The sequence below is a fragment of the Schistocerca gregaria genome, chromosome 1 (assembly GCF_023897955.1).
Source record: "Schistocerca gregaria isolate iqSchGreg1 chromosome 1, iqSchGreg1.2, whole genome shotgun sequence".
Lineage (NCBI taxonomy): Eukaryota > Metazoa > Arthropoda > Insecta > Orthoptera > Acrididae > Schistocerca > Schistocerca gregaria.
Window position 1 is genome coordinate 1,087,064,056 of NC_064920.1, and position 72,089 is coordinate 1,087,136,144.

The 72,089-nt window shown below is 40.2% G+C and overlaps 1 protein-coding gene across 1 annotated transcript; it reads left to right on the forward strand.

The window, feature by feature from the left end:
• The first annotated feature begins 27,276 nt into the window (after positions 1 to 27,276).
• Positions 27,277 to 55,289, forward strand: LOC126281954 (alcohol dehydrogenase class-3). Its single transcript, XM_049981323.1, has 8 exons — positions 27,277 to 27,489; positions 29,257 to 29,500; positions 38,899 to 38,996; positions 44,525 to 44,647; positions 45,647 to 45,863; positions 47,494 to 47,760; positions 54,516 to 54,654; positions 55,084 to 55,289. The coding sequence occupies exons 1-8, from the start codon at positions 27,469 to 27,471 to the stop codon at positions 55,106 to 55,108; spliced, it is 1,134 nt and encodes a 377-aa protein (XP_049837280.1). The 5' UTR covers positions 27,277 to 27,468; the 3' UTR covers positions 55,109 to 55,289.
• Positions 55,290 to 72,089: the final 16,800 nt, after the last annotated feature.

Below are 72,089 nucleotides of genomic sequence, written 5' to 3' on the forward strand. Positions count from 1 at the left end.
GCTGACAGCAATCCACGTCGCTTTGATTTCATTGCAGGGCGCAGATGATTTTTTAGGAGATCTGTGTACGATGCACTGGTGACAATGGTCCCTCTAGGCATGTAATGCTCCAAAATGACACCTTTTTCGTCCAAAAGGATAGTCAGCATAACCTTCCCTGCTGATGATTCTGTTCAAAACTTCTTTGGTTTTGGTGATGAGAAATGGCGCCATTCCTTGCTCGCTCTCTTCGTTTCCGGTTGGTGGAAGTGAACCCAGGTTTCGTCCCCAGTAACGATTCTTGCAAGGAAGCCATCGCCTTCTCGTTCAGCGAGCCGAAGAAGTTCTTCACAAGCATCAACATGTCGTTCTCTCATTTCAGGAGTCAGCTGCCGTGGCAACCATCTTGCAGACACTTTGTGAAACTGGAGCACATCATGCACAATGTGGTGTGCTGACCCATGGCTAATCTGTAAACATGCTACAATGTCGTTCAGTGTCACTCGGCAGTTTTCCTTTACTATGGCTTCAACTGCTGCAATGGTCTGCAGAGTCACAACTCATTGTGCCTGACCTGGACGATGAGCATCTTCCACTGAAGCCACACCATTTGCGAACTTCCTACTCCATTCGTAGACTTACTGCTGTGACAAACATGCATCTCATTACTGAACCTTCATTCGTCGATAAATTGCGATAGGTTTCACACATTCACTACGCAAAAACCGAATAACAGAACGCTGTTCTTCCCTGGTGCAAGTCGCAAGTGGGGCGGCCATCTTTATACTGATACTGCGACGGTACATTTGCATCTGCACTATGCTGCCACCTACAGGCTATTCTGCACGCTCTTTGTAGCACGCTTACCAACTTACAGGATAACAGCGCGAAATTTCGATTTGTCATCACAAATTTAAAGTTTTCATTTGACTCACCCTCGTAATTCTTATATTTTCAAAATGGGTCAAATGGCCCTGAGCACTATGGGACTTAACATCTGAAGTCGTCAGTCCCCTAGAACTTAGAACTGCTTAAACGTAATGAACCTAAGGACATCACACATATCCATGCCCGAGGCAGGATTCGAACGTGCGACCATAGCGGTCGCCAGACTGAAGCACCTAGAACCGCTCCGCCACACCGGCCGGCTCTTGTATTTTCTTCATGTATTTACTCTCCAGGAGGATATGGTTCGAAGGAAAGAAAACTTAAAAAGATGATAAACGAAAATTGTAACATGTACGACCTGTTTTAAACAAGAGGTAACAGGTCTATAAATTGGCAATAAATAAATAAAATAAATTTGGTACGTTCGCTTGAATGATACCAATCGTAGATATATTCGAAACACAGATATTACGAACACCACTAGCATCGCACAAAGGCGGGTTTGCCACAGTGACATTTCTTCGAACGAACCTCACTCGGAAAGGATACGCCGTTAACATTGGCGAAGATTTTGCGCGTTCGCAATCATTTCGCGGTAAACCGTGCATAACGGACCACTTTTCCGAAAACTGGCGCTTGCCATTGATTATGAGTCGAGTCACACTACAAGAATTTCACCGAAAACAGTTTCAAATAATTTACTAATTTTTTAAAAAATTCTTTCACCTGACACACAGTTAGTAGAAGAATAAGGACAACGTCATAAAAGTATACACTGGAAAACATTCGTATAGTAATCTACAGACGGGGGTGTATAAATGAAAAACAGAAATAACAGTAAAAATAGTTTCTGAAAGCGGATGGCAAAATTAAAGAGCCGCGACGCTTTGCACTGTGTTATCGCACATCGCGGTACCCGAAAACGACTCGAAAACTTTGACCGTCGTTTTTTCAGATACGATCGGTTGCAGACAGGTAAGCCGAGTTAAGTGTTCGCTTTTTTTTATCCCTCTTCCTCCGGGCGAAGTTTATGGGAAATTGGGTGCTCGCAATTGGCAAGGTCTTCTCGTTACAGAAGGATAGAAACGCCCGAGGGTGTCACAGTGTCAAAGGTTGTGAAGAATGTCTTCCAGTTGCTCATTTCACACTGCGAACAGTCGTTTTCGACCGCGAAATGTGTGGGAAAAGGAGTGGTTTCATTGACGTCTTTATACGACCCCCTGCGGCCTTTCTTGCCGATTCTGAGCAGCGGTGTTTCTGGCATATTTTCCTCGGTCAGTCTTCAGAAAACGAAGTAATTTCAACGCTCGGCGTCGCGGTTGTAACCTTCATCGCAGAGGCGTCAGAAGAAGGGGTGAAATGTGGGTAAGAGGGCCTCTGACGACCTTCCATCGTGTGACATGTCCAGCGTGGCTTTGGGCAGAATTGTGGTCAACTTGTGTGCAAATGTGATACCATTACGCTCACACAAACTGCTGAGCCATAGCCCTTTTTTCCCGCATGTGTCGACACCTCGCTGTTTGAACAGTCGCCGAGCCAGACGTTGACGTCACAGGGCTCCATACTTTTGCACCATTGCATAGGGCGGCCGTACGCACCTTTGAGCCAAATTTCACACACTTAGCGACGCAATCGGTGGGAATTACAAAGTTTCAAAAAAGTAATCCTGTCATTCGGCCGTAGTAAATAAAAACCGCCTTTTCTTGCTGCAACGCATTTACTTCTCCCAGACGCGTTACGCCACTTACTTTGAGACATCTTCAGTTGGATCTAGAATTATACAGTTTTGTTTTGATACGGGATATTTGGAGATTATAAAACAGTTCACCTGTCATTTTTTTTTACGTAAATAAGTGATTACTGCCAGTTCTTCGCGTTTTTTGGTTGGCATCTTCGTTTCCACTCAACTGGTTTGCACTCAATCTACCCTCGAGATGCTTTCTCAGAAAATAATTTTGAACAATTAGTTCATGAGCCCACTCGAAGCGTAAATGGTTGCGAAAGCATACTTGACCTCTTAGCAAAAATGGTTCAAATGGCTCTGAGCACTATGGGACTTAACTTCTGAGGTCATCAGTCCCCTAGAACCTAGAACTACTTAAACCTAACTAACCTAAGGACATCACACACATCCATGCCCGAGGCACGATTCGCACCTGCGTGCGTAGCGGTAGCTCGGTTCCAGAATGTAGCGCCTAGAACCGCTCGGCCTCTCCGGCCGGCACCTCTTAGCAACAAATAATCCTATACAAATAGGGAGTATCGTGACGGATACAGGTATTAACGACAACAAGGCAGTTGCTGCTAGGTTGAACACCGTAACACCCACAACCATAAAAAAGAAACGCAATGTACATCTATTCAAAAAAGCTGATAAAAATACTCTTAATGCCTCTTTCAAGAGACGGTCTCCACTCCTATCCCTCTGATTATGTACGCGTATAAAAGATGTGGAATGATTTCAAAGAAATAGTATCGGTGGCAGTTGAGAGATATGTTGTTGTTGTTGTCTTCAGTCCTGAGACTGGTTTGATGCAGTTCTCCATGCTACTCTATCCTGTGCAAGCTGCTTCATCTCCCAGTACCTACTGCAACCTACATCCTTCTGAATCTGCTTAGGGTATTCATCTCTCGGTCTTCCTCTACGATTTTAACCCTCCACGCTGCCCTCCAAGGCTAAATTTGTGATCCCTTGATGCCTCAAAACATGTCCTACCAACCGATCCCTTCTTCTAGTCAAGTTGTGCCACAAACTCCTCTTCTCCCCAATCCTATTCCATACCTTCTCATTAGTTACGTGATCTATCCACTTTATCTTCAGTATTCTTCTGTAGCACCACATTTCGAAAGCTCCTATTCTCTTCTTGTCCAAACTAGTTATCGTCCATGTTTCACTTCCATACATGGCTACACTCCAAACATATACTTTCAGAAACGACTTCCTGATACATAAATCTATATTCGATGTTAACAAATTTCTCTTCTTCAGAAACGCTTTCCTTGCCATTGCCAGTCTACATTTTATATCCTCTCTACTTCGACCATCATCAGTTAGTTTACTTCCTAAATAGCAAAACTCCTTTACTACTATAAGTGTCTCATTTCCTAATCTAATTCCCTCAGCATCACCCCATTTAATTTGACTACATTCCATTATCCTCGTTTTGCTTTTGTTAATGTTCATCTTATATCCTCCTTTCAAGACACTGTCCATTCCGTTCAACTGCTCTTCCAAGTCCTTTGCCATCTCTGACAGAATTACAATGTCATCGGCGAACCTCAAAGTTTTCACTTCGTCTCCATGAATTTTAATACCTACTCCAAATTTTTCTTTTGTTTCCTTTACTGCTTGCTCAATATACAGATTGAATAACATCGGGGAGAGGCTACAACCCTGTCTCACTCCTTTCCCAACCACTGCTTCCCTTTCATGCCCCTCGACTCTTATGACTGCCATCTGGTTTCTGTACAAATTATAAATAGCCTTTCGCACCCTGTATTTTACCCCTGCCACCTTTAGAATTTGAAAAAGAGTATTCCAGTCAACATTGTCAAAAGCTTTCTCTAAGTCTACAAATGCTAGAAACGTAGGTTTGCCTTTTCTTAATCTTTCTTCTAAGATAAGTCGTAAGGTCAGTATTGCCTCACGTGTTCCAACATTTCTACGGAATCCAAACTGATCCTCCCCGAGGTCCGCATCTACCAGTTTTCCCATTCGTCTGTAAAGAATTCGCGTTAGTATTTTGCAGCTGTGACTTATTAAACTGATAGTTCGGTAATTTTCACATCTGTCATCGCCTGCTTTCTTTGGGATTGGAATTATTATATTCTTCTTGAAGTCGGAGGGTATTTCGCCTGTCTCATACATCTTGCTCACCAGCTGGTAGAGTTTTGTCATGACTGGCTCTCCCAAGGCCGTCAGTAGTTCTAATGGAATGTTGTTTACTCCGGGGGCCTTGTTTCGACTCAGGTCTTTCAGTGCTCTGTCAAACTCTTCACGCAGTATCATATCTCCCATTTCGTCTTCATCTACATCCTCTTCCATTTCCATAATATTGTCCTCAAGTACATCGCCCTTGTATAAACCTTCTATATACTCCTTCCACCTTTCTGCCTTCCCTTCTTTGCTTAGAACTGGGCTGCCATCTGAGCTCTTGATATTCATACACGTGGTTCTCTACTCTCCAAAGGTCTCTTTAATTTTCCTGTAGGCAGTATCTATCTTACCCCTAGTGAGATAAGCTTCTACATCCTTACATTTGTCCTCTAGCCATCCTTGTTTAGCCATTTTGCACTTCCTGTCGATCTCATTTTTGAGACGTTTGTATTCCTTTTTGCCTGCTTCATTTACTGCATTTTTATATTTTCTCCTTTCATCAATTAAATTCAACATTTCTTCTGTTACCCAAGGATTTCTAGCAGCCCTCGTCTTTTTACCTACTTTATCCTCTGCTGCCTTCACTACTTCATCCCTCACAGCTACCCATTCTTCTTCTACTGTATTTCTTTCCCCTATTCCTGTCAATTGTCCCCTTATGCTCTCCCTGAAACTCTGTACAACCTCTGGTTCTTTCAGTTTATCCAGATCCCGTCTCCTTAAATTTCCACCTCTTTGCAGTTTCTTCAGTTTTAATCTAGAGGTCATAACCAATAGATTGTGGTCCGAGTCCACATCTGCACCCGGAAATGTCTTACAACTTAAAACCTGGTTCCTAAATCTCTATCTTACCATTATATAATCCATTTGATACCTTTTAGTATCTCCAGGGTTCTTCCACGTATACAACCTTCTTTCATGATTCTTAAACCAAGTGTTAGCTATGATTAAGTTGTGCTCTGTGCAAAATTCTACTAGGCGGCTTCCTCTTTCATTTCTTAGCCCCAATCCATATTCACCTACTATGTTTCCTTCTCTCCCTTTTCCTACACTCGAATTCCAATCACCCATTACTATTAAATTTTCATCTCCCTTCACTATCTGAACAATTTCTTTTATTTCATCGTACATTTCTTCAATTTCTTCATCATCTGCAGAGCTAGTTGGCATATAAACTTGTACTACTGTAGTAGGTGTGGGCTTCGTATCTATCTTGGCCACAATAATGCGTTCACTATGCTGTTTGTAGTAGCTTACCCGCATTCCTATTTTCCTATTCATTATTAAACCTACTCCTGCATTACCCCTATTTGATTTTGTGTTTATAACCCTGTAGTCACCTGACCAGAAGTCTTGTTCCTCCTGCCACCGAACTTCACTAATTCCCACTATATCTAACTTTAACCTATCCATTTTCCTTTTTAAATTTTCTAACCTACCTGCCCCATTAAGGGATCTGACATTCCACGCTCCGATCCGTAGAACGCCAGTTTTCTTTCTCCTGATAACGACATCCTCCTGAGTAGTCCCCGCCCGGATATCCGAATGGGGGACTATTTTACCTCCGGAATATTTTACCCAAGAGGACGCCATCATCATTTAATCATACAGTAAAGCTGCATGTCCTCGGGAAAAATTACGGCTGTAGTTTCCCCTTGCTTTCAGCCGTTCGCAGTACCAGCACAGCAAGGCCGTTTTGGTTAATGTTGCAAGGCCAGATCAGTCAATCATCCAGACTATTGCCCCTGCAACTACTGAAAAGGCTGCTGCCCCTCTTCAGGAACCACACGTTTGTCTGGCCTCTCAACAGATACCCCTCCGTTGTGGTTGCAGCTACGGTACGGCCATCTGTATCGCTGAGGCACGCAAGCCTCCCCACCAACGGCAAGGTCCATGGTTCACGGTTGAGAGATATATACCACATAAATTAGTAAGTGATGGTACTGATGCCCCATGGTACACAAAACGGGTCAGATCGCTGTTGCAGAAGCAACGTAAAAAGCATGTTGTTGTTGCTATTGTGGTCTTCAGTCCTGAGACTGGTTTGATGCAGCTCTCCATGCTACTCTATCCTGTGCAAGCTTCATCATCTCCCAGTACTTACTGCAACATACATCCTTATGGATCTGCTTAGTGTATTCATCTCTTGCTCTCCCTCTGCGATTTCTACCCTCCATGCTGCCCTCCAATGCTAAATTTGTGATCCCTTGATGGCTCAGACCACGTCCTACCAACCGGTCCCTTCTTCTTGTCAAGTTGTGCCACAAACTCCTCTTCTCCCCAATTCTATTCAATACCTCCTCATTCGTTATGTGATCTAGCCATCTAACCTTCAGCATTCTTCTGTAGCACCACATTTCGAAAGCTTCTATTCTCTTCTTGTCTAAACTATTTATCGTCCACGTTTCACTTCCATACATGGCTACACTCCATACAGATTCTTTCAGAAACGACTTTCTGACACTTAAATTTATGTTCGATGTTAACAAATTTCGCTTCTTCAGAAACGCTTTCCTTGCCATTGCCAGTCTTCATTTTATATCTTCTCTACATCGACCATCATCAGTTATTTTGCTCCTCAAATACACTCCTGGTAATGGAAAAAAGAACACATTGACACCGGTGTGTCAGACCCACCATACTTGCTCCGGACACTACGAGAGGGCTGTACAAGCAATGATCACACGCACGGCACAGCGGACACACCAGGAGCCGCGGTGTTGGCCGTCGAATGGCGCTAGCTGCGCAGCATTAGTGCACCGCCGCCGTCAGTGTCAGCCAGTTTGCCGTGGCATACGGAGCTCCATCGCAGTCTTTAACACTGGTAGCATGCCGCGACAGCGTGGACGTGAACCGTATGTGCAGTTGACGGACTTTGAGCGAGGGCGTATAGTGGGCATGCGGGAGGCCGGCTGGACGTACCGCCGAATTGCTCAACACGTGGGGCGTGAGGTCTCCACAGTACATCGATGTTGTCGCCAGTGGTCGGCGGAAGGTGCACGTGCCCCTCGACCTGGGACCGGACCGCAGCGACGCACGGATGCACGCCAAGACCGTAGGATCCTACGCAGTGCCGTAGGGGACCGCACCGCCACTTCCCAGCAAATTAGGGACACTGTTGCTCCTGGGGTATCGGCGAGGACCATTCGCAACCGTCTCCATGAAGCTGGACTACGGTCCCGCACACCGTTAGGCCGTCTTCCGCTCACGCCCCAACATCGTACAGCCCGCCTCCAGTGGCGTCGCGACAGGCGTGAATGGAAGGACGAATGGAGACGTGTCGTCTTCAGCGATGAGAGTCGCTTCTGCCTTGGTGCCAATGATGGTCGTATGCGTGTTTGGCGCAGTGCAGGTGAGCGCCACAATCAGGACTGCATACGACCGAGGCACACAGGGCCAACACCCGGCATCATGGTGTGGGGAGCGATCTCCTACACTGGCCGTACACCTCTGGTGATCGTCGAGGGGACACTGAATAGTGCACGGTACATCCAAACCGTCATCGAACCCATCGTTCTACCATTCCTAGACCGGCAAGGGAACTTGCTGTTCCAACAGGACAATGCACGTCCGCATGTATCCCGTGCCACCCAACGTGCTCTAGAAGGTGTAAGTCAACTACCCTGGCCAGCAAGATGTCCGGATCTGTCCCGTACTGAGCATGTTTGGGACTAGATGATGCGTCGTCTCACGCGGTCTGCACGTCCAGCACGAACGCTGGTCCAACTGAGGCGCCAGGTGGAAATGGCATGGCAAGCCGTTCCACAGGACTACATCCAGCATCTCTACAATCGTCTCCATGGGAGAACAGCAGCCTGCATTGCTGCGAAAGGTGGATATACACTGTACTAGTGCCGACATTGTGCATGCTCTGTTGCCTGTGTCTATGTGCCTGTGGTTCTGTCAGTGTGATCATGTGATGTATCTGACCCCAGGAATGTGTCAATAAAGTTTCTCCTTCCTGGGACAATGAATTCACGGTGTTCTTATTTCATTTTCCAGGAGTGTAGCAATTACTACTGTGTCTCATTTCATGCCAATTTAAAAGAACGTAAAATCCCCAAGATTGGCAAAGTTTTTCGAAATATAGCGCGTACTTACTTCAATGCGAGATACTTTTAACAATTTCCACAACGGAACTCTGTCTCGGAATAAAGCGCACCAGTGACAAGACGCAATCAATACCTTCACTGCGCAATAGCAACAGTGAAGACACTGTTGACAGTGTAAAACAGAGTTATTAATCACTGTTTTCCGAAACTCCTTCACCAAAGAAGATGAAGTAAATATTCCTGTATTCCAGTCAAGAACAACTGCCCAGTTGAGAAACATAGAAGCAGATATCCTAGGCGTAGCAAAGCGGCTTAAATCACTTAATAACGGCAAGACCTCCGGTCCAGAACGTATACCAGTCAGGTTCCTTTCCGAGTATGCTGATACAATAGCTCCATATTTAGCAATTATATACAATCCTCGCTCATAGAAACATTCGTACCTAAAGACTGGATTCAAATGTTTCAAATGGCTCTGAGCACTATGGGACTTAACAACTGTGGTCATCAGTCCCCTAGAACTTAGAACTACTTAAACCTAACTAACCTAAGGACATCACACACATCCATGCCCGAGGCAGGATTCGAACCTGCGACCGTAGCAGTCGCGTGGTTCCGGACTGAGCGCCTAGAACCGCGAGACCACCGCAGCCGGCTAAAGACACATCAATACCCAATAGGGGTAATCCGCTGAATTTCAGGCCGGTATCACTAACGTCAATTTGCAGTAGGGTTTTGGAACATATAGTGTGTTCGAACATTATGAATGACCTCGAAGAAAACTATTTGTTAACACATAGGCAGCATGGATTGAGAAAATATCGTTTTTGTGGAACACTACTAGCTCTTGATACTCACGAACTAATGAGTGCTATCGACAGGGGATGTCAAATTGATTCCAGAAGATTTCCGGAAAGCTTTCGACACGTTCCTCACAAGCGTCTTCTAACCAAACTGCGTGCCTATCGAATATCGCCTCAGTTGTGCTACTGGATTCGTGATTTCCTGTCAGAAAGGTCACAGTTCGTAGTAATAGACGGAAAGTCACCGAGTAAAGCACAAGTAATATCCGGCGTTCCACAAGGAAGTGTTAAAGGCCTTCTATTATTTCTGATCTATATTAACGACATAGAAGACAATCTGAGTAGCCCTCTTAGACTGCCGGCCGCGGTGGTCTCGCGGTTCTAGGCGCGCAGTCCGGAACCGTGCGACTTCTACGGTCGCAGGTTCGAATCCTGCCTCGGGCATGGATGTGTGTGATGTCCTTAGGTTAGTTAGGTTTAAGTAGTTCTAAGTTCTAGGTGACTAATGACCACAGCAGTTGAGTCCCATAGTGCTCAGAGCCATTTTTTCACCTCTTAGACTGTTTGCAGATGATGCTGTCATTTGCCGTCTTGTAAAGTCATCAGATGACCAAAACGAATTGCAAAATGATTTAGATAAGGTATCTGTATAATGCGAAAAGTGGCAATTGACCCTGAATAAAGAAAACTGTGAAGTTATTCACATGAGTACTAAAAGAAATCCGCTAAATTTCGATTACACGATAAGTCACACAAAAATGTGAAGACTGTAAATTTAACTAAACACTTAGGGGTTACAATTACAAATAACCTAAATCGGAACGAAAACATAGATAATGTTGTGAGTAGGGCAAAACAGAGACTGCAGTTCATTGGCAGAACACTTAGAAGATGCAACAGGTTTACTAAAGAGACTGCTTACACCACGCTTGTTGCCCTATTCTGAAGCATTGGTGTGCGGTGTGGTATTCGCATCAGGTGGGTCTGACGGATGACATCGAAAAATTTCAAAGAGAAGCGGCTGGTTTTGTATTGTCGCGAAATAGGGGAGATAGTACCACAGAAACGAGAGGCAATCATTAAATCAAAGGCATTTTTCGCTGCGACCGGAACTTCTCATGAAATTTCAATCATCAGTTTTCTCGCCGATTGCGAAAATATTCTGTTGGCACCGACCTACGATCCTCACGATAAAATAAGAGAAATCGGGGCTCGCACAGAAAAATTAACTGCTCGTTTTTTCCGCGCACTGTTCGAGATTGAAACGGTAGAGAGACTGCTTGAAGGTGGTCCATTGAACCCTCTGCCAGGCAATTTATTGTGAATAGCAGAGTAAAAATTGGATATGGGCACTATGGGACTTAACAGCGGAGGTCATCAGTCCCCTAGAACTTAGAACTACTTAAACCTAACTAACCTAAGGACATCACACACATCCATGCCCGAGGCAGGATTCGAACCTGCGAACGTAGCGGTCGCGCGGTTACAGACTGAAGCGTCTAGAACCGCTCGGCCACTTCGGCAGGCCAATAGCAGAGTAATCATGTAGATGTCGATGTATATGTGGTCACATGCTGGAGGTCGGACTATAACGTCAGGACGTAATCGTAGCTTAACATGATTAAAAATCCATAAAAAGAAGAGGTGGTACTGGGTGCATCCCTACAGCAAGAAAAGGCGGTTTTTATTTATTCGACAAATATTTCTGTGATTGCTGTGGATGATGGCCACGCACACAAACTCGATAAAATTTTGACTACCCGTAGCGCTACACCACTGTGCGTTCGTTTACACAAACCCCACGACTTCTGCTAAGAGAGTCCGGACAGTTTCCATACTTTGGAGAAAAGAAGGGCACAAGTTTTCGACTCTATACTTCTTCTGCTCAGAAGCTACTCATAACTAAATGGTAATTAGGCGTAATAGTTTGAGTGGCGTTGAAAACGCATCTATGAAATGCTTATTTTTAGTAAGATAAAGTAGTATGTACTTCATTCAATGTGGTGCATATATAAGTTCGGTTACAAATTAATAAAATTTGGATAGTATTTCTACAACTGTTCATTTTCGCGAAGTAGCATATGATTCAGCGTGAGGAGTACTGACACCCAAATCTCCAGAGGTCAGACGCTCAAATCGGTACAAAACATTGTATATTGATAGAATGTCAACCAAAATTCCGATTTAGTTCGTAATATGTGCTTTCGTCCAGCAGAACGAGCGTAAACGTTAATTAAACGCACATGTGCGGCAGAACATCTCATCTATCTGTACAAATGTGCTCTATAGGTCTGCTACTTTCAACTGACGCAAAAGCAGACTGCCAAAAAGAACATTGCTACAAACTCTGAAAAGTCGTTTTACTTATCAGGAAAATGTTCTCCCACATGATAGTTTCACGCGTGAAAAATATAAAAAAAATTGACATCAGTGGGATTTGTACTCAAGACCAATGGTACGACAACCTCACGTTCTACCTACTCACCCACGTGAAACCAACCATTCACAGATACGCTTTTCCTTTGCTCCGTAGCTTTGGTGTTACATTTAATTCCTGCTTACATATGGTTTACTGGACGGCAGCACATAGCACGAACTAAATCGGAGTCTTGGTTGATACTCCATGCACACACAACGTTTGGCACCGATCTGAGTGCCTGGTTTATGTGTGAGAAGAAAAATAGAAGGATTTATGGAGATTAGTCGCAATCGATCGTGTAGCAATGAGTGGTGAACTCTGCATACTGGAAGACAATGAGTTTGAAGAAACGGAAGAAGCCCATGCTGATAAGGAAGATCTCGACGTGCCCTTCTCAGCTTCGTTCAAGAGCTCATTCAGAAGTAAACAGGGATGTAACTGTCAGTTCTCTTTTATGCCCGTCACAAAGCTTCCTAGAATCAGGAAGCATAGGCTGAAAAAATATCAATTCATCATCAGCTGGTGAATCCCGGCGCCTTTTCACTTCAGTACGTTTTCCCATTTACAGCTTCGACTTTCGCCGGCAGTTTACGAGAAAGAAACACGGAACAGCCCCGCACTCCATGTAGCAGTCCTTAGCAGGGGGTAATAAATAGCCTTGTGTGTGGTGCCTAGTTGCCAGTGCAGTCGCAAACGTCCAATGTTTCTCACGTATTTTCTCAAGAAGGGAAAGAGGTATAACTCTCCTTCCATAATTAACAACAATTTTCGTATGTAACTACATTTCGTGTACCATAAAATGCACCAAACGTAAACTAGCTAGCGACTACATTTTTCACTGCAAACTTTATCGTCCCAGTGTGAACCAGTTCAGTCGCTTCCACTATATTTCTATGCACTCCGCTGATACAGGTTGTATCTGCATTGTATCGCGGGTTGCCTCATGTATCATATCCCGTATTTTATGGCATCAGTGAGAACCGCGTGTTACAGTCTGTTCAACAGATTTTTTAACAAGAAGAAGTGAAATTGAGTTGCATAAGAAAATCAGCAAATGATCCTGTGTACATCGCAGAGTTGCATTACTATACAAACTTGTGATAGTAATTAATGTCCATGTTACAAAACCGAAACTGTACTCACCTGGTTTCCTCAAAATACATATGGGAAACACATTTTATGTACACAAAGTACAGGCAGAATGTAAAATCTCGTCGATTATGAAAATTTATCAACAATACACTAAACATAAGCATCATCATACCATCAATTCAAAATAAATAAATAAATAAATAAAAACACTGAAATGGTCAGTCAAAATTTAATACATTCTTATGCACTATGTAGAAATTACCAGTGCACAAAAGACTTCGTAACCACCTAGTAATTTATACTACAGATTTGTACTACAATACATAGTGGCTGTAGTGCCTGAGCATTGCAGTCACTATGCCTTTTCACAATGACGGAGCTAGATGTTCTTCATAAGGAGTTTGTTCTAATTTACCAGATTTTGCGGCTTCTTCATCTACATCTACGTCTTTTTTTTATACTCTGCAGACTACTGATAAATGCATGGCAGAGGGTACATCCAACTGTATTGGTTATCAGGGCTTTTCCCCATTCCATTCACATATGGAGTGTGAGAAAAATGAGTAAGTACTTCTGTGCGTGTTGGAATTAATATAATGTTAACCTCAGGGAACGATATGGTGGGTTCAGTATATTCCGATAGTCACCATTTAAAGCCGGTTCTTGAAACTTTATTAATAAACTTTTTACGGATAATTTTCATCTACCTTCAAGAATCTGCCAGCTCAGTTCTTCAACATCTCAATGAAACTCTGCTGTGACTCACACAAACCTGTGACCACTTATGCTGCCCTTCTCTGTATATGTTCATTATCCCATGCCAGTCCCATTTGGTATGGGTCCCACACACTTCAGCAGTATCCTAAAATGTGTTACACAAGCGATTTGTAAGGAGTCTTCTTTGTAGACTGATTGTGTTTCTCTAGTATTCTAACAGTAAACCAAAGTCCGCTACCTAGTTTACCCATGGCTGAGCTTATGTGATAGTTACATTTCATGTCCCTTCTGAATGGTACACCCAAGTATGAGTTAGCAGATTTCAACGGTGATTCACTAATATTATATTCATAGGGTTTTATTTTTGTGAAGAGCACAATTTTACAGTTTTGAACATTTAAAGCAAGCTGTTAATCAATCAATCACTTTGAAATCTTATCAAGGTCTGACTCAATGTTTGCACAGCTTCATTTACACTGTATTTTGTTGTAGATAACTGCATCATCTGTGAAAATTTTCCAGCTCTGCAGTGTTCAGACATTCAATGTCCATGGTACAATATTAACCCTTCTGCTCATGATGAAAGTTCTCATATCTTTGTTCACCTTGCTTGAATGCATGTGAGTTTTGCAGTGAACACACAGTGCATTGTGGGGCAGTCACTCTGTTGTAGAAATAATTCAAAAGCCAAGATTGCTTAAATAGTGTTTACTGGATAACCGTTTTCAACACACTAAAGGTGCCATCATCGGATCTGTGAAGATATAACATGACAGGTTGGAGAGAGGGCTTACATGAGTTACACTATATACATTGTTATTAGTAATGTACCACATACCTGAATATAGATTAACATTTATAATCCATCTATATTCTACAGATATATTTGTGTATGACCGGCCAGAAAAGGTGTTTTCTTGGTATCGTAGTAATATGGTTTTCCATCGCTCTCCATTCGGTGAGTTGAATGGAGAGAATGAGTGCCATCCCAATGGGAGCGCACGTGGAGTGGCTGTCCATCTTGGTGCGCGTGTCTGTTTTTTCCCCTCTTCCCGTGCCCCCTCATTTTGTTTATGACCTGGCATTCCTTACTTTCATGTGCCTATGCAGGTTTTCACACTCAGTCTGTTCTACGTTCATAGTGAGTGTATAGATGGTGAGAGCCTTTCATAGCAAGTTAGTACTTTTTTAGCACTTACAGTACCTAAGACCATAGTGCCTAGACAGGTAAAGCCCAGAACACAGGTTTTAATCACTTGTAACATAGTATCTAAGTTGTGTTATGAACAGCTTACAATGTGTATGTTCCTGACTTCCATATATGAATAAAAGTCCATTATAATATATAGTTTTGTATGGCACTAATATGGATAATGCCTTTGCTCCAGATGTTTTTACTCTGTAACTGACGTACTGTATATTAAGTATATTAAGTATAGTAAGTATAGTATGTATAGTATGCATAGTATGTACAGTAATTGAATGCAAAAGTGTTCTTTTCTTGGGTATTTGATTAGCAATAAAAGTAAAGCTGTATTGTAGTAGTAGTAATGAGTGGTTATACCGTGGGGCTATGTGTACTGCTTAGACAGCACTATCTAGTGGCCGGTTGTGAACCACTAGAATCACAGCAGGGATACCTGCGCGGAATAGGGCAGTGTGTTGCCGACTGTTGTCAGTTAAGCAGCGGTCATGCACCAAACAGTTTTATCTTGTGACTTCGGTTTTACATATCTTATGGGAAAGAATCACCACGAGAGCAGTTGTTTTTCATTTTTTGTGACAATGATTTCATTTCAGCTGGTCTGCCTCATGTATTGTTATATTCAAATGGTTTATAAATATTAATCTAAATTCAGGTATGTGGTACTTAACTAATAGTAATGTATATAGTGTAACTCATGTAAGCCCTCCCTCAAACCTGTTGTGTTATAACTTCACAGATCCGATGATGGCACCTTTAGTATGCTGAAACCAGTTATGCAGTAAACAGCATGCGAGTTTAACTAACACAAGGTCCCCTCCTACATATTTAATGAATCACACTGAACTATCATGATTTTCCTTTGTACTGTTAGATTTTTTCACTTAATTGTTTGATGGCTAGTAGTATCTTTTGTTCCCACATTCAATCTGTGACTGAAAGATAATTTAAAATCTTCGAAAATATCCTTTAAGGTAGCTGACAGTGCAAATGCCACTGCATTGTGTGGAATGCTGCTTATCACACCTTCACATTTCTCTATACACTCCTTCCTTCACAGTTCTCTCTGTTGGATTAGACACAAGTCTATGTTTAAGTAGTAAGACTTGTCCTATGTCGTTCTTCAGTAGCATCTTTTTCCATACCCTTGAAATAAACTGTGCAGTGTTGTCATTCAAACCTTCCATGCACTCACATACATATGTGCAGTAATAGTTTTCCAATTTTTCTGACACCAGCTTGCTATTTGCTCTTCTCAGTGGGTGAAAGTTCACAGAAACTACACTTCTACTGCCACCTTGAGCTGTGGGAAATTTTCACAGGATTCGGTAAAGGACTGAGATAATTTGTGGCAATAATATCCTTGATGCCTTTTGGTATTATTGGTTGCATAGGCCCTTGGTGTTAAACAGTTGCAGTCTTTGCCTTCTAGCACCACACTCAATTTGTCTATTGTGTATTCTGGAATACAGCTTCCAATCCTGTGTTGATCATTTCACATCAATAAAGAACGTTTTGATGAATCAAATAGTACTTTTTGAAATTCTCTTCCACAACATGTACTGAAGAGACAATAGACTGGCTTTAACAACTGACTGACAAGTTGACATTTTTAATTCAATCAGTTTTGTCAGTCTAATGAAACAACCTAATGAAACTACTCTTTGTCAGTATGTAACCATAAGAATGTTTCATTTTCACTCTCTGGCTTTGAGTGATTTCTGTTAGTGTGAGACAGCTGACTGACACCTGCTATGTCAGCTACATGAATGTTTTCTCCATCTTTGGGTAGGAGTATTTTCGCACTCACACTTGTTCAGTCATTTTCATTATGCAAATTCTATGAATAGAGTTTCTAGTACAAATGAAAAGGCATCAAACAGAGCATGCCATGGATAGTTTTGGCTACTTTTCAGTGATATCCAACTATCCACATTTAGCTACTTTTAGTAGGAGCTTAGTTCCAATCAGATTAGCCCACCTGGCTAGCTGTGTGGTCTAATGCACTGCTTCCCAAGTGGGAAGGCATGCCAGTCCCCGGCACAAATCCACCCAGCGGATTAGTGTCAAGGTCCAGTGTGCCGGCCAGCCTGTGGATTTTTTTTTAAGGTGGTTTTTCCATCTGTCTCGGCAAATACAGGCTGGTTCATATTCTGCCTCAGTTACATTATGTCAGCGATTGCTGCGCAAACACTGTCTCCACACGTATACCATTATTTGCTCCATCAGGCACACATTGGGGATTGTGGTTACACTCGTATGAAATGAGACGTTCCCAAAGGGGGGGGGGGGGGGGGGGGGGGGAGGTCCACTGGGGGCCAAACTGCACAATAACCCTTGGTTCGGTGTGGGGTAGCAGTGGGGTGAGTGGACTGCTGTAGCATGTTGTGGGGTTGTGTACCACTGAGGGCTACGGCAGGGACAAAGTATCTCCGTCGTTTTTAGGTCCCCAGTTCAATGCATACATACATACATACATATCAATCAGATGTGGCGCAACATGCTTCTTGTCAATATTGCATGGCAGAGGGTGCTTTCTACCAATACTGCACGACAGAGCATGCTTCTTGCCAAGGCTACATAGCTCAGGATATTTCCCATCAAACTTGCATGGTAGAAAGTGCATAATATCAATGATGTGAGCAGAGGGTGCTCCAAAGAATCTTACGTGGGAGAGGGTATTTCCTACCAATGTTGTGTGACAGACAACGCTTCTTACCATTGTTACGTTGTAAAGCTTTGTACTGATGTTGCATAGTGGAGGGTGTTTCATATGAATGTTGTGTGGTAAAGGGTGCTCTGTCCAGTGTTGCATGACAGAGGGCGCTTCTCATGATTGTTACAGGACAGAGGGTGCTTCACATTAATATTGCATGCCAGAGGATGCTCCCTGTGAGCATTACATGGCAAACCAGCTGTGTGTAAAACCATCAATTTCATAAAACATGAGTTTTTCTAAGAGTGTAACATGATCTACACAATCAAATGCCTTGGAGAGATCACTCAAAATACCAACTAGCACTATTTTATTATTTAAGTCTTGCAATATTTCATAAGTGAATGTATAAATAGCATTATCAGTTTACCAACCCCTCTGGAGTCCAAACTGTGCTATGCTAAGTACATTTTGTCTCTCTGAATCTGAAACTATTAAATCTTTCTTGTCACCTTTATTATGAAGATGTTTAACAACTGCATACTGCATTTTGATCTGCCTTGAAAACTTCCCTGTGCCAGTAATGCGTTGTGTGTATCACTAAGAAAAGAAAATTACTTGCTAAGTTAAAGCAACTTCTCAGAATTCATATGAAATTCCTTCAGTGTCATATGAGCTCAATTTTAGAATTTTTATTAATCTATTAATTTCAGTGAAGCATGCTGGTGCTCCTTCTAGTTGCTTAATGTATTGTGGATATTGTGGAATGACATTTTTAACATCTTCTCATGCTGCTTCAACTGAACTATTTCATCCTATTTTTGCTGCTACGTTTAGGAAGTGAATGTTAAAAGTACTCACAACTTGTGAATTATCAGCCAAAACATTGTCATTTAGTTTAATTGTTACTGTCTTCTATACACTGACTGTGAGTTCTGTATCCTGTTTGACAGTATCCCTTTTAGTTTGAGTCTTATTAATTACTGTTAGGACATACATACTTGTGGACATTTTAATGACTTTTCTTAAAATATTAGAGGCGACTTACAAAGAGAGGCAGTAATACAGACTGACAGTACAACAACATTGCATTATATGAGGAAAACAAACATTTACAAAAGCCAACACTTAACACTTTCGGGCTGAGATGCAGTGGTCCATACATAAGACTCTCCCCTGATGTTAGGCAGTTTGCCAGTTATCCTCGGAGGATGCCTTCTCCAGATGAAGGCGAAATGTCAGGGGAGGGAGAGTCTTATGTATGGAGCACAGCATCTCAGCCCGGAAGTGTTAAGTGATGACAACACCTGCTGATAAAGCCTTCATTCTATGAATTACAAAAGCCTAATTGGATAAGAAAAAGAACTGGATTCTAGACATTGAACAGGTTAACATTTTTGTACTGTGATGCTGTACAGTGGGGGCCGTTACCAAATGGATTTAATATTATACAAATTTGACCTTTTATTTTTTACTTGATGTTTGCCAGTGCCTTCTGCCTGGCGGCTAGTTTTAGTGTGTAAGCCATGTTACTGGACAGAACCACTTTGAAAGTCACGTGTTGAACCATCAGCAGCTAAACTCACGTGTTGCTGACGAGGTAACGTTACCGAACTGCACGTCTACAATTTGGCTGTCCCGTAGGGAAGGTTGGAGATGTTTACATAGGGGTGGAGCTGCAGCTAGCCACCAGGAGCGGACATGCCGTCCATTCTCTTCTGCTGGCAGCTTCCGACCCGACCAGACGCTCTCCTCTCCTGCTCTCTTGGGCAATCGCCCATTCAGTTTCGGCGGCTTCTCTAGGCCTGTGTTTCTTTGTCACTGCATTAAACAACCATGCTCTTAAAACATGTTTGACTTCTAAACCTCGAGGGATACACACTGCTTTCCCTTCCTCGCCAATCCTGCCACTTTAACAATGCTGTTATAAAATTTGATATTTGTTTGATAAAATGGTATATAAATCATTTGTTAACTAGTGTTTGTTTTTACTTTTTAAATATCATCTGCATCTGTTTACAACTCTAAAAATTTTACATGTGTTACTTCAGTATCAAATGAAGTCAGTAATTTTTTATATAGAAGGCTGCAGGTTACAGTACTGTACATGGGAAATAACGTTATTTCTGTTGATGGTGGTGTTGAAAATAGTATCATAGCTTTTTACATTATATGTTTGATAGAAATTATGAAGGAATATGATATGAAGGCCTCTGCAACTAATAAAAAAAAATTGTCAGTCCATGAATGAAACTTGTTTGTTACACTAAGTTCTTAGATGATGGGTATGCAAAATCATGCAACATTGTAGCAGCAACTCAGTCTTACTGTAATAAGATTGTCACAAAACTGGAATATGTGCATCATGTCCAGAAGAGAATGAGTACCAGACTGAGGATTTGAAACTACATTTGAGGAAAAAGAAACAATCAGATGGTAAAATTATAATGCTTAGCTAGAGCACAAAACTACTGGTGAATTACAACAGCACTATGGGAAGGCTTTCAGGAAAACATTGGTGATTTGTTAAGAATGATGCAGGATACTTTCTTCCAGAAACTGTCAACAGATGACAATCCAATCCTGGAATGAACTTAGCCATCCCATAACATATTCATGGTGTAAGTATCACAATGTACAGTACACAGACACTTCACAGAGCCATAAACATTCCATCCCAGCAGTATTAGTAGAAGTCATCAAGCCCATTTGCAGAGACCTAGCACATCCAGAATTATTGAATTGTCTACATGGGCACACTTTGTTTCCAAATGAGTCTTTCCACAATCTCATATGGACTCACATATGAAAAAATGATTTCTTCAGGAGGAGATGCTGAGTCGCGATAGGCACAACAAAAAGATTCACACAAATATAGCTTTCGACCATTAGGCCTTTGTCGGCAATACACACACACACACACACACACACACACACACACACACACACACACACACACACACACACACACACACAAAAAAAAGCAAACGCAACTTGCACATATGTCTGCACTCTCAGATAACTGAAACCACACTGCAAGCAGCAGCACCAGCGCATGATGGGTGTGGCGACTGGGTGGGGGCAAGGAGGAGGCTGGGCCAGAGAGGGGGAGGGGTAGTATGGTGGGGGTGGCAGACAGTGAAGTGCTGCAGTTTAAACGGAGGGCTCAAAATGGTTCAAATGGCTCTGAGAACTATGGGACTTGACTTCTGAGGTCATCAGTCCCCTAGAACTTAGAACTACTTAAACCTAACTAACCTAAGGACATCACACACACCCATGCCCGAAGCAGGATTCGAACCTGCGACTGTAGTGGTCGCACTGTTCCAGACTGTAGCACCTAGAACCACTCGGCCATTAGACGGAGGGCAGGAGAGAAGGTGGAGGGGGAGGAAGTAGCAGAAAAGAGAGAAATAAAAAGAAATTAAAAGGCTGCATGTGGTAGTGAAATGACGGCTGTGAAGTGCTGGAATGGGAACAGGGATGGGGCTGGATGAGTGAGGACAGTGACTAACGAAGGCTGAGACCAGGAGGGTTATGGGAACATAGGATGTATTGCAGGGAAAGTTCCCACCTGCGCAATTCAGAAAAGCTGGTGTTGGTGGGAAGGATCCATATGGCACAGGCTGTGAGGCAGTCACTGAGATAAGGGATATCATGTTTGGCAGCGTGTTCAGCAACAGGGTGGTCCACTTGTTTCTTGGCCACGGTTTGTCAGTGGCCATTGATGCGGACAGACAGCTTGTTGGTTGTCATGCCTACATAGAATGCATCACAGTGGTTGCTGCTTAACTTTTAAATCACATGACTGGTTTCACAGGTAGCCCTGCCTCTGATGGGATAGGTGATGTTAGTGACCGGACTGGAGTAGGTGGTGGTAGGAGGATGTGTGGGACAGGTCTTGAATCTAGGTCTATTACAGGGGTATGAGCCATGAGGTAAGGGATTGGGAGTAGGGGTTGTGAAAGGATAGACGAGTATATTGTGAAGGTTCGGTGTACAGTGGAATACCACTGTAAGAGGGGTGGGAAGGGTAGTAGGCAGGACATTTCTCATTTCAGGGCACAACGAGAGGTAATAGAAACCCTGGCGGAGAATGTAATTCAGTTGCTCCAGTCCCGGATGGTACTGAGTTACAAGGGGAATTCTCCTCTGTGGCCAGACTGGGGGACTTTGGGAGGTGGTGGGAGACTGGAAAGATAAGGCATGGGAGATTTGTTTTTGTACAAGGTTGGGAGGATAATTACGGTCAGTAAAGGTTTCAGTGAGACGCTCGGTATATTTTGAGAGGGACTGCTTGTCACTGCAGATGCAACAACCATGGGTGGCTAGGCCGTATGGAAGGGACTTCTTGGTATGGAATGGGTGGCAACTGTCAAAGTGGAGGTATTGCTGGTGATCAGTAGGTTTGATATGGACGGAGGTACTGATGTAGCCATCTCTGAGGAAGGTGGCTTGTTGGGTTGAGTAGGACCAGTTGAAGCAAAGCCTAGGTTCCCGTAACCCTCCTGGTCTCAATCTGCATTAGTCACTATCCTCACCCATCCAGCCCCATTCCTGTTCCCATTCCAGCACTACACAGCAATCATTTCACCGCCACAGCTTTTTAATTTCTTGTTATTTCTCTCCTTTCCGCTACTTCCCCCCCCTCCCCCCCCCCTCGCTATCTTCCTGACCTCCATCTAAGCCGCAGCACTTCACAGTCCGTCACCCCCACCATACTATCCCTCCCGTCCCCTCTCTGTGTGTGTGTGTGTGTGTGTGTGTGTGTGTGTGTGTGTGTGTGTGTGTGTGTGTTTGGGAAAGCGCTGGTACATAGGCACAATGAAAATGAATAAAACACACACACACACACACACACACACACACACACACACACACACACACACACAGAATTTCAAGCTTTTGCAACCGGCGGCTGCTTCGTCGGGAAAGAGGGAAGGAAAAGGAAAGATGAAAGGGTGTGGGTTTTAAGGGAGAGGGTAAGGAGTTATTCCAATCCTGGGAGCAGAAAGACTTACCTTAGGGGGAAAAAAGGATAGGTATATACTCGCGCGCACGCACACACACACACGTATATCCATCCATACATACACAAACACAAGCAGACATATTTAAAGGCAAAGAGTATGGGCAGAGATGTAAGTCAAGGCGGAAGTGTGGAGGCAAAGATGATGTTGAATGACAGGTGAGGTATGAGTGGCGGGAACTTGAAATTAGCGGAGATTGAGGCCTGGTGCATAACGAGAAGAGAGGATATATTGAAGGGCAAGTTCCCATCTCCGGAGTTCGGATAGGTTGGTGTTGGCAGGAAGTATCCAGATAACTTGGATGGTGTAACACTGTGCCAAGATGTGCTGGCCGTGCACCAAGGCATGTTTAGCCACAAGGTGATCCTCATTACCAACAAACACTGTCTGCCTGTGTCCATTCCTGCGAATAGACAGTTTGTTGCTGGTCATTCCCACATAGAAAGCATCACAGTGTAGGCAGGTCAGTTGGTAAATCACGTGGGTGCTTTCACACGTGGCTCTGCCTTTGATCGTGTACACCTTCCGGGTTACAGGACAGGAGTAGGTGGTGGTGGGAGGGTGCATAGGACAGGTTTTACACCGGGGGCAGTTGCAAGGGTAGGAGCCAGAGGGTAGGGAAGGTGGTTTGGGGATTTCATAGGGATGAATCAAGAGGTTACGAAGGTTAGGTGGACGGCAGAAAGACACTCTTGGTGGAGTGGGGAGGATTTCATGAAGGATGGATCTCATTTCGGGGCAGGATTTTAGGAAGTCGTATCCCTGCTGGAGAGCCACATTCAGAGTCTGATCCAGTCCCGGGAAGTATCCTGTCACAAGTGGGGCACTTTTGGGGTTCTTCTGTGAGAGGTTCTGGGTTTGAGGGGATGAGGAAGGGGCTCTGGTTATCTGCTTCTGTACCAGGTCGGGAGGGTAGTTGCGGGATGCGAAAGCTGTTTTCAGGTTGTTGGTGTAATGGTCCAGGGATTCAGGACTGGAGCAGATTTGTTTGCCACGAAGGCCTAGGCTGTAGGGAAGGGTCCGTTTGATATGGAATGGGTGGCAGCTGTCATGATGGAGGTACTGTTGCTTGTTGGTGGGTTTGATGCGGACGGATGTGTGAAGCTGGCCATTGGACAGATGGAGGTCAATGTCAAGGAAAGTGGCATGGGATTTGGAGTAGGACCAGGTGAATCTGATGGAACCAAAGGAGTTGAGGTTGGAGAGGAAATTCTGGAGTTGTTCTTCACTGTGAGTCCAGATCATGAAGATGTCATCAATAAATCTGTACCAAACTTTGGGTTGGCAGGCTTGGGTAACCAAGAAGGCTTCCTCTAAGCGACCCATAAATAGGTTGGCATACGAGGGGGCCATCCTGGTATCCATGGCTGTTCCCTTTAATTGTTGGTATGTCTGTCCTTCAAAAGTGAAGAAATTGTGGGTCAGGGTGAAGCTGGCTAAGGTGACGAGGAAAGAGGTTTTAGGTAGGGTGGCAGGTGATTGGCATGAAAGGAAGTGCTCCATTGCAGCGAGGCCCTGGATGTGTATAGGGAAGTGGCATCAATGGTTACAAGGATGGTTTCCAGGGGTAACAGGCTGGGTATGGATTCCAGGCGTTTGGGAAAGTGGTTGGTGTCTTTGATGAAGGATGGGAGACTGCATGTAATAGGTTGAAGGTGTTGATCTACGTAGGCAGAGATACGTTCTGTGGGGGCTTGGTAACCAGCTACAATGGGGCGGCCAGGATGTTTGGGTTTGTGAATTTTAGGAAGTAGGTAGAAGGTTGGAGTGCGAGGTGTCGGTGGGATCAGGAGTTTGATGGAGTCAGGTGAAAGTTTTTGTAGGGGGGCTAAGGTTCTGAGGATTCCTTGAAGCTCCACCTCGATATCAGGAATGGGATTACCTTGGCAAACTTTGTATGTAGAGTTGTCTGAAAGTTGACGCAGTCCCTCAGCCACATACTCCCGACGATCAAGTACCACAGTCGTGGAACCCTTGTCAGCCGGAAGAATGATGATGGATTGGTCAGCTTTCAGGTCACAGATAGCCTGGGCTTCGACTGTGGTGATGTTGGGAGTAGGATTAAGGTTTTTCAAGAAAGATTGAGAGGCAAGGCTGGAAGTGAGAAATTCCTGGAAGGTTTGGAGAGGGTGATTTTGAGGAATATATATATATTGTGTCTTTGTATGTGCGGATGGATGTGTGTGTGTGTGTGTGTGTGTGTGTGTGTGTGTGTGTGTGTGTGTGTGTGTGTGTGTGTGGGCGCGCGCGCGCGCGAGTGTACACCTCTCCTTTTTTCCCCCTAACGGAAGTCTTTCCGCTCCCGGGATTGGAATGACTCCTTACCCTCTCCCTTAAAACCCACATCCTTTCGTCTTTCCCTCTCCTTCCTGAAAAAGCAACCATCGGTTGCGAAAGCTGGTAATTCTGTGTGTGTGTTTGTGTGTTTTGTTCATGTGCCTGTCTGCCGGCGCTTTCCCACTTGGTAAGTCTTGGAATCTTTGTTTATATATATATATATATTACTGACAAAAGCCTTAATGGCCGAAAGCTATAATTGTGAGAATCTATTAGTTGTGCCAATCGCGACTCAGCGCCTCCGCTACATGGCAAGTAACAACTTTCCTTCTCTAATATTGTTACATTCCATCCTGAATTTTACATTGTGTGATTCTTCAGGAGGGACATACTAAAGTGGGATGGCAGAGTATATGGTGCTGTTATTGCTTTTAATGGCAGCTACATTGGTAGGGTGAAAGTGATATAGTGTGTGGGAATTAATCCTGGACTAAACTGCATCAGAGAACTTCAGCATATGGACAAGATTCACATCAACAAAGCACATTATGCAGCAGAGATGGCCATTAGGGAGCCCACAAGGGGAAGAGGATGAGAGTGTTGGAAAATAATCAAGAGAATGATACACAATGTGGTACAGGGTGCTATTCAGTTAGTAAAAATAAAACATACTGTATATTAAATAAGTTTTAGTCATTTCAAACTAGAGGACCCCTTTCTGACAAAACTACATTTTCTGTTTCATTTTTCTCTAAATCTCAGGAACCACTTGGAGTTAAGTACTGGAGTTTTCAGGGATTTGCAACATACATGTACTGAGTCGACTGAACCAAAAGAAAAACAAAATGGTAAGTACAATTGAAATTATTTTGGAGAAAGTACATAAAAATCATTTAAAAGTTTAACCGTATGGTTGATAAATTTTATTTCCCAAACCAGTGGCTAAAATGCAATCAGTTTATTTCAGTACACTAATAAAATAATATGGAATGACCAGTGAAGGAGTCATTTTCATTGCTACATAGTTTGTTGAAATACAGGGAAGTGAAGTAACAAAATTTAACACTGTCGATATAAAGCACTGCAAGTTCCCTTAAAGCTCAAACATCCTTACATGGAAATGAACTTGCACACTAGCTAGCAGAGGTGGCATCAAGATCACAGGAGGGTTAGCAAAAATCAAACATCCTCATACCTTCATGAATCACATCTCACAAAAGTAGTTCTGAACAAATGGAAGAAAGTATGGCAACAGACTACAAAAGGAATCACTACAAAAGCATAGTTTCCAATAGTACGCCAGAGTGGTGATCAAATTACGAGTATATCTTAATTTCACAGCCATATTAATGGGACATGGGAAACTGAAGTCTTAATATCACAGATTCAGATTTACAAATGAAGCCATGTGTCCATGTACAGGAGGTAACCAAAATTTGAACTACGTATTATCTGACTGTGGGAACTTTGAGAAGCACAGGCACATACTACTGAAACGTGTAATAAGGACAGGTAGGGGAGGCCAACTGGCAAGAATTAGCTGATACAATTCTTTTTAAAAGACTTCTTGAATATCTGTTATCAACCGAATGTCCAATTGTATGAATTTCAGTCACCAATTGCAAAACAAACCCTGTACTAATTTTCGTACGGTAATTGTTGTCAGAAAATGTACGTAAAAAAAAGAAAAAAGTGTACTATGCAGGAACAAAACAGTACAGCCGATTAGTCAGACATATAAAATGTGTTTCTCAACTACGGTATATGCTTAAAAAATTTATGAATCCCTACATGCTACAAAACTGCTTCCTCTGAGTCTCCCGGTGCCTTATGCATGAAAATATGTAACTTAATCCAACATTCACATTTAACATGTAAAAGAAACATCAAGAATTTTATATAAGCTGTTAGATATAAAACCTTTTTACATATTCCTCTTGCAAGTTTATGTTATTTAAAGATTTTTAAAAGTTTGTCTAACAAAGGAAAGAGTTGCATCAGTCTATAAAACGTAAATATCTGGCTCTGAGCACTATGGGACTCAACTGCTGTGGTCATTAGTCTCCTAGAACTTAATACTACTTAAACCTAACTAACCTAAGGACATAACACACATCCATGACCGAGGCAGGATTCGAACCTGCGACCTTAGCAGTCGCACGGTTCCGGACTGCGCGCCTAGAACCGCGAGACCACCGCGGCCAGCGTAAATATCTGAAGAAAGTATCATGAATTCTTGCGCCAGTCATAGAATATATATAGTGGCGCTAGTAGCGATGTTGGACAAAAACTTTGAAGTTTCGTAGTGTCATATCTTTCAAGGTTTGTTAATGAGTATGCTTGGCGCCCTGTGCGATAACCTTGACTAAGTACTTGTCTTAAATGATAAAGCAAAAGACTATCAGGCAATAAGCACAGAGTGCTGAATTAAGCAGGGCATCGATCGATCCACCGACTTTACGCGTGGTCTGAAAATGGCATCGACGGCCGGACAGGTAAAGAGCCTGCAATTTTGTTAACAATCGTTGGTGATAACTGTCAAGACACATACCGGCTCTTCATAAATAAGTGTACTTAATTATTGAAACAATAAGACAGTAAAGAAAGCATTTCGTATAAATCAGTGAGTTTAATATGAAAACTATGTTTTGGTTTGGAAATTCAAAACTATCCATGTTCCTACAGCAAAGAGAAACAAAGTCTTGGAGATTAGATTCAGCACTATTCCGTCAGTGGAGAAATACGGCCCCTCTTCTGTTTCTGTTTAATTTTTATGATTGCTAGAACGGCAATGCGTTTCACGGTTGCTATGGTGCGTTGTGTTAGAATACGGTTCAAAGAATATTTACTGAAAAAATGCAAGCAGCATTCCCCTTGGCCTCTTGAAATTTTTCATTTAAAATTCATGTACTTTGGCCTAACAACATACAGTGAATATGAGTTCTCTTGTGGTCATTAAATATGGTTGTTTAAATAGTTAATTTTTTTGTTCGGGAACGCGCAATTGATGTAGTCTACTGGTGTAGGAGGACCAATATTAATTGTGAAACAAAACCCATTCTTTTTTGATTTTTAAGGTAAAAATGAGGAACCCCATAAATATTGGGTAGGACCTGACTAAAAAAAAATGTAGATTCCCTACTCCCAGAGAAATCCACTTATTACATGCACTTTTTCGGCAACTTATAGAAGCAATGTGCCTGTCTGATGGTCATAGCACAGGGGAGTGATTAGTAGAAATGGCAACAATTCACAAATACCTATCATAATTGTCTTTTTGCAGCTATGTTCGCCATTTGTAATAACGTTTTATTCCATTTCTCTTCCAGTACCCACATTGTTGCACTTGGCTCTGATTGTGCTCCTCTGCCCTTGAAAAGTACACATAGTTTCTGTGCATTCAGTTTGAAGTTCTTAAAAATGTATAGAAACTTTGAATAACTACTAAAGGCCTACACAAAATGAAAATGTGTGTGGTGCATCGAAGACTGGTAGTATCAGAGTAGACCAACTGTCCAAATAGATGTACAGTGTAATGTCATTGTCTTGCAGTATTGCATTATGCTTGGAAAGTATGTTTCTGTTTACTTTGTTTAGGAAATAAGGACCCTACATATTGTTACAGTGCACTGATTAAGATAAAATCTGTGAATGAAGGATTATCAACGTGCTGGGGTACATGGCTGATGGAAAATACTGGAATGGTTTCAGCAATTGACACTGCACAATGGCTTAAAGAATCATTCATTCAGACAGTTAGTGATTCAGTGCCTGTCCGGCCATTTTTCTTTTGGTTTTCCATGAATTTCCCGTCTCTAATTTTCTATCAAAGGTGTGGCATCAGTAGAAAAGTTTTACAATAGATATATTAGCCCTAATACCTCTTGAGCAATCCTTGGGGCACACTGTGGAGGAAACATTTTATCATTCTTAGCAAGTGCTGCGGTTGTAGAAAAATGGATAGAAACAGTGGGAGTCGACCAAAATGTATATTTAGTTTTGGAATATCCATTTCTTGTTAATGTCACATGAGTCTTGAACATTTTATGTATTTAGTACTTGTACCCATTTGTAGCTAAGGTTTTCAGTACAGTGTAGTGTGACTAATATGTTAACATTGTTACAAAATTAAAACGAACCAACTGAATATTTCTTTTTAATTAATGTTTCATATTCATTTTAACACTTCATTTGCCTGTATTTTTTAAATAAGTAGGGTTGTTCCACTTATTCAAGTTTCACTTAAATTTGTCATTATGTAGGTTATAAAATGCCGAGCAGCTGTTGCTTGGCAAGAAAAGAAACGACTGTCTATTGAAACCATAGAAGTAGCCCCTCCAAAAGCTGGTGAAGTTCGTGTAAAGATAACTTCAACGGGGATATGTCACACAGATGCATACACTCTTGATGGTCATGATCCTGAAGGCACTTTCCCATGTGTTCTTGGACATGAAGGAGCAGGCATTGTGGAAAGCATTGGTGAAGGTGTGACCTCTGTAAAGCCAGGTAAGCAGTGATTTTTAATGACAACTCTTTCAGCATCCTATTTTCCTTTGCTTACTTAAACACTAACAAACGACTTATATCCAGCCAAACAGTAAAATTTAAATGTAACAAAGTTGTGTCCAAGGGAGCAGAAGATAATCTGAAAAAAGATGGACATAAACTATACTGAGAAAGTTTACTGACAAAGTTTAAAGAACTGGCTTTAAATTATGACTCTAAGGATATAATACAAACACTTATGTCTCTGTCACATAGGGATTGTCAGGATAGGATTAGAATCAATATAGCACACACACAGGCATTCAAACATTCTTCCTGCATTCCATACGTGACTAGAATGAGAAGAAACTATAATAACTGGTACATTAGGACGTACCATCTGGTATGAATTTCACAGTGGCTTGCAGTGTGTAGATTGTAATTAAATGTGGTGCCAAGTTGTGGTGTGGAGAATGTATGTGTCTGAGAGATTGATTTTTGAATGAAGGTGGACAAAAGTAGCAATTAATAAAGTATGTAGGCAGTTAATGTTACAGTGGCCAAAGGAAATGGAAAAGGTAAAAATGCACTTAGGGGTGTGTGTAGTAAACTTTACGAATGGGTTTTTAAATGAGAGCCTATTTACTGTAAAGTGTATAAGCTAAAACCAGAAACTTGAGGAATGAGTAGAGGGTTACTGAAAGTTGGGATACCACCCATGTGCTTTGACTTGACGCCATCAGGAGGGCAAACACCTCTACTTCAAGCTTGTTCAATGTGGAGACTACAATGTTACTCATTACACCCATGAACAAACATCAGCAACATGCAGAATATTTAAATAAAAGTGATAAAATGAAAGTAACTGGGCAACTGTGTGAAGTAGAGGGTTAGATTCAGGAGCAAACTATATATATGACAGCAAGAATCAGAACACTATTCCACACAAATATTCGCTCCGGGTGCACATGAAAACAATCATCCCAGCCGAAAATGCAAACAGACACACGGTTGGTATCGCACATTTCGCGGGTAGTATACAGCTCACGCAAAGACAATTATACCAGGAACTTGCACCAACTAGAAAACACAGCACCACATATTTCACTTGATCTATGTAACTCAATGAAGACAGTGACATAAACAACTTCAAGTAGCAGAACTAAGTTTTATCGAAACCTAACAAGACCAAAAAACTACTACACCCTCCATGATACCCATCACCATAAACCAGTAAATACGAGCTTCAACTACCAACACAAACCACAAAATCGTGAAAAAACCACCTCCAGCATAAATGTCAATATCAAATCTAAAGAAAATTTGAGACATACCTGTACTGCCATGAGGGCATGTATTTATTGTATTCATCAAGTTGCACAAGAGATGATTTTTTCACTTTGACATATTTTGGCACATCTGTTGCACCATCTTTGTTGCTCATTTCGTAGCATCATTTAGGTCTAACCTAGTAGGTGAACATTCCTTGCTAAATTCTACTGGTTGACAGCAGGTACAGTTTTGTTGTTATAATAGTATCTTTCACAAGTATGTTGTCACTTAACTACATAGTTGAGAAATGTTAAATTATTCTCTGAAACAGTATTAGCCCCTCCCATCCAGCCATTGCATCTCCCTCTTCCTCCCCTTTCTCAGTGTTCTGTAGCCAGGGACAAGTTGCCACAAATTATTCTGCATGTATAATTCCCGAATAAAATAATGTTTCACCTATATTAAAAGAACAGTCATTGCTCTCTAGAACCATCTGTAATGATTGTAAACAAGTGGTCACCAAACTTGTGAAGCTTCTGAGCTACCATGCTGTTTTTAAATCATGCTTTGACCTATCAAAAGAAACTGAAATAAAAATAACAACACTACAACAAATCTTATATTTGTTGATCACCCATCATTTCTAGTAAAAGTAAAATGGAATTTTAATTAAATCATATTTCTGAAACTATCAAATGATGAACATGAAGTTTTGATTGTCACCATCTTCACATGGTTTCTTCTGTGCAGTAATTGTTGCTCAGAATGATGCCTCAGTTGCTGCTTTATTCTAATTCAGTGGTTTTAAAAAGTTGATTGTTGAGCATTAAAGTTGGATTTTAGCTGCCTTACATCTTTCATTGGAGCAGAATCCTGTGGGAACTCCTTTTCAGTCCCTGAGTGAAGGTGTTGAAGTGAAGTTTGCACTTGCATAGCACAGTATGCAGACACGTGCATATCACAATATACAAATACATCTGTCCTTTACCTAGGTAAAAATGTAATCAGTTTCCCATTCTGAATGACAGTGACAAGATTTTTGCTTTTTGTTTGAACATACCATCACTAGGGAAAACCTAGCTTAGTGTCAATGTGTAAATCAGATGAAAATGAAATGTTGAGTGACTAGGACTTCCCGACAGGTAGACTCTTCACCTGGTGCAAGTCTTTTTAGATGACCCCACTTCGGCGACTTGCGTGTCGATGAGATGATGATGATGATCATGATGATGATTAGAACAAAACACAACACCCAGTTCGACCAGCCGGGAATCGAACCCAGGCCTGTTGGCATGACATTCCGTCGTGCTGACCACTCACCTACCGGGGCGGACTGTAAATCAGATTATCCACATTAGCAAACCTGTGATATACACCCAAAAAATATAACATGCAGATCCTCGCATGTATACAAACTGCTGTGAGGCCTACCGTGTAGTATTCTTGACTAACAGTGGCTATTATGTGGGATAAACAAACATTTGTTACTGAGAGCCCAGTCTGCAATGAGCAAAATATTGTTTTAGTAAAATTAACTTAGCTGTCGAAATGTGAAAATGAAGCTGGACTGAGGTTCTTTAAAGTCACGCTGTAGGGTCTGTGTTGTACCTTCCCCTAACAATTTGCCCCCTACATTAATTTGCAGTTTGTTTGTGGAGAGATCTTTCTTGACTGTCGCTTAATTTTATTATGGAGTGTACTAAAACACACAGGATTTCTTAGATTTATCAAGGTTTTTTCAAGGCATTTGACAAGAAGTTTATCAATATTCTAATGACCAAGAGTTGACCAATCTGTCAATCACCTAAAGATGTCTGTCTGGTGACAACATGAAATAGTGTGTGTGGTACAAAAAAGGCTATTGACTGTACTCCAGAAACATCAAGTTGAGAAACAGTTGATCATATGAATGAATGTCAAGAGCAAAGTTTATGATCCAATAGCAAAACAAGCTGTTGAACACACCATACTTAAAGCTTTTTGATGGTTTCTTCATGTTCCATCCCATATGGACTCCATACCCAACCAGCTTCCCTGAATAGTCATTTGATCTCACAGTCCTCCTCGCCTCAGTTTTTACTGACCCCGAGTCTTAATCTGCATTCTCACTTTTCTCTCTCCTCTCACTCTCATTCTGTTCCATCTGTCCTTCCATCCTCTCCTCTCAGCACACATCTTTTCACTTCATCCTGCACAGCTAGCTCACTAGTGCTAAACTCATGTCCAATTTCCTTGCTGTGTTTCCCTTTGATGGTATTGATGCGGAGTGGCTTATATTTTATTTGACACCACTTGTAACTTACCGACCTGCTTTACAAACATCTGCCTCGCACATTTTGTGGATATTCTGCTTTAATCTTGGTGGTGGTGGTGGTGGTGGTGGTGGTGGTGGTGGTGGTGGTGGTGAAGGGTTGTTATCTAATGATATACACAACACTGTGGAATTGCTTTTTAAGTTCTCTTCTTTTTTATTGACACAGTTTATTTTGATGATCAGCTTTCTAAACTATAAGACATATCTTTGCAAAGGTCTGTAAGCTACACAGCCTTGTAGAATGTCCAATATTTTCACAAGTGGTAAAAATCAATGAATCATTTATGCATGTATTGAGATTCAATGAAATTTATGTAATATTCACTTAGAATTGTATTCTTTTACTGCCATGCAAGCATGATTGACGTGACATTTTACACCACTGCTGCTGCTGCTACTACTACTACTACTACTACTACTACTACATGCTGACACTTAGTGGCTACCTGATGCTGTGTGTCCAACCCCTATTTATAGATATGTGTATTGCAGAAACTTTAAAGTAGTAAAATACTAAGATATTCCACTTTAGGTATTAACATCAAAGCCAAGAAAATTAAAAGGTCCTGCTGTAAGAACAGGCAGTAAGTGAATCATATTTAGGCCGACGACTATTCAAATCCACATCTGGCCATCCTTGTTGAGGTTTGAAGTTATTTTCTTAAATTGCTTCAGACAAATGGTGTGGTGGTTTCTTTGAAAGGGAAAGGCAGACTCCCTTCATCATCCTTCTCTAATCTGATGACACCAATGACCTGGCTGTTTGGTCCCTTCCCCCAAATCAACCAACCAGTAAGTGAATTTGATATAATTAGAAAATGACAAAATTAACATTATTATTTCATGGGAGAGCCATTTTAATGTCCACTGTGATTACTAACATTCGCCAAAAAGTTTCGAGGAAGTGAAATTTTCCAATCGGAGTAATAAACAAACAGATTGTTTTAGTGAAAATATGCATTTTCAGGAACAGAAAAACCAGGGCTACAAAACTGTCGCATGCGGTATTGAAAAGAATTAAGTGGCAAGAGTTTAAGATCCAAAAATTTAAACACAGTATGAATAACTTTTGAAGTATAAAGTTTTTTGAAGAAGTAAAATGTTCAATGAAAAGTGGCTTTCAAATAAGCTGGTTTAGTTGTAAATAAATTATTTAAAGTATTAAATTTTGACATTAACATGGTTTGCAGGTATAATAAATCAGGAGTGTTTCTTAGGCTATAAGGTTTCCATGTTGTTGTTGTTGTTTTGTTGTTGTTGTTATCATCATCTTCAGTCCAGAGACTGGTTTGATGCAGCTCTCCATGATACTTTATCCTGTGCAAGCTTCTTCATCTCAAAGTACCTACTGCAACCTACATCCTTCTGTATGTGCTTAGTGTATTCATCTCTTGGTATGCCTCTACAATTTTTACCCTCCGCACTGCCCTCCAGTACTAAACTGTGATCCCTTGAAGCCTCAGAACATTTTCTATCAACTAATCCCTTCTTCTAGTCAAGTAGTGCCACAGATTCCTCTTCTGCCCAATTCTGTTCTGTACCTCCTCATTAGTTACAGGATGTATCCATCTAATCTTCAGTATTCTTCTGTAGCACCACATTTCGAAAGCTTCTATTCTCTTCTTGTCTAAACTATTTATTGTTCATGTTTACTTCCATACATGGCTACACTCCATACAAATACTTTCAGAAGAGACTTCCTGACATTTAAATTTATACTCGATGTTAACAAATTTCTCTTCTTCACAAATGCTTTCCTTGCTAGTGCCAGTCTACATTTGATATACTCTCTTCTTTGAACATCATCAGTTATTTTGCTCTCCAAATAGCAAAACCCATCTACTTTCCTAGCATATTCCATCATCACCACCCGATTTCCATAGGAACTAAATATTGTGTTGTCACGAGCATCTGATACATTATGCAATAAATATTGAAGATGAATGAAATATTGCTCGAATAAGAAATTTATTTCTTGTGACTTTTGTGTATGCACTACTAATAATAAGAGATCAGAAATAAATTTTGGTAGCAGGAATGATTTAATGAATCTCCACAAATACTTGAGCTAGCTGCAATAAATATTGTCTTCTAAGTGTTGCTTTTCTCTTGCTCGTGTGTACCTTGGTTCGTTCCACATCCTTCATTGTTGTACCCCTTGATGAGATGTACAGGATCAATAATAACACTTATTTTCTCTTATTGCCTGTCTTGCTGTGAAATTCTGTGCTTCAGGAATGCCAGAAATGTTCTATAACTTTGGATAAATGTTGCTGCCTTGCTTCACATATAGATTATTTTTCAGATCCAGCAACTGGTGTTTATTAAGACTGCCATCAAAATTTGATTTTAATTAGTAAATTCGAGACTATTTGCAGTCACTTTCCCTCATTCAGACTGAAATATTTTGGCCCTGTCTGAAGTCACAGTACCTGTAAGCTTTAAACAAACATTACGTCCTTATATACTGATTTACATTAGTTGTATGTCCCTTTTACTGAGATCCTTCACCGCCATTGTTACTTAATAAAGTGATACTGTAGTTAGTGAAGAGAAGCTGAATTCAGGACATTGGTTGAAATCCCAGTGCAGCCACTCTGATTTAGGTTTCTAAGGTTTCTCTAAATCATTTATGGCAAATGGCAGGATTTTAACTTGAAAAAGGGCTCAGGCAGCTTACTCCCGCTAATCTGGAATTGACTGCCTTCTCAATGAATTCAACCTCAATAGAATGGTAGCCCCCTCTCTCCACTGCCTCTCCATCCCATCAGTCTTCCTCTTCCACTGTGATTGTAGTCTGAACGAGCATCGTGCTTCCAGAATATGTAATTAATCTAACGGAAAAAGTAGAACAAAGAAAAAAAATATGTTGCAGGATTATGCATTGAACAAAACACAACTTATTCTTTTTGCATGACTGCTTCAGTTCTGTTTCACTGTCATCAGCAGGTTCAATGTCTGCGTGTGTCAATGCAAGTTAAATGATACTAAACAAATATAAAAGTAAGGCTATGTTCATCTGTTTCACTAGCTGTTTCTCAGAAACTTATATGTTACCCAATTTACTGCTTATGTGTTTTCTTTATTATAGGTGATTCTTAACACAGTTCGTATGTAACTAATAATGTTCTGTGTTTTCTTAAAATACTGTGAAAGAAGTAAAGCTCTGTTTGGCAATGGCAGTAACTAAATAACTATAACAGATACAGACATATTCAAATGCCACTACCAGTAATTCCTCTATTAGGACTTTTTCATTGTATAGGAAGCATGTTTAAGTAAAAGACATTATTAATTGCCAAACTGTGTGAAATGTCATCTGTAATAAACATGGCAGACAGCAGGAGTAGTACCCAAATGTGCTGATACTGTATGTTTTGCAGAAACCGTCAGTGGTTCTGATGGACATAATCGCACATGTGCTTATTGGTTTATCCAGTGTTACTTGACATTTCACTTTTAGTGATAAAATTAACATTAAACAAACTCACTGACAGAGTTGTAACAGCATACAAACATGAGTGGGAAATGATAGAAAAAAAGAACTGGTTTAATCAGATTTGGAAGATCACAGTTTGCAAAATGAAATTCAAAAATTGCCATTACCATAGCCGTACTTGGTAGCAGCTAAAACATTGTTCTGCGTGTGTTTGGTTCAGTACAGACCTTCCTCATAATTTCTAGTACAGAGATAATCAGCACAATAAAAAGTTTCAAAATAAGTAAGCCGGTAACCCAATGAAATCACGTTGAAATATGCAGGGAGTGTATGTTAATAATAATATTTTTTTATTCATAAACTGCTCCCTCGGGGGATACTAGTAGTTAAACAGACTCAGCTGTAGCTGCAAGAAGCAGAAGTATCATGTAGAGTCTGGTAGACCTGCGAATATGCTGTGCCAAGATACATAGTTACTTTTTACATACATTGTATTTGATGTAATTCATTTCGACATAGTGGTAACTGATTTCACACCAACGGAATCATGATGTAATAATAGTAAAAAGTAAATTTCAGTAGTTAGCAAGTGGCAGACTCAGTATTGTTGACATAGGGCTACATATTCAGTGGACTGTCGAGGCTCTTCCACCTTTCAACAGATGGCTTCAGGCTTTTAGTTTTGTCTCATAAACTATTGCCAACTTCCTTGCCGAAGTGGTAACACCAGTTCCCGTCAGATCACCAAAGTTAAGCACTGTTGGGCACGGTTAGACTTGGATGGGTCACCGTCTGGGTCTCCCGAGTACTGTTGGGAAGTGGGGTGCACACAACCCTTGTGAGGGCAGTTGAGGAGGTACTTGATTGAGAAATAGCACCACCGGTCACGAAAACTGACAAAGGCCATGAGAGCAGTGTGCTGACCACATGCCCTCTGTATCTACACCCATTGATGTCTAAGGGCTGAGGATGACGCAGTGGCTGGTTGATACCATTGAGCCTTCAAGGCCTCTTTGGACAGTGTTTGTTAGTTTTGTTCTCATAAGCTGTTATATATTATCTGGAAGTAATACAAAATTTTATCCCAGAACACTTATACTTTTACCAGTCATTAGTAATTCTATTGAAACAGTTCAAGAACCTTTCATATTGGGCTATGATTTTGTATGTTATTTTATTTATTAATAAGTCTTGTGTTAACAATAATTTTATTCTGTTTATAAATTTTTCATTGTGTAACAGCATGTAATAATTATGTTGGCATGACTTTTTCATTGCAGTTATTCCTGTTTTCAAACAATTTTAAACAGGTTGTGAGACAGCAACTGTACAAGAATGTGATTTGTATAATACAACCATCCGGGTTCAACAAGATTTTAAATCTTGTTGCAACTGGTTTGCTGTTTTACACAAATCATATTCCTGTTTGCTTTGCTCCTCATTATCAGTTTATGCAACAGGTCAAGGGTGACAGTTGACAGATGAGATAACTTAGATATCTAACTTGAATACGTCGCTTTAAATAATTTTCCATTGGGGACAGCCGGTTTGGCCATGTCCCATGTTACGTACAGGCTTTGTCTGAAAAAGTAAAAGACTTGACACTTTGATAAAAATTTAGTGTTGGTGACTAGATAAAAATCCCCTGCAACTTAAGACACAATTGCAATACTGTTAATGCATAGTACACTACTACATTTGTGGTCAGTGTTTATGATTGTCTTGAAAAGTGTTTGACATTGAGGATAATTGTTGCAGTGGTGATATAACTCAGTATGTAACAATTAAATTTAGAATTTTGGCCAAACGAAAGAAAGAAAAAAAGAATACATAAGTAAAGAACACATTCTAGGAATATATCACCAGCTTAATGTCTCTGCTGCTTTTTTATATTTTATGTATTGCCTAGTCTAAACTATAGATAATTCAATTTTGTTGCAAGCTAATTTGCATAATCTTCTTGTATTCACCTTTTCTCTATCCATTGGTTCAGTGTAATCTATGCAGAAACTACAGATTTATCATATCCCAAGTTGTAACAACATGGCACTCTTAAATCTTACTACCCAATGTAAACTCCATAAATTTGGAAACTGTTTTGGAACACGTTGGCAATTTTAGCTTCGTTTTGTTTGTGTTTCTTACAGAAGACAGAGTAAGCGAGATAAGATCCTTCATACTTGTTTTATGGGGCTGTGTCTTACAGTATTGCAGTTGAAGGACCACTAAAACTTACAGCAACATCAGTTTTTGATGTGAAAGTGAGGATGAAATTACACATGGGAAATAATTGCTGTGAAGTGACTTAATACAATGGCAGTTAGTTAGTTTTTCATTAGCTCTCCAGATTCTGTTAAGGCAATGATTTGGAAAGAAATCTTTCTCTTATTTCAGGTGATCATGTAGTGCCCCTGTACATTCCACAATGTAAAGATTGCAAGTTCTGTAACTCTCCAAGGACAAATCTGTGCTCAAAAATACGCTTGACACAGGTAAACTTACATCTTTTGTTTTTCTAGTGAAATAAGAATTTCAAAAATGTTCTTTTGTCACAGTTACATAAGTCATGATGCTAGAGGTGGCCTCAAAGAAAATTGTGAATAGCACTATGTAAAGTGCACTTGTTCAGTTAATTGCAGTTATTACGCAAATAGTTAAGTTATCTTTCTTGTTGTTTGCAAGGCTACTGTTGTTTTGTGACTGTTTAACAGTGTCTTATTTAATAAACCATTCTTCTACAAATGCAAGCCAGCATGGTTCATAGAGACTGAAAAGGACATTGAAAATGCTGGAGTTACAATGGACACAATAGAAAACAGAACACATTTCAGAAAGATAGTTCAAAAGGCAGAATTTCAGGAGAGAAAGAAAATAACTAGACGAAAGTGGACTCAAGAAGAAAGGGAACAACACTCTAAAAGGATGAAGGAAATTTGGAAACTGTGAGGGAATCTAATACAATGAAAATTAGCCAAAGTTGATTCATCGTACCCTCCAAATGGGTTATTCGAAAGAAGAAGAAGAAACCATTCTTCTCATATTAAAATTATCTGATGTGTATATTAATAAAAAGACTCCCTGGAGTTACAGAACGTTTCTGCAAAAAACTGAGTAATAAGTGTAGTAATTTTGGCAAGCTGCATCTATATCCACATCATCCTTCATACTCCAGAAGAGATAATTCTGTTAAATATCATCGTTATATATGAAATTGTTTACTGGTTTCAACATTCCTTCTGTTGCCATGCATACAATGATCGTAAACTGTAAATAAAGACAAAGAATTTGTGCCAGACTTCGTTAACTGCAAGATATATTCCTTGTTTGGAACAAAAATCTGTATGCCAAGAGATAGTAAACCATTGAAGTATACCTTTGTGTCAGCACCCAAGTTTGCATTGTATGCAGTTATCGTCTAGTTTTCATCTTTACAGTAAATAGGGTTCAGATAAAAAAAAAAGGTTGAAATATTGGATTTGTTGGCAGTGTTTGAAGTAGATATTGACTTTGATACAGTCAACCAGTTAATTGTACTGGTAAAAAACAATAAATATATTGTAGTTAAGGCTGTATTGGAGACTTGAGGACTCCTTTAGTATGTTACTAACCCATGGGCTCTGAAATTGACTCAGACAAGACATGGCATGTGGTTGCAGCAAGTATAGCTCAGCCAAAATGTAACAAATTCTTAGGGTATGGGAGACTGATGTGTAGCATGGTTGCCATTGTCAGAGACCGTACAATTACTTCTGAATTCAGTGTCATTATTCTGACCTGAGTGAAAGAATAGTGATAATAGTCGACTAAAGAATTTTTTGACTGTGGTACATACCTGGCAACTTGTGTACCTGTACCTTAAAAAGACAATTGGTTTTTTGTAAAGTGAAAATGGTTTTAGGAAGGTCCAACAACTGAAATGGACTCTATTTTATCAAAGAATAAAGGACTTTCGCAGGATGTGATTCTCCTAAATTACTTTTAAATTGAAAGCATAATAGACTGAAAGATTACCAACAGTTAATCTTTCAAAATTTATAGGGAGATGAAAAGGGCAAAAATGTAATAAAGATGCTTAGGCAAACAGCACAAGAAATTGCAGGTATCAAAACAAAAGTTAGGAGGAAACCTCACGTTGACCAAATTGACCAGTGAGAGAGGGCAAGATTTTAAAACAATCTGTAATAGGAACAGAATAAAATCTGCTGAAGTAAGTACCACTTCTAAGAAATGTCATAAAAGGGTGTGAGAAGGTACTACAGGTATAACAATTTGACAAGGTAAACAAGCTAAAACAATATGAATTCCCCGAAGGAATCATTGTAGGCTCTCTGCAGGTGTTAATCTGTATATATTATTTAGGAGGCACTCTGAGCAGCCCTAGCAGATTGTTTGCAGATGTTGCCATCAATTACCATCTAGTAAAATCATCAGGATGTCAAAACAAACTATAAAATGATTTAGACAAGATATCTGCATGATGCAAAGGGTTAGAGTTGACCTTGAGCAGTAAAAAGGGACTTCCTTATGAGGCACCACTTGCCTCACAGTGTTGAGAATTACACATATCCTTTTCAACATTGACATTCCTTAATTAATGACATTTAATTATGGATGGAGGGAGTTCAGAAAGTACAACAGACTATGGTGCTGCTACTGGTTTATTATTTCCTTTCTCAACATCAGTAGGAATCGGAATAATGTCATACCAAAAGATTCTAATAACACCTAGTGTTCATAAACGATTCAGACATGGACAAAACTCCTGACTCTTGTGCTGATTATTGACTAATCTTCGTGTATGCAACCACCCACACATTATAAAACCACTTTGCTGGCTCATCACTACTTGCTAATGCTTCTGCCAAAAATGACGCTGGCTGACTCTGAGCAACTTTTACTGCCACGCTGCATGCTAAGAAGCGAGAAACTCAAATCTCATTGCAATTATGAGAGGTTTAACCACATTATTGCTGGAGTGCACAGAGGCTATATCTATTTTCCTGATGCTCAAGGTGCAGCAATGTGTCCTCATATCCTGTAGAAGATTACATTTAAAAAATTGCATTTAATGTTGATTACATGTTAAATCACAAACATTTAAAGGTTGTCTGTTCAGCTAAATATCTAGTTACTTCATTTATGAATAACATAAACCAGGGCCATCAAATAGAAAATGATTCAGGTGGGGAACCAAAGACTGCATTTTGTCAGCAGAACTCTTGGAAGACAAACATACCTACTAAAGAGACAGCTTACACTATGCTTGTGTGTCCTCTTGATGCTCGGTATGGGATCCTTAAGATGCAGCCTTGACAAAGGACATAAAAAAATTTAAAGAAAGGCACCTCATTTTATATTGTTTATGATTAAAGCATCTGCTAAAGTTGTACAATTATTCATTGTCTGAATTCTTTACTGCCAAGTTTCAGGGTCTCAACTGTATTTTGAGGTGTTTATTTCGTATATGAAATATGGGAGTGTCGTGAACATGGCAAGGAGTTGGCATGGCGATCATTGCAACAGTAATTTTTCATTGCTGTGAGATTTTTTTCACAAAATTTCAGTTGGCAGCTCTCTACTAAATGTGAAAATATTTTGTGACTCCCACCATCATAAGGATGATAAAATAAGAGCAATTAGAGCTCGTAGTGAAAAATTGAAGTGTTACGTCTTTCCCATTTGCTAATCTCGTGACATTTCTTCTTTTAAAATGCCACGTTTTGCAGTAAATGACATCCACTTGAAGATTTCTTTGCACTTCTGTGCAATTCAAGAAATTAATCAAACTTGCAGATCTTTACTGCCCTTCCTTCCCATGATAACTGGATCTCACTTGACCTAAATTCTGGATTAGCTACTTCCTTTTTCAACCTTCTCCCCTTTGCCACTGAAGTAAGAACATACATTTTGTGATGGGGAGAGTATTCATTTCTCTTTGCAGTACTCAGTTTCCATTCCTAAATTTGATACCAGGTATCCTGTTTCTTCTGTGATTTTTAATAATTTCCTCTGTTGAATTTTACATTTTATAAATACATCACAAAGAGCCATTTGCAAGTGTTGAATAAAATGCAGATTAGAGAACTGAGTTAAAATTACCACTTTTTTTGAACTTGTATATTTAGATTCTGAGGAAGTGTTTAACTCTCCTTTCAACAAATTTATTCTGACAACCCTCAAGAGATGAGGTACTGGTGTAGCCTATGTCAGTATACAGAAGAGTGTCAGTGCTACAGTTTAATTTAATCGGAATAGTTTGAAGTTCAGGATTGATAGGGAAGTTCAAAAGGAAGTTTCCAGTTCCTTAAATGTGGAAGATTAAAAAAAAAGAATGCATATGAATGAAATTTGTCAGGACAATTGCAGTGACATTTTATTTGCCTCTAATGCAGATAAAATTCAACAACTAATTTAATGCAGATAGTTTGAAAGTAAGCCAGACAATCACCCAGAATAAGACTAAAATCAAATGTTATGTGCCAATAGTTAAATTTTTGTATGCAGGGCAGCTAATGGTAATAAGTGGATGTACAGCAGAGGAAATGAATGGGAGAATAGAAGTGAGTGAATCAGTTTCATTAAACAGAATGGTTGATGAAACTAAGCTTCTAATGTCTCTGAAAAGAGTTTAAATTCAATGTGTACTATTGGTTTAGACTTCCTACAGTGGAGACTCACAGGATGCGATTCAGAAAGTAATCTTAATTAGGTTGTAAATAAAATAATGAAATAAAGAAAAGTATTAGGAAAATCCCTAAAAGTAAGCATCTGCATTCCTGCTAGACCTTATCACCATTCATATTTAAGAGATTTTTCATATCTCAGAGGTGTAAACACATGTCCTATGCATAAAATTCTACTGCCTGATACTGCAGCCAGCCTATGACACCAATTTCAATTTCTTCTCTGGAGTTGAAGCATTTGGGAGCCAAGGCACATGTGTATAAAGAGGTGCTGTAGAGCTGAAGGCAGAAATGTTGTTTTCTAAGCAATGTGGTCAAGCTTTGTCATACAGAACACAAATTAGTAATCCCAAGACCAAATCACTCGATATGCTTTGTCCCACAGTACTTCTTTCATGTTCCCTAAAATCCACAAAGATAGTGCTTTAGTAACTCTCTCTCTCGAAAAAAAGAAAAGGTGGCTGTAATCTTCCTGGCTGACAAAAGGTGTTTGGTGTCTGTTATATTTGTTGGTTGAGCTAGGAGGTATGATGAACAACCCATCCTCCTGACACACACACACACACACACACACACACACACACACACACACACACACGTTTTGTGCTAGTGTTTTTCTGCATAGGTGTAGGAAACGCAAGACTAGTCACCAGTCATGATTCTGTCTTAAATAGGACTTTTCCTTCTCAATTGTAATTAAAAAGAAAGTACAACAGATAAGCAGTCCTACACATTTACAGTAAAACTCCTATTTTACGTTTTTGTGTGGTTCAGACTTAAAAAACATAAAATTGAGGAAAATGCAGAATCTAGGAAAATCTTAAATCCTCTCCTCCCAAATATGAGCAAAAATACATGTAATTGGCATATATGATTAAAAATCGCATTCCTCTTCAATACTTTGTATAAAAATCTATGTGAAGGCAATTAAATGTACAGTACAGTGTTTATACAATGATTTGTGGTAATGAATTTCATCAGTTCTTAAAAAGATAGCAGATGTGTAACAGCAAGTAAAAGCTCATAAAAAAATTGAAATTGGGATAGACGTGATTATAGAAACAGATATTAAAAAATGAGTTTACTTCCCCAGTTGATGTTACAAGCATATTAGACTTTGGCTCATTGACTCTGTGTACACTGTGTAAAATGTAAATTTGGAAGAGAACTTGGTGCCAATCCTTACAATAAACTGTGTGTGTGTGTGTGTGTGTGTGTGTGTGTGTGTGTGTGTGTGTGTGTGTGTGTGTGTGTGTGTGTGTGTAGGGGGGGGGGGCCTAAGTAAGTGAGGGTTTTATTTCTTCAGTTTCTTTGCTAATTATATTTGCTTTTTTCAGGGAAAAGGTTTAATGCCAGATGGAACAACACGATTCACTTGCAATGGAAAACCTCTGTTCCACTTCATGGGATGCTCAACATTCAGTGAATATACTGTAGTGGCAGAGATATCTATTGCCAAGGTATTGTTTATATGACTATGGTAACATCTGTATGTTTTGACTATTAAAATATTTGTTACAATGCCATTTGTTAAAATTTGAAACCCTGAAGAGTTTTTATCTGTTTATGGTGGGAAAATCTACATATACACATACATTTTTCCTGGAGATGACAGGTAGTCCTCATGTCAATGACACTCTTCTCACATGCCTAAGGTACAGCTTAATGACAGAACTTCATAGTGTGTTTCATTATTCCTCTTGCTACAGTCACCCCAGACAATAACCAACTCGCAATTTTCAAATGCCAATTTCAGACCTATTGAAACATTCAGATTTACCACACTTCATGCCAATTTTACAACAGCATGAAAAAATGAAACTGAAACTGTAGCAGTGAAAGAATTTGAAATATCCCTTAATTGCCAACAATCTCCAAAATAGTGTCATTCACTGGTCCACTGACCATGGTGTGCTATTTCTGAAAGCATACACTTTTCCTTTTCAGTTACTTTGTTGTGCCTCATCAGGGCTATAATATCATTGTAGAGACTTTTTTTTTTGTGGCTGAGGATAAGGTGAATAATTCTTGGTGTAGCACAGATATGGCATTTGTATTGATAAATTTTCTGTTTTGATACATTTTGCTCCTTAACTAAACTAAAGCTCTAACTTAATCTGTGTAATACTATTGTTTATAGGATAGTTCGAGTAGTCGTGCAAAGTGTATTTCATTCAAATGGATAAACTAGAATAGTCACCTGTCACAAACTTGTCATGGAGAGATTACTGCTAATAACAATGTATCCGAAGTTGATGTGTAGGTGAGTTTGCTCTTTCCAGGGATGGCATCTCCTCACTGAAACACATTGGCCAAAGTATATTGATCTAAATGAGGTCCTGTTGGAAAATAACTGTATGCATGTACAAAACAGTCATTGGTGATTTGCCAAGAATTTCCTTCTTGCACTGGTAAGTTGTGTAACGTAACCTGACATGGACTGCTCACTCATGCTGCAGGTAAACGAATCTGCTCCAATGGATAAAATCTGCCTTCTTGGCTGTGGAGTGCCAACTGGATACGGTGCTGCACTTAACACCGCTGGTGTCACTGCTGGCTCAAACTGTGCTATCTGGGGCCTGGGGGCCGTGGGGCTTGCAGTCGCCATGGGCTGTCGTGCTGCTGGTGCGAAAAGAATTATTGGCATTGATATAAACCCATCAAAGTTTGAAATTGGTATGTAAAGTTTGCTTACTCTGGAACTTGTCTGAACTCATTGCCACACCTGATATATTGCTATAGCTGTTTTGTTTGTAGACTATAGATGGCCTACAAGTACTTCCATCATTAGATAAAGAGCTGGGAAATTGAACAGTGGAAAATCCAAGATGGAGTTACAACAATATCATGAAAAGGATAGATCATTATTAACCGTATAACAGAGATGCTGAGTATCAATAGGCACAAGAAGAAGATTCAAACAAGTAAGCTTTCAGCCAAAAGGTTGTGTGTGTGTGTGTGTGTGTGTGTGTGTGTGTGTGTGTGTGTGTGTGTGTGTGTGTGTGTGTTTGCATTCCGATGAATGCCATTTGGGCTGAAAGCTTACTTGTTTGACAGTCTTTTTGTTGTGCCTATCTGTGGCCCATTATCTCTGCTAAATGGTGAGTAATTTATCCTTTTCATACTCTTGTAATTATTCTGAGCTGGAAAATTGATGACCTGGCAATAGTCTTGACTGAAATGATAAATGTTAAGAGCACAATGTTTTAACAAAGTTCAATTCAATCCATTAAATATATGTGTTCACAAAAGTTTGTGACGGAAATAATTTGCGTCATTTAGTACCATACAAATATTAAAATCTAGTGTGTGTGTAGGTGTGTGAAACATAGTATTACTTTCGATTACAACTTTCCTGTTAGGGATACAGAAAGATAGCACAGGCTATCATCAACAAAAAAGTGTACTTCTGGTTTTTAGGGTGCTCTGTCCTAATATGATGCAAAAAGTTGGCACCTGCAGTTTTTTGCTCTGAAAATTTATATTTTAAAGAGTACTTTTTAAAGATTTCAATTAGATGTATTTAAACTGCCATGAACTTGAAGAATTTTCAGTGGTATTGTTAGTACTGATTAGGATATAAGATAACTGTTATGATAAGCTCTTTGGCTCATTTTCTTTATTTACAGCTGTTCATTGGGTAGCCTCATTTCCTAGCTTGTAATACATGTATCAAGTACAGTGGTTAATTGTAGTTGTAAAAATTGTACTGGTTGTTTGTCACATTGGTGAATTTGTTGTTAAAAATCATCAGAGGACCATACTTTGAAAATAAATTTGATCTGGGTAAGTCATGGATACCACTTAAAGAAGTATTGTAGCCCTCAGAAAATAGTTGGAAAATAAAAAAGGATAAAAGTGGACTCACAGTGTTTGTGATTTCTACATTTCTTGCTGCTGTTTGTTAAAGTTGTGAAAGCATTAACCAAGGAAGAAAAATGCTTCAGGTATCTGTGCCGTAAGTTTTCTCATCTATAAAAAGTGTAAGTGAAAGATGTGATACAGTTTTTCAAAGCTGATGTTAAGATTCCATTTTTAAATAAGAAATATTATTCTCACTTAAATTTTTGATGAAAATGATTGTTAGATGTAATGCACATAATTACTTGTGGAAAGTTAAATATTGTGGAAGTGCTAATTTGCTTTTCTCGAGGTTTGTGCTATTAAGAACTCAATTTCCTGCTTCAGTATCACTGAAGGTGCTGTAGATGTTCTGCTGAGATTCGTCTCTGCCATAGTAATCAGCCCCTTAAATACTTGATTCTGTTTTTCTTAATTTTCTAATAATCTTCAATTTTCCTTTTAGCAAAGAAATTTGGCTGCACAGAATTTGTGAATCCGAAAGAACATGAGAAACCAATCCAGGAGGTGCTGATTGAAATGACAGATGGAGGATTGGATTATACATTTGAATGTGTTGGTAATGTTGATTTGATGCGTGCTGCTCTTGAATCATGTCACAAAGGTTGGGGAGTCTCAACCATTGTTGGTGTTGCTGCAGCGGGAAAGGAAATTAGCACACGGCCATTCCAGCTTGTAACTGGCCGCACCTGGAAAGGAACTGCATTTGGAGGTAATTATTTCACCATAATTGTATTTTCTAAAAAAAAACATTTAAAAGTTGTCCATATGTCCCCCACACAATACATACCACCTTCCCGATTCCACCTCTGTGTGTGTGTGTGTGTGTGTGTGTGTGTGTGTGTGTGTGTGTGTGTGTGTGTGTGTCCCCCACACAATACATACCACCTTCCCGATTCCACCTGTGTGTGTGTGTGTGTGTGTGTGTGTGTGTGTGTGTGTGTGTGTGTGTGTGTGTCATTGGTTGTATAGCTGAAGGGGAAAAAAATCAGTTATCTATGAAATGTTCCCAGTATATGTATATGTAATATCTTAAAATAAGTGTACACTAATCATGTACTGGAAGTAATGGTACACTTTTTAATTATAATGCCTGCATCTGTGCTACTTTCACTCTAGTAATTATGATCCTTGCCGCGGTGGGGTTGTTTCCATGCCTCAGGGATACAGAAACTTGTGCCATAAGTGCAACCACAATGGAAGGGTGTGTGTTGAGAGTTGTCGTGAAGAGGGGAAGCAGCCTTTTCATTAGTTTGCAAGGGCAACAGTCTGCATAATTGACTGATCTGTCCTTGTAACCTGTCAACGTGGCCATGTTTTGCTGGCACTGTGAGTGGCTGAAAACAAGGAGGAAACTACAGCTGGCAGAAAATCCAAAGACAATCTTAAGTGAAGAACACTAGTGTCAAGACACTGTCCATATCTTCACTGCGAGATAACAATGATGTCACTGGTAATAGTGCCACTAAAGCAGTTACTGAACATGGTATTCCGAAAGTCCTTCACCAGAGAAGGTGAAGTAAATATTTCAGCATTTGAACAGAGAACTACCAACATGAGTAACTTAGAAATATATGTCCTCAGTGTAGTGAAACAGCTTAAATCCCTTATCAAAGGCAAGGCCTCCAGTCTAGATTTGTATGAGGATTAAGTTGCTCCATACTCATCAATCATCTAAAACTGCTTGCTCAGTGAAAGATCTGCACCTAAAGACTGTAAACTTCCACAAGACACACCAATACCCAAGAATGGAAAAGGAGTACTCAAATGAATTACAGATCCATATCACTAACACTGATTTGCAGTAGGACTTTGGAACATATACTGTTTTCATTCATTACAGATTATCTCGAAGAAAACAATTTATTGACAAATATTAAGAATGGATTGAGAAAATATTGTTTGTCTGAAACACAACTAGGTCTTCATTCTCATTAAATAATGATTGCTGTTGACGGAGGATGTCAGATCGATTCTATACTTTGATTTCCAGAACGCTTTAGACGCCATTTCTAACAGGCGACTTGTAATCAGTTTGCATGCCTATGGAGTACTGCCTAAGTTGAGCGACTGGATCCACGAGTTCCCGTCAGGAAGATCACAGTTCATAGTAAATGATGGAAAGTAATTAGTAAACAGAAATATCTGGTATTCCCAGAGTGGATCCTGATCCACATAAACGACACAGTGTGACTAAGCAAGCTAGGATAATTTTACTTCCCCTCTTGTTTTGCCGTCTTCCTACTTAGATTAGGTTTTTAATTTTTGAATGAATTACCATTAACATACATGAGTGTAATCTGCATTTTCATAAGAGAAAGGTTGGCCCATAGTTTTAAAGAATATAACACCAGATCTAATTTTGTGCCTAGTTTTACATATGTAATATATTTTCTAATTTATTTCGATTATGCCTAGTTAGTATCTTTTGTAATAGGGTGAAATCAGTAATTGTTTCATAACTTAAATTCTATTGTTGGGGTATAAACAAATATAAATTCTGTACTAGTTATAAACATTTGGAGGAACAACTAATAGTATGCTTAAAGTATTTATTTGGCTCTGTTCTAAAATGTGTTAGCAAAGAAAGACCTTAATTAATTTTGCAGTAATTAAGTTTTGTCAAAAGTATTCTTTACATAACTATATTTGTTGATTTCATCATTTAAGCAAATAATTCTGCTTAACCTCTGCTGTAGAAGAAACTGTTGAAAAGATGGAATTTTTCAATGTGGTCAGTTAATTGAATGAGTTAAGATTTAATTGCAATTTTTGTAAATTAAACCTTGAACAATGTGTAAGTTTAGCACCTATTATAGTAAGGATATATAAGGGCCTGGAGTTTGTTCCTGACAGTCAGTCCATGGCCGAGTTTGACGAGCAACCTGTGTTGGCTAGTATGACAACAGTGCATCAACTTAACAGTGTAATAAGTGTTGCACAATTAGGCCGTGTGTTAAGAGTGACAGTGTCTGCTCAATATGTACCTGATTATTCTTCAAGAATTGCGAAATTTGTGGTTAGGCTTTACTGCTTGTAGATGTTCAACAGTAAACTGTTGTAGCAGTATGTGGATGTTCACCTACGACCTATTAATGAGCCACGTCGAAGGTTAATCAATAGTGCACTGGCCATATATTAACTGTGTATTATTGGAGGTTGTGAAAAGTGAAAGTAAGACTGTGAAACACAACTATGCATCTGTCAGCTACATTATTTACTCTAGTCGGTGTCCAGATTACAAACCCCATTTTTCAGCCAGTGTAGCAATGCAGTACGTTGACACCTAGGACGACAAAAGATCACCAAAGGAAAAAAAAGCAGGCGAGCACTGCTACAGTAGGAGACAATCTTAGCAGCCCTGTTAGACTGTTTGCAGATGATGCTGTCATTTGCCATCTTTTAAAGTCATCAGAAGATCAAAATTGATTGCAAAGTTATTTAGACAAGATCTGAGGGATGAAGTAGTGAAGGCAGCAGAGGATAAAGTAGGTAAAAAGACGAGGGCTGCTAGAAATCCTTGGTTAACGGAATAAATATTGAATTTAATTGATGAAAGGAGAAAATATAAAAATGCAGTAAATGAAGCAGGCAAAAAGGAATACAGACATCTCAAAAATGAGATCGACAGGAAGTGCAAAATGGCTAAACAGGGATGGCTAGAGGACAAATGTAAGGATGTAGAAGCTTATCTCACTAGAGGTAAGATAGATACTGCCTACAGGAAAATTAAAGAGACCTTTGGAGAGAAGAGAACCACATGTATGAATATCAAGAGCTCAGATGGCAACCCAGTTCTAAGCAAAGAAGGGAAGGCAGAAAGGTGGAAGGAGTATATAGAAGGTTTATACAAGGGTGATGTACTTGAGGACAATATTATGGAAATGGAAGAGGATGTAGATGAAGACGATATGGGAGATACGATACTGCGTGAAGAGTTTGACAGAGCACTGAAAGACCTGAGTCGAAACAAGGCCCCCGGAGTAGACAACATTCCATTAGAACTACTGACGGCCTTGGGAGAGCCAGTCATGACAAAACTCTACCAGCTGGTGAGCAAGATGTATGAGACAGGCGAAATACCCTCAGACTTCAAGAAGAATATAATAATTCCAATCCCAAAGAAAGCAGGTGCTGACAGATGTGAAAATTACCGAACTATCAGTTTAATAAGCCACGGCTGCAAAATACTAACGCGAATTCTTTACAGACGAATGGAAAAACTGGTAGATGCAGACCTCGGGGAAGATCAGTTTGGATTCCGTAGAAATGTTGGAACACGTGAGGCAATACTGACCTTAAGACTTATCTTAGAAGAAAGATTAAGAAAAGGCAAACCTACGTTTCTAGCATTTGTAGATTTAGAGAAAGCTTTTGACAATGTTGACTGGAATACTCTTCTTCAAATTCTAAAGGTGGCAGGGGTAAAATACAGGGAGCGAAAGGCTATTTACAATTTGTACAGAAACCAGATGGCCGTCATAAAAGTCGAGGGGCATGAAAGGGAAGCAGTGGTTGGGAAAGGAGTGAGACAGGGTTGTAGCCTCTCCCCGATGTTATTCAATCTGTATATTGAGCAAGCAGTAAAGGAAACAAAAGAAAAATTTGGAGTAGGTATTAAAATTCATGGAGACGAAGTAAAAACTTTGAGGTTCGCCGATGACATTGTAATTGTGTCAGAGACGGCAAAGGACTTGGAAGAGCAGTTGAATGGAATGGATAGTGTCTTGAAAGGAGGATATAAGATGAACATCAACAAAAGCAAAACGAGGATAATGGAATGTAGTCAAATTAAATCGGGTGATGGTGAGGGAATTAGATTAGGAAATGAGACACTTAAAGTAGTAAAGGAGTTTTGTTATTTAGGAAGTAAAATAACTGATGATGGCCGAAGTAGAGAGGATATAAAATGTAGACTGGCAATGGCAAGGAAAGCGTTTCTGAAGAAGAGAAATTTGTTAACATCGAATATAGATTTATGTATCAGGAAGTCGTTTCTGAAAGTATTTGTTTGGAGTGTAGCCATGTATGAAAGTGAAACATGGACGATAACTAGTTTGGACAAGAAGAGAATAGAAGCTTTCGAAATGTGGTGCTACAGAAGAATACTGAAGATAAGGTGGATAGATCACGTAACTAATGAGGAGGTATTGAATAGGATTGGGGAGAAGTTTGTGGCACAACTTGACTAGAAGAAGGGATAGGTTGGTAGGACATGTTTTGAGGCATCAAGGGATCACAAATTTAGCATTGGAGGGCAGCGTGGAGGGTAAAAATCGTAGAGGGAGACCGAGAGATGAGTACACTAAGCAGATTCAGAAGGATGTAGGTTGCAGTAGGTACTGGGAGATGAAGCAGCTTGCACAGGATAGAGTAGCATGGAGAGCTGCATCAAACCAGTCTCAGGACTGAAGACAACAACAACAACAATCTTTATTGTGCGAAAAGTGACAGTTGCTTTTCAGTAATGAAAAGTGTGAAGTCATCCACATCAGTACCACAAGAAATTGGCTAAATTTCAGTTAAGTGATAAATCACACAGATCTAAAGCCTGTAAATTCAACTGAATAATCAATGATTATTGATAATATAATGTAAATGGATAGGTAAAAAATATACTCACCAAGCGGTGGACATTATATTATCAACGAAATACTTAGCAATTACAGTGATGAATAAATTAAATTGAAATGATCACATAGATCATGTTGTGGGGCAAGCAAACCAAAGAATGTGATTTATTGTCAGAAGACTTAGAAAGTACAACAGGTCTACTAAGGAGACTGCATGCCACCTCTCCTGGATTATTGATTTGCAGTGTGGGATCCACATCTGATGGATCTGTGGAGAACACCAAACAGTTCAAAGAAGGGCAGCTCATTTTGTATTATCATGAAATAGAGGAGGGAGTGCCACAGACATGATACTTGAATTGGTGTGGCAATCGTTAAAATGAAAGTGCTTTTCATTGCAAGTGAAATTTCAAACATACAGTAGTATTGTTGGCATCCGCCTGCTGCTAGGGAGAAATGATCATCATGATGAAGTTACAGATATCTCAGCTCATACAAATAGATTTAAAAATATTTATGTAATCATCATTAATATTAGTTTAAAATTAATGAAAGTAGGCTGCATGTGTGGTAGAGACCTTGGAGACACAGGATAATTTCAAATAGACTACATAACTGTAAGACAGATTTTGAAACCAGATTGTAAACTGTTAAAACATATCCAGGGCATATATGGACTTGGACTGTAATTAAAATGTTATGATAAGTTAAGCAGGAATGCCTGAAGCACAAATGCAAAGCTTGAGAAGCATGTATATGGAGGGGAGGGACAGATACCACCTATAGGAAGATTAAAAGACCTTGGGAGAAAAGAGAAGCAACTTGTAAGGTACCCCTTCTTTGCAGAAGAAGAGTTAATTTCGTTATTTCCAGTTTTGCTATTTCACTTATATGAAGTGAGTATATCAGTGCTGCAGTAAGGGTAGAGTAAGGAGTGAGAAGTTGGTTCCCATGCTGGTTAGCAGAGGCAGTTGGCCAACTGGCACTTTTAGAGCCAGTGGAATGAGATACCGATGCAGAAATCACTCGTGACGTCAGCAGAGAGATAAGCTATTCTTCTAATAGAGTAGGCAAGTGTTAATGCCCCTGTAAAAAATGAAATTTTTTAAATGTATGTGAAGAAGGCAATGCTACTTGATTGGTTCATGTAGTGAGTAATATGGGCGAATCTGCTGTTATAATTTTGGAGACTTTTCAGCCTGATTGAATGATGACATGGTCTCGGGTTTTTAGCAGAGTTGACCAATTCTCTGTGGAATATTTAGACTGAGTTTGGCAGCTTCAGGAATTTTTGAGCAGCTGTATTGTGTGAATGCTGTCTGGTCTCCAGAAAGCATAAAATTAATCTGTCACATTTGGTGGCACACCAATTACCAAACCATTTTCACCAAAAAGCTTTGTATTTGTTGGTTCCTTTCATAACAAGGGCATGGAAAGTTGAAGAGTAATAAAAGAAACTTTACTGGCAGTTAACCAGATTAACAAATTTTGTCAGTAAGTATTATAAATAATAATTTTGTTAACATACATACATACATACATACTGTCTGTTTTGGGTGCCAATGTCAGTCAAATAAAAGATCATTTCTCCATATTGTAGTATCTTTCTTACACTAGTTTGTTTTCCAGTCTTTTTAATCAATTTGAAATGTTTGGACTGTGATTCTTTTATGTAGGCTGAGCAGTTCTAAGCACTTCAGTCTGGACCCACGCGACCGTTATGGTCGCAGGTTTGAATCCTGCCTCGGGCATGGATGTGTGTGCTGTCCTTAGGTTTTAGTAGTTCAAAGTTCTAGGGGACTGATGGCCTGAGATGTTAAGTCTCGTAGTGCTGATAGCCATTTGAACCATTCTTTTTGTGTAGGTTTATAAGCAGCTCTTTTTTATTTCACAGGATTTAAGAGCAGGGACAGTGTGCCTAAACTTGTTGAAGACTATCTGGCCAAGAAAATTATGCTTGATGAATTTGTTACTCATAACTTGCCATTTGAAAAAATCAATGAAGCATTTGATCTTTTACATGCTGGAAAGAGGTAAGAGGCTGTTAATCTCTGCTTTTCATGGTATTTACTACTAAGTAGAATACTTTTGTCAAGCTCTATTGGTGCAATATTATGATCATTGAGTAGAATGGAATATTGCACCATTGTTTTTCAGTTCATTGACATTGAGAGTGTTTATTTAAGTGTATAGTGTTTCCTCCAGGGTGTCCTCAGTGTGTTCAATCAAATAAAACTAAAAGTAACTAGTAGTTAACACTCCTGTGAACATTGAACATTTTCTTCATGCTGCAAATAAAAACTATAGATAGTTATCTGCAAATGTGTGTCATTGTGAGCAGTCACTAATTTTAAAATTTTATTAATTTTGTCAAATTTAAAGTGATATTTTCTGTTTTTTCTTTACCTTGTTTCTTGACAATCTATGGAACTGTTTTTATAGAGATGTAATTCTGTTTCCAGCATTCGAACTGTTGTTGAGTTCTGAAGACTAGGATTGTGAATACCTACTTCTGGTGCTGCATCTCTTGGAAGAGATTATTACTCAGTCAAATGTGCTTCCAAATATATTGGTGTCATATTGGATATTGCATTTACTTTTATAACACTTGCATGTACTCGTTTACAATTTTGTGATACGAAGAAGCCAAATAAAGATATGCATTTAATTGATTATGTATTTAATGATAGATGTAAATGCACACATTGGTGGCAGTTTTTTTTTAGCTCCAATATTTTGTACTGAAAAGGTAAACAGTAGGAGTGTGATCGAGGGCACATGTTATTATTTATTTCACAGATCAGTTTTTCTATGACTGTGTGATGTTTGAACTACTTGGTATGCATATGTGGGGACACTATTCTCCCTTTCAAAGATGCTGTTGGGTTTCTGAGCCTTTATTTTTTATGCAAAATTGCCATTGTCATTACTGCACCTCAAGGCAAAATTGTTTAGAAGGCACTAAACATGTAGATGTATCTTAACCACATGTCCTGGGGAGTGGACTGGAAGTGTCTGCTCCAGTTTTATAGGGCCTCTGTGCAATCATGGCTGGACTGTGGTTGCACAGCGTATAGGTCAGGGAGACCTTCTTACCGGAAGATAGTTGATCCTGTACGCCATGAGGGCATCAGGGTCACCATTGGTGCTTACATGGCCCGCCCCATAACCACCGTCTGTGCCGAGGCTGGTGAAACCCCCACTTACTATTCGATGGCAACTCCTCGTGGTGTTTCAGGCATGTACATTCCTCACTACTCCCAATCACCAGCATACCATACCATTGCTCTCCCAGCTATGGAATGCCTCTTGACGAATTGTCCACGGGCAACAAGAGCATTTGGGATTTGTGCGAAATGTGTATGGGAGTCCTTTGGTGTGGGGCATGTACAGGCTCAAATCAGGGTTTTAACTGACTGCCACTCTAGTTGCTGCAGACCCAGATTTAGTATAGTACAAGAAACATTTCAGTCCTGTTTCTGTTTTTAATGTGATATTTTCTGACATTTTGAATGAGCACCGCAACTATATAGCCATATATGTCTATAGATCTAAATGAGGGGACTGTTGGGTTGCTATGTTGTTTTCCTGGATTGTGTCCTCAAGTTTCAGTAGTGTCAACAGTTCACTGTCTTTGATGCCAGATTATCTATGATCTTGAGGGTGCTGGAGCAGATAAGATACAATATGCTTGCTAAATTTTCTTCTGTACCGACTCCGTGAGTGCTAGTCAGGATCTGCAACATTTGTAGCTAACTGAGAAAGTAGTCCGGGACATTCAGGATGCCTTTCTCCACTTAAAGGTCTGGGAAGGAGGTGTCTTTCTGTTGGTCACCAGGACACATGGGTATTGCAGGGAACTAAAGGGCAGATATAGCAGCTAAGGAGATGTGTTGTAATCCTAAGTTCAGTGTGCCATCCCTCTACATGATATTGTTTCACAATTGAGGTACAGTGTCTTGTCAGTGGGAAGATGAGTCGCTGGAAGTGATGGACAATAAGTTCCGTCTAGTAAAGCCCACACTGCAGCTGTGGTGTACCTCCTTCCACCACACAGGTGGGGCATGTTTCTCCTTACTCGTCTTCACATAGGCCACAGCCCTATGATGCACGGCTTCTTGCTCTGACAGCAGAACAGGCTGGCATACAGATCACTGTGCAGTGCATGTTATTAGACTTTTATTTTCAGACCAGAGGGCAGCAATAGGTTTTCCGACATATCTGTGCTTTATTATAAGTAATGTTCAAATTAATGTCGTGAGAGTTTTAGGGATTTGTGATTTGTCCAACTTGTTCCCTAAAATTTTAGGGAGATGTTCTGAAAACACACACGCACACACTGAGGTGTTATGATCATTCTACTAAATTCCAACAAGGGGAAACTGCATCTGATGATGATCCTCTAATTTCAATGCTCTTTAACATACTGGCTGGGGACCACTCAAAAGTAACTCTTATGAAAGGGTTCAACTCATTAGACCCTTTTTTGAGAAATAACATTTATGCTTGTATTTTTTATATTATCGTTCAGGCAGTCCTGACACTGCTTCAAGGGGTAAATGTCATTAAAGCATTCAGAACACAAATTTTCTGCACCATGTGTACTGATTAAAAGACATTTTTCACATGCACATGTTTTTGTCTTCAGTTAGAAACTTACGTTATTTTCATGAAAGTGTCTCCATGCATAATTAGTTAACAGTAAGAAAGTGCTTGGAAAGATATGAAACAATAATCATAATGCTTATATTTTACTCAATATTGTATTATTACCTGTATTATTCTTTAAATAGTGCAGAAAGTATAGGTAAGATTAAGCTTATATTTGTTTAATTATTCAAGAGAAAAATAAAAAAACTTCAGTGTGGGTAGGCTATGAACCCATTCGACCTGTGTTGGTATGTAATTAACTTGTAAACTTATAACAGCAAAATCCTTTCTCAGTTGTGATGCTGCTGAAACATATTTCTGCATTTTCCTGGCCAGGACCAACATGATTTGGCTCTGGCTACAGGATGCTGGACCTGGAAACAAAGATCTGGGCATCAAATAGCAGCTCTGTGATGGACAGTGACTCTTTTAATTAGTGTTTACTGAGGGAAATGTCTATTCTGACTGGTAGAATGTAATTTTCCATAAATCATCATTTTCTGACAAATAATGATGCTCCAGTAAGAATGTACAGTCTGCACGGCGTGAACTTCTACCAAAAATATATTCACAAGCCATCTCATAGTGGCCATTTGCCTGTGGCAGTTCTGCTCTGGATGTGTTCCTGTTGACTGTGGTCTTTGATTCACATGAATTATGAGTAAAGTTATATTCTCATCCGAGAGACCAATATATCCTGATCAATTAATAGGTTTTCACAGGGAGTACACTTGTTGGCTATGGTGCTGAAATGGTTGGCAGGATAGAATTAAATTTATCTTTTTGATTGGCCTCTTTCTGCAATGGACTTCAGTGCCATTGAAAACGTATGAGAGGGGGTGGGGGAAGACAAAATGGACCATGTGAAAAAACTGGACTGATCCTGTGCCAAGGACCTGTGATGACCTTCAGAATGTCACCCTAGCTGCTCAGGAGGAGGTGGCAGAAAATAAGATCTATTAATTTATAGGCTCCTTTCCTCACAGGATGCAGATAGTCATTTAAGTGAAATATTTTTGAATGGGGTATTAAGTGGTGAAGAAGAGGGATAAAAAAAATCTTGAGAACTGTCAACTCTGTGTTCTGTTAATTTTGTGTTTACTGTAGACCAAACAAATTAACACGGTAAAACAAAAAAACTGCCAAAAGAGGGATTCAATCCGAATCCTGTTGCCGTGCAACTGCTCATCAGTCCAGTGAGTACCCCACCGAAGTATAAAGTTGGTATACTGTGTTCGGTAATGTTCCGGCATTTGTTACTGTTCTACCCTTGATTTAAACTTGTCTTCTTCACATCTGTATTCTAAGAATGACTCTGAGCAAGTTTTCTGTTGGGTTTTAGTAGATTTGTAACATCTATACTCTGTGAACCACTGTGAGGTGTATGCAGAAAGTACATCCCATTAGGGTTTTTTTCCTGTTCAATTTATATAGGGAGTGTGGGAAGAGTGATTGGCTCAGGATTGGTTGATCATAAAGATGCAGTAGGTGATAACGTCATGGGGTGGAAAGTTCTCCACACTAGTTGCTAGGGAGCGTACTGCAGAATCGATGCGAACAAAAGCAACGGTCTGCCAAACTTGACCAACTTCACCACGGAAAACTGATGGTCCATGCAGAAGTTCATGCATGCAGTAATTATTCTGATCTTGTCCTCATAATCCCTGTAGTATATTCCTAGAGTAATCGTTTAAAGCTGGTTCTTGAAACTTTTAATAGACTTTCAAAGGGTAGTTTACATCTATCTTAGTCTTCCAGTTCAGCTCCTTCAGTATCTCTGCGACAGTCGCGGATTAAATGATTCTGTGACCATTGGTGCTGCTCTCATCTGTATATGTTCAATATCCCCTGTTAATTCTATCTGGTATGGGCCCCACACACTTTAGCAATATTCTGGAACAAGACACATGAGTAATTTGTAAGCAATCTCTTTTGTAGACTGATTGCACTTCCTCAGTGTTCTACCAATAAACTGAAGTCTACCACCTGCTTTACTCACAATGAACCCATAAGATCATTCCATTTCATATCCCTGTGAAATGTTACATCCAGATATTTTTAAGAGTTGGCAAATTCCAGTAGTTACGTATTAACATTGTGGTCATAGGATACGATGTTTTTTAGTTTTGTGATGTACACAATTTTACATTTCTGAATGTTTAAAGCAAGTTGCCAGCCGCTCCACCACTTAAAAATCTTATCAAGATCTTACTATTTATGCAGCTATTGTCAGGTAGTACTTAGTTATAGATAACCACATCATATGCAGAAGACCTGATTTTACACTATTAAAATGGTCTGCAATGTACAACAGGAAGAACAAGGGTCCCAGTACACTTCCCTGAGGCACACCTAAAGTACTTCTGCATCTGACGGTCTCTCTCCATCCAAGATAACATGCTGCATCCTTCCTACCAAAAACTCCTCAATCCAGTCACAAATTTCACCTGCTACCCTGTATGATCGTTCTTCTGACGATAAGCATAGGTCTAGTATTGACTCGTGCTTTTCACAAATCAAGAGGTACTGCATCTGCCTGGTTGCCTTGATCCAAAGCTTTCAGTATGTCATGGGAGAAACATGCGAGTTCTGTTTCACATGATCGACGATTCGAAATCCGTGCTGGTTGGCATTGAGAGGCTATTCTGTTAAAGGTACCTCATCATGTTTGAGCTTGGAGTATGTTCTAAGATTCTACAACGAAGTGATGTCCAGTATATTGGACAGTAGTTTTGTGTATCATTTCTGATACCCTTCTTGTATATGAGTGTGACCTGTGCCTCTTTCTAAGAACTGGGCATGGGGTTTTGTTTGAGGGATTTGTGATAGATTGTAGTTAGAAGAGCGGCCAACTCAGCTGCAGTTTCGGTATGGAATGTGACAGGGATTCCATTGGGCCCTGGAGCTTTGCTCAATTTTAACAATTTCAGCTGTTTCTCAACACCACTGAAGCTAATGCTTATTTCATTCATATATTCAGTGGCATGAGCATTACATTGGGGTAGTTCCTTTACAAAGGAACATGTCAAAAGGGAGTTAAGCATTTCAGCTTTATCTTTGCTGCCCTCACTTTCAGTTCCTGCCTAATTCACTAGGGACTGGACACTAACTTAGGTGCCACTAACAGCCTTTACATACAACCAGAATTCTTTGGGTTGTGGAAAGATCACTTGACAATATTCTGCTACGATAGTTCATTGGAGGTACCACTCATCTCTCTCCTGGCAGCCAAAGCGCTTCATTCAGCATCTGTATCTATAGCCATACGCTTTGTTTTACACATAGTACGCATCAATCTGTTTCTTTAGATAGTGACTGTATACTATTGTGGTTCCCTCCCATTATCAAATGTTCTATTGGGTACGTATCAGTCCAGCATGTGGTCAACTATTCTTTTAAACTTGAGCCAGAGTTCCTCTCAATGCTCCTGCCCTGCGTTGAAAATTTCAAGTTCCTCACTGAGATATGACACTACTGATTTTTTTCCTAGTTTACTTGTTAAAAAAACAACAACAACAACACACACAGGTTGTTCAATATCTAATGCCCCACATTTTTTAAAAAGGTCGTTAACGTACATAGACTAATGTCCTTGTTGTACTTCACATTTGATGTTTGTTCTTTGTGCCGGTGAAGTTCCGAACCGTTCTGGCAGAACCATAGTACATCAAAATGGTGTCTACATATACTCACATTAAAAGCAGTGTACTGTTAAAGTTGGGCGATGAGTAAAGAAAGCTATACCCTCAGGAAATGCAGAAACAGAACTTCATGATCAGGCACATTTGGGATGTCTTGTCACCGCCACTGCTACAGGCATGCTGAATCGTGCAGATGCCATTATTTGTACTGACCGGCACATCACAACTTGACAATTGGCTCTACAGTTGTTGGTCAGCAGTGGAAGTGCATCTGCAATGATCGAGACTCGGATATTCAAAGAGGTGCTCATGATGGTTTCCATAAATGCTCAAAGTGGACCACAAGATTCAAAGAAAGGCCATTTCATCTGAGTTGTTGGAGCTTAAAGATTGTGTGTGGGGAACACAATTTGAAGTTGACAAGTATGTCAGTCGTGCAGTGAAAACATGGCTATGCTTAAAGCACAAGAGCCTTTACCATCATGGAATACACGCTCTTCTGCAACGTTGATGCACGGCCATAGAAAGTGATGGAGACTACGTAGAAAAATAGGACATGGACAAAACATGTTGACATATATTGTCACCAAATTGTTACTTAGAATATATTTATTGTTGAGGAAAAAAAAGTGGGGCTATTAGAACCAATATATTTCCAGTAGAAGTGAGTTTCGTAACTATCTGTTCGAGATAGTTCTCAGAGAAGGCATACTGTAATTTCCCAATGAATTGTTGAATGATTAAGGTCTCCACTGGTTGGGGAACAGTTTTTCTCCAAGGTCTTCGGTTACATCAAGAGATGAGTGGTGGGCGATACAAGGATCCAATTATCATTTTATGCTCATCCCTAATGACTGAGTCTTCCCCTAACAATCTCACATGCAGCTTCAATTTCTGTCTTGGTGGATTTCTTGTGCACTGTGACGATACACCACCTCCATTTCCTATTTACCTGTTCTTTTGATATACATGAAAATTTTCCCAAATCGTAACTGCTATAAATTTCAGGTTTCAACCAGCTTTTTCTATGTCTAGTATTATGTGAGCTTCACTGTTTTTCATGAGTGCTTCGAATTCTGGCACCTGTTTAAAGCATTTCTTTGGATTGTGCATTGATACTTCTGGGTTTCCTTCAGCTATTATCTGGATTTGACGGAGGGTGTAAAAACTCAACATTGTCAGCCCCCTGAGTAGCAGCCTCCAATGTATAGTGCAGGCTTCCCCCAGTTAAGGGGACCCGACGGTTCTCAACTGCATAGTGCAGCCAGTACTGTACATTCAGTAATATAGTGGGCTCCTGTTTCAGCCATGCCCATTTTTTTGTACCATGTCGTGTACAGGATTGGATGGAAATCATATGCATTATAAATGAAGTTATGATCTCTCTTGTGTGTCAATAGGCACTTCTATTTGGAGTTCAGTTCACTTGTAACAGGCTAACCTCTTCTAACGGCTGAGCGAGGTGGCGCAGTGGTTAGCACACTGGACTCGCATTCGGGAGGACGACGGTTCAATCCCGTCTCCAGCCATCCTGATTTAGGTTTTCCGTGATTTCCCTAAACCGTTTCAGGCCAATGCCGGAATGGTTCCTTTGAAAGGGCACGGCCGATTTCCTTCCCTGACCCGAGCCTGCGCTCCGTCTCTAATGACCTCGTTGTCGACGAGACGTTAAACACTAACCACCACCACCACCACCATCTTCTAATGTTTGGCTAAAATAAATTGGACACACAAGTGGACAGTGTAAACAGTGCCTGATAGCTCATAATAACATTGAATGTCAATCAGTTTCGTGGTAACACTGAAGGCTTTCTCTGACACAAGTGACTAAAATACTGTGTAGTCGAATTCTGTGCCAAAATTGGCAGGCTGGCAGTATTGTGCACGTGCAATTTCTCGTGGTGTATGAAGACTTAATAAAGGTGATATGAATATCAGGTCTCCGGCCAGAACATAATGTCATCTCGGCACAATATTTCGATGGTCCATCTGGCCATCATCTTCAGCTGAGTAAGCTGTCACACTAACTTGCTGAAAGTGAAATCAAACTGCAGCAGCAGTTCCTTTATACACCGTCTGTAGGTCCTCTGAGCACCTGTGGACGTAACCCCACTCTAGCACAAAGCACTTCAGCACACCGGTGGTGAAAACTCGCGGAAATGGAAAATCAATATCAGACACCGTTGACACCTTTTGATGACTGAAACAAAGACCATTGTTTTTTAATGTCAACTGATACAGTGTTCAACTCTTACTTAATGGCTACCCCGTATGTCTGTCTATAATACTGTCAACTGGATTTCAAGAGCTTCTTTCAATACACAGTCCCACTGATGCAATGCAGAGGCAACCGCTTGTGTCACATCATACAACATTTTGTGTGCTTCAGTAAAATAATGTTCCACAATCACAGATTTTTCTGACTGGAATAAAAACATGTGGTCATGGTGCACCACACATTGATCGTGAACCGTATGAATTGTTTGTCCAAAATAGGCTTTCCTGCAGTGGCAGGGAATTTTGTAGACATTGGGCTTCCTCAACTCAAATCATCCTTAACTGAGGCAAGCAACACTCTAGCCTTAGCTGTGGACAGAATACACTCTTTATATCAAATCCATTTAAAACACCAATTTTTGAAGATATGCTTCCTATGAAAGGTAAGACCACCACCGATTTGTTGTGTCTTCCATTGGTTCCTGCTAAGGTTCAGTCTGTAGAGCACGATGGAACAGATTGTCAGTATAACCATTCTGCTGCTTGAACACTGCTTTTAGATGATCCAGTTCTTGTGTCAAGCTATCTGCATCTGATATGGCATAAGATCGTTTTACCAATGTATGTAGCAACCCTTTGTGCTGGTATGAAGGATGACAACTAGATGCGTGAAGATATCGGTCCATATACAAGGGTTTACAATAAAAACTGTGGCCTAATGTCCCATCATCCCTCCTGTAGACCAAGACAAGGAAAAACAGAAGTTTTCCATCCTTTTCAACTCCCAACTTGAAATTAATAATGGGGGTGTAGAAAACTGAAATGATTAGGAAACTATCCAGAGCACCCCTCCCATGTGGCCTTACCAAAAACACATTGTCGGCGACAATAGGTGAGCATGGGACTCCCCATAGCCACTGTCAGATTTTTCGAAGTATTTATCATTAAAAAAAATATGTCAAAGTCTCCACATGACAAAAAAGCTTAGTTGTTTCTTCATCCAATGTTTCACCAATTAGTTACAAGGAATCTTAAAAAGGGACTCTGGTGAAAAGTGAAACATCAAAATTAACGAGCAAATCCATAGGAGTGAGACTTCAAATGCTGAATAAAAATCAGAGAATAGGAAATATGATGTTCGCATTTTCTGGCATGGGGACTGAGAATGAATGCTTAATACTTGGCCAAGTTGTAAGTAGGAGCACCCAAACTGCTAACAGTAAGCTGAAGAGTAACCCCCTTACTTGTGTATCTTAAGCAAGGTGGATAATGGCAGCAGGACTGCAACACCAGTTCAAAATTTTTTTAAGAACATCATCAGATAATGAACTCTTCTTTAAAAGTGAAAATATCTTGAGTTTTACACATCGAGTTGGGTCATTCTGAAATCTTCAGTATGCCAAATTTGCAAGTAAAAGATCCATTTTACCCAAATAATTGTCTCGTGAAGGAACAGCAGTTGAATTGCCCTTGTCGACTGGTAGAATTACTAAATCCTGTTCTTCTATGATGAATCAGATCGTGCTCTGTCAAGCAAGATGTTGCTTTGCAGGGATGGCACCTGATGCAATGTATTCAAGATCTCTTGCCTAACTTCATCAGCTAGAATGCTAGATCCTCAGGGAACCTGGACACTGCTTTTTCAAGTGTGGAAATGAATTCTGTAGTGGGAATATTTCTGGTGTAGGGGCAGAATTTAATCCCTCTTCCAATACTGCCAATGTAGTATCAGCCAGTTGTCTGGTTCTGAGATTAATCACAATATGCCAATAGGTGTCATCATCTGTTATTGTAGACTGAGTAGAAAGCCATTAGTGCAACAACTACCTTACCTGAAGATGGCAGCCAGGTGCACTGCCAAAATATTGTGTCAAGATGACGTTATGAATATCATCAATTACTACGCCGGGAAGTTTGCAGAGCTGCAAGACTTAAACGTCCTTATCTGAAGTCAATTCCATCCCTGTTTCTAGAGTGACCGCCCACAAGTGCATCCTTCAGAAATTATTCACAAGAAATGACAGCATCTGGGTCCACACCAAAGCAGATCTTGTACTTTCCACAGATCCTAAGTTAGTCGTTACCTAAGGCTAGGCGCAAATTGAGACGCGTGTGGCGCGACGCAGCGCAGCGCGCGTTTTTGTAACATCAGGTTCAAATGGGACCGCGCAAATTGCGACGCGACGCGACTGGGACGCGACACGCGCCTGCGCCGGGTCGCGCAGCGTTGTGGTTGAGGCACAGTTTCTCGCGTCGCGCGTGCCTCGCTAGCACCGTGGGGAAGTTTGAGGCGGGGAGCGGAAAAGTAGCCCGGCCATATGCTCACATCGGAACGGCGCATATGAGCAGTGGTAGTATTGCCCATACGATAAATTTTGCCTTACTGTGTACTAAATTTTATTGTCTTTGGGTAGCGTTTCGTTTTTCGCCATTTAAACTCTCCAACTTTCTTCGTTAGTACGTTATATTTTTCTGTTATTTATATCTGTATAGTTTTGTGTTGTTTTTCTACTGTCAAGAAAAAAGCATACTTCAGTAACAGATGAGCCATTCGCCACTACAATTGCATCATATGACTCCGCGATGTTTTCAGATCGCAAGAAGGGAGAGAGGGTAGTGAATAAAGAAGCAAGGAATATTATAAAATCATCTGATTAAGAATCAAGGCAGGAAAGTAAAAAAAAGGTTATCTTCTCGATGCGTAGTAAGCTAGCGTATCTGTACGATGTGTTACAAAAATTCAGAAAGGGAAAATCTCTACAGGTGTGATCCCTTTGTGCTTCTGGTAAAAAGCGTCCAAGATCTGAAGTATAGAAGTTCCATTCTGATTACTCTGATAAGTGTGTAATAATGTAATACGACACACCGTACTACATGCATGTGAACATCATATTTCCACTGCAAGCTAGAAACAGTCACAAATAACAATGTTTTAATTGGTTCTCCGTGATGAGAAAAAGCATTCCAATTGTTGCATGGAAATTACCAGCATTAATAAACTGATTATACAACAGGCTACACAAATGAAGAAAATGGTCGGTATTATTACGAAAGTAAGAATATCCTAAAAGAGTCTTATGATTAGATATATGTAATTTGTTGAAATGTGCTGCTGACAAAGGCAGATCTACTTTCATGACAATGTTTTTCGATCTCCAACTCACAAGGCACACATGGCTAGCTTGTGAATTCCTGTCGCGCGCATTATCCTTCGCTGCTGACAATACACTGACCATTGTGTTGTGCAACATATCAATTGTTTATTTTTCTCAATAACAACTATTTTATTTGCGATAACGCATTGTCAGTTTGGCAAGCCCTAGGTGAGTAACCAGTATCTGGCATGTGCTTGTCATTCCGCCTGAAGAAACGCTCGTCATTATTTTAATACTGCTCAGATCAAGAGAAGAAATAAAATCTTTTGGTTAGTTTACATTCCAGTCGTTCAGTGTTAAAAAACCATGTGTTACGGGGATTCCACCAACATTCCAACAGAATTGCCATCTGTTTTTGTGTGAGATGTTAACTTTTCTCATTCGAAGAAGCATCACCATTTATGAGTAAAGGCCACGTTTCTGTTGGTGACTGGCTTAATTCTACTTCCTTTGTCACAATGTAGTTTGCCAAACTCATCTCACAGCAGCTACTGAGACAGAATTCCGAAACGGAGGACCTCATTAAACAAGTAATTGGCAACCACAGAGCTCAATAGCTTAGGAAAAACCTTATAATATCGGTTTGCAGTAACATAAAAGAAGAAATTTCATGTTTATTTTCATACTAGGAAGCTCTTTTTTCGCTAGCTGTCGATAACTCTTAAAAAATTACAGTTTCTGAAGTGAAAAAAAATAAAAAATGAAGTAGTGATATATCGCCATAGATAAGAAAGTTCCTTGTGTTCAATAATTGGCAAAACACTCTCCTCCTTGTGTGCTATCATTCGCCAAACTTTCGTTTCGATGGTTCAAATGGCTCTGAGCACTATGGGACTTAACATCTGAGGTCATCAGCCCCCTAGAACTTAGAAGTACTTAAACCTAACTAACCTAAGGACATCACACACATCCATGCCCGAGACAGGATTCGAACCTGCGCAGACTGTAGCGCATAGAACCGTTTGGCCACCCTGGCCGGCTCGTTTCGATGTCTCGAACGGTTTAGGAGATATGAGAGATGTTGCGAGCATTTCATTCGCGGGCGTGAGATCGGAAGTGAGCGCGCTACGTGGGATCAGTTTTCTCGAGATCGGAGGCAGATAGAGATCTCCTCCCAAGTTGAAACAAAAATTCAGCATGTTAGCTAAATTTCATACGTAGCAACATATGGTGTAATACGCACCAAACGCAAAATCATAGCGACCCCTAATTTTCGTTGCAAACGTTGTGAGTTTTGAGTAGTGTCTTATTAAAATGTGTACATCACAATAAGAATGGTCATTAGCGAGGTGATGGTCACTTGCCATGAAGTTGACATATAACGCTACAGGTAAGGCAAAAATCATATATTTTCAGAGAATAGTTTCTGTAAAATCGTTTGAGAAAGATAAGAGGTTGCGTGCGCTTCGGTTCAGTCAGCGCAGAGCGTCGCCAGTCGGCATGTGTACGCGTCTCAATTTGCGCCTAGCCTAAGACTACAAATTCCTCCCTCCAAAATTATTGAACAGAATACATGAAAGATTGTACTGTCTGTGTTATCTTCAGTCTGGTTTGATGCAGTTCTCAACACTATTCAATCCTTTGTAAGCCTCTTTATCTCTGCATTACTGCTGCTGCAACTTAGATCCATTCGAAGCAGCTTACTTTATTCAAACCTTGGTCTTCTTCTACACTTTTTACCACTCACTCTTCCCTCCAACAGTGCATAAGTATTCCCTTGATATCTCAGAATGTATCCTATCAACCAATCCCTTCTTTTGGTCAAGTTGTGTCAGAAATATCAATTTGATACATCCGTCTAATCACCAGCATTCTGTACCACCATATTTCTAAAGCTCCTATTTTCTTTCCAGAACTGCTTACCATCCACATTTCACTTTGGTACAACACTACATTCCATATAAATACCTTCAGAAAAAAACTTCCCAGCACTTAAATTTATATTAGATGTCAAAAGTTTCTCTTTTCCAGAAATTTTCATACCATTGCTGTCATTTGATCATCATACAGACTCCTGCATGTAGGACATAGTGGTAAGCATCCCTGGTGCAGAGGAACAACTGACAAAGTTGAAAGCAAATAAGTTGCCAGGTCTGGATGAAGTCCCATTGTGTGTTTACAGAGAATACACTAAGGCATTAGCCCCTTACTTAGCTTGCGTTTATCGTGGATCTCTCTCTCCCAGCATGAAGTCCCTTGTGAGTGGAAAAGAGCACAGGGTAAAAGAACAAACCTACAAAATTACCGAACGATATCCTTAACATCAGTTGCGCTGCAGAATTCTTGAACATATTCTCTACTTGAATATAATAAATTTCCTTAAAACAAAAAGCCTTCTGTCCATGAATCCGCATGGTTTTATAAAGCATCACTTGTGCTAAGCTCAGCCTGCCCTTTTCTCCCGATATCCTGTGAAGCATTGATGAAGAGCAACAGGTAGGTTCCATATTTTTAGATTTCTGAAAGACATTTGACACGGTGCTGCACTACAGACTGCCAAGAAATAAACGAACTTACGAGATAGGTTCCCAGATATGAGAATGGCTCAAAGACTTGTTAAGTAACATAAGTGAGTATGTTGTCCTCGACGGCAAGTGTTCATCAGAGACTAGGGTATCATCAGGTGTGCCCCATGGAATTGTGATAGGATTGCTGTTATTTTCTGTACACACAAATGATTTGGCAGGTGCCAGAAATCTACGGGTGTTTACTCATGATGCTGTGGTGTTCAGAAAGGTTTCATTGTTGAGTGAGTGTAGGAGGATGGCACACAAAATTTCTAGTTGTTGTGATGAATGGCAACTAGCTCTAAATGTAGAAAAATGTAATTTAACATTGATTAAATATCTAGACATAACATTGCAAAATGATATAAAAAGGAATGACCCTGTTAGGGTTAGGGAAGGTAAATAGTTGACTTTGGTTTAGTGGAAGGATTTTACAAAAGTGTGGTTCATCTTCAAGAAAACCGTTTGTAAGACGCTAGTGCAACCCATTATTGAGTACTGCTCAAGTGTGTAGGATCCGCACCAGGTTGAACTGTAGGAAGACATTACAGTGATTCAGAAGTGAGCTGCTAGATTTGTTAGCAGCAGGTCTGAACAACATGGAAGTATTACAAAGGTGCTGTGGGAACTCAAATGCGAATCCCAGGAAGGAAGGCGATGTTTTTGTCAAGGAACACTATTGAGAAAATTTAGAGAATCGGTATTTGAAACAGACTGTAGCACAATTGCACTGCTGCCAGCAGCATTTCACATAAGGACTACAAAGACAAGTTAAGAGAAATTAGGGCTTGTATGGAGACATATACACAGTCGTTTTTCCACTGTTCTGTTTGCGAGTAGAACAGAAAGGAAATGACTAGTGGTGGTATACAGCACCCTCTGCCCTGGACTGTATTGGTGGCTGGCAGAGAATGTATGTAGATGTATATCCATTTTATGTTTGTACTTCATCCATCATCAGTTATTTTGCTGCCCAAATAGCAAAACTCATCTGCTACTTTTATTGTCTTATTCCCTACTCAATTCCATTAGCATCACCCAATTTCATTCAGCTACATCCCATTACCGTTGTTTTTATTTTGTTAATATTCATCTTACATTCTCCTAACAAGACACTCTCTGTTCTGTTCAACTGTTCTTACAAGTACTTTGCTGCGTCTGACCAGATTACAGTGTACTCAAGATTGTATGTTTAAAATGTTTGACAGTGTCATAATTCGGCACCTCAATAAACTAGTAAGTCTTCTCTAAACTTACTAAATTCACCGTCTATTGCATTACTTAGTACCACAAGTGAGCAAGAAGGCGCTGAAGCACCAAGATATTTGAGCTACAGAATTCTTCACGGCTTCAGTTCGTTCAGGATACCACCCTTCATTTATACAGTCTTGGAAAGGGATGATATTCTACTAGAGATAAGAGCTTGTGGAAATTAGCAGTGAACTGGTGAAAGCAGCAGCAGCAGCAGTGAACATGTGGGACACATTCTGACACATTCTTTAGTATTACGTGAAGTCCCATTATACTCTCGTTGCCATCATGCAATCACCAGAAATGCTATACAAAGCTCTCTGCATGTGCCCTACAAAACAGGCAACACAATGAGCACATAGTGCTCGAGAAAGATCTAAGATTGGCTGACTACCACCACTCAATGCCATTCTGTGCACTGAAATGTCAGAGCTATTTTAGTCGGAGTATACATCTACATCTACATTTATACTTTGCAAGCCACCCAACGGTGTGTGGCAGAGGGCACTTTACGTGCCACTGTTATTACCTCTCTTTCCTGTTCCAGTCTCGTATGGTTCCCAGGAAGAACGACTGCCTGAAAGCCTCCGTGCGTGCTCTAATCTCTAATTTTACATTCGTGATTTCCTCAGGAGGTATAAGTAGGGGGAAGCAATATATTCAATACCTCATCCAGAAACGCACCCTCTCGAAACCTGGCGAGCAAGCCACACCGCGATGCAGAGCGCCTGTCTTGCAGAGTTTGCCACTTGAGTTTGTTAAACATCTCCGTAATGCTATCACGGTTACCAAATAACCCTGTGACGAAACGCGCCGCTCTTCTTTGGATCTTCTCTATCTCCTCCGTCAACCCGATCTGGTACGGATCCCACACTGATGAGCAATACTCAAGTATAGGTCGAACGAGTGTTTTGTAAGCCACCTCCTTTGTTGATGGACTACATTTTCTAAGGGCTCTCCCAATTAATCTCAACCTGGTACCCGCCTTACCAACAATTAATTTTATATGATCATTCCACTTCAAATCGTTCCGCACGCATACTCCCAGATATTTTACAGAAGTAACTGCTACCAGTGTTTGTTCCGCTATCATATAATCATACAATAAAGGATCCTTCTTTCTATGTATTCGCAATACATTACATTTGTCTATGTTAAGGGTCAGTTGCCACTCCCTGCACAAAGTGCCTATCCGCTGCAGATCTTCCTGCATTTCGCTACAATGTTCTAATGCTGCAACTTCTCTGTATAGTTCAGCATCTTCCACAAAAAGCCGCATGGAACTTCCGTCACTCTCTACTAGGTCATTTACATATATTGTGAAAAGCAATGGTCCCATAACACTCCCCTGTGGCACGCCAGAGGTTACTTTAACATCTGTAGATGTCTCTGCATTGAGAACAACATGCTGTGCTTTGGTTGCTAAAAACTCTTCAATCCAGTCACACAGCTGGTCTGATATTCCGTAGGCTCTTACTTTGTTTATCAGTCGACAGTGCAGAACTGTATCGAACGCCTTCTGGAAGTCAAGGAAAATGGCATCTACATGGGAGCCTGTATTTAATATTTTCTGGGTCTCATGAACAAATAAGGCAAGTTGGGTCTCATACGATCGCTGTTTCCAGAATCCATGTTGATTCCTATAGAGGCTTCCAGAAGTGACATGATACGCGAGCAATAAAACATGTTCTAAAATTCTACAACAGGTCGACATAGAGATATAGGTCTATAGTTTTGCGCATCTGCTCCATGACACTTTTTGAAAACTGGAACTACCTGTGGTCTTTTCCAATCATTTGGACCCTTCCGTTCCTCTAGAGACTTGCGGTACACGGCTGTTAGAAAGAGGGGGTGGGGGGGGGGGGGAGAGAGAGGGGGGGGTAGGTGTCAGGTCCAGTGGACTTTCCTCTGTTGAGTGATTCCAGTTGCTTTTCTATTCTTTGGATACTTATTTCGATGTCAGCCATTTTTTCGTTAGTGCGAGGATTTAGAGAAGGAACTGCAGTGCGGTCTTCCTCTATGAAACAGCTTTGGAAAAAGGTGTTTA

Bases quoted from the DNA above. Each gene is read 5' to 3' on its own strand.
- LOC126281954 (XM_049981323.1), top strand. From the start codon at position 27,469: ATGGCATCGACGGCCGGACAG. The intron at 44,648-45,646 runs GTATTGTTTATA...CTCATGCTGCAG, and splicing joins CAGAGATATCTATTGCCAAG to GTAAACGAATCTGCTCCAAT. The intron at 45,864-47,493 runs GTATGTAAAGTT...TTTTCCTTTTAG, and splicing joins CCCATCAAAGTTTGAAATTG to CAAAGAAATTTGGCTGCACA.